This window comes from Myotis daubentonii, chromosome 4 (genome assembly GCF_963259705.1).
Source record: "Myotis daubentonii chromosome 4, mMyoDau2.1, whole genome shotgun sequence".
Lineage (NCBI taxonomy): Eukaryota > Metazoa > Chordata > Mammalia > Chiroptera > Vespertilionidae > Myotis > Myotis daubentonii.
In genome coordinates, this window is record NC_081843.1 from 3,993,495 (window position 1) to 4,064,409 (window position 70,915).

Sequence of the window (70,915 nt, forward strand, 5' to 3'; positions counted from 1 at the left end):
TCTAGCGCTAAAGCCAGTGCCCCAATTTCCGCTCTCCGAGTTGATGTGAAGCCCCCTCATTGAATGGCACCATCAGGTGGCCAGTGAATGGCCGCTTTCCCGGTTTTTCCTGAGCCATCAGTGAACACAGTGAGTGCCTGTGGGATAGGGATATGTACGATCTTAGTGTGATAGACTTACTTAGTGTGTGACAAAAAATGTAATGTCTTAGCACGGAGAGAATGCTCTACCTGACCTAAGCACTCAACGAGGGCATCTGTAAACCTATGGACGAGGAAAGTGCCTTCTCAAATTGAGTCTTGGTTAGTGGGAGGCAAATGACTTCAGGATCATGACCTGTGAGTTCAGCACATCGCTGCTTCCTATCTGGGATTAAAGAGCAAATTAAAGCTAGATAAGGCGATAAAGTTTTGGAGAGAGAATGGGAGTAAAATGACCACTCAGAGAACCTCAATTCAGGTATTAGTTGTCCTATAAGCCCTGTAGGTGAGTGTCTGGTGGGGAAGAAAAATAACTGAAGAGAATGCTGGGGAGAAATTCTATTTAAATATTGTACATTGAGAACATTCTCACCAAGCGGAGTTCTTTTATTTCTTCAGCAGACAGCTGTCTCAGGAAATTCAAAGCTGGATCCCTTTTAATATGTTAAACAGGTTTTGTAAATGTGCCATGGGAATGCCTAACGCCAGTCGTATCCAATTTATATCCCCTAGTAATTTCTGAAAATCATTTAAGGTTTTTAGTTCCCTGTTATCAAAGATAACCTTTTGGGGTCTGATGGTTCTTCCAGTGAAGATAGACCCCAGATATTTCCACGGTTTTGTCATCTGTACCTTTTCAGGGGCCTTTCCTTTTGTCCTGAAGAGTACACACGATGTAACAGGTTCCTATCAGGGGCTGCAAGGAGGATGTCCTCCAGGTCATGGATAATTTTCCAGAAGGGGAACTGCTGCCTGGTGGGCAGAGTGCCTGATGTACATGGTGCTGACACATCGTTGGGCTGGTCAGCATTCCCTGTGGGAGGACTTTCCAGTGATATCTCCAAGCAGATTCCTCATTGTTAATTGAAGGGAGAGTGAATGCAAATTTCTCCCAATCCTGTGCAGCCAAAGAAATGGTATAGAAATAACCCTTCAAATCTATGATAATAATAGGCCATTCTTGTGGGAGCCAGGGAGGGATGTCCAGGCTGGAGAGCACCAGGTTGAATATTAGCATTAGTGGCTCTTAAATCATGTAAAAGCCTCCACTTTTTAAATTTTTGGGGGGGATCACGAAAAATAGGAGAATTCCAGGGGCTATTAGAAGGTTCTATGTGACCTAATTCTAACTGTTCTTTTACCAGTAGATGGGCCTTTTGTAATTTTTCTCCCTTTAAGGGCCACTCTTCTACCCAAATAGGGGGTTTGGCTTAACCAAGTAAATGGCAGGGGAGGTATAACAACAGTGGCCTTTTCTAAAACGGTTTCTGTGACGTTAGCCCCCACTGGGAAAGGAGATCTCGTCCCCACAGATGGACTGGAATTTGTACTGCCAACCCCTCCTTTCCTAAAGCATTTGGGACCCAAAATGGTAGTAACAACAGTTGTGAGATCTTAGTTTGCGCAGGGAAAATAGGTAACCCCTTGCATGTCATGAGCACCTGGATTTCTCCCTGGTAATCGCTATCAATGACTCCAGGTACTACTGTGACCCCTTTTAAGTTAAGGCTAGAGCATCCCCAAATAATTCCTACCATGGCCAGTGGCAGTGGTCCCCAATTCCCATAGGGACCTTGTAGGGTCGTCCCTTTCCTTGAGAATGAGTTCTGTTGGAATAAGCCCAACCCTGCACTCCCAGCCGTAGCTGCTCGGAGGGAGTAGATGGTGGATTATCTGTCTGCCCTGGGAAGGCCAGTCATGTCCTAGTTTGCTGTGGGGCCTGGGACTGGCCCCGCTGGGAGCTTCCCTGCAGTGTGATAATGAATGGCCATATCTGTCAAATTCAGACTTACATTGATTGGCCCAATGTTGCCCGTATGGCAGTGGGGACAGGCAGATGGGGGCTGAGATTTTTCAGCCCAGGAGGCTGGTATTTCAATCTTGTAATCCTTTTTAAAATGCCCCTTTTTTCCACACTCATCTCATTTGGAATCTGTCTTGCCCGTATTCCCGGCTTGAAGGGCTATGGCCAGCATCTGACTCCAGTGGGTTTCTGTTCCTACTAGCTGACAAGCTCTGACAAATTCCCCCACCGTGGTAGCCTTTCCCCTGACGGGCTGTATAGCCTTCTGACAATCAACATTGGCGTCCTCATATGCCAGTTGCAACAAGAGAATATCTGCAGCCTGGCTATGACTGATCTGCCGGTGAATGCATTGAGTAAGGTGATTTATAAAATCAACATAAGATTCCTGGGCACCCTGGTGTACATTAACAAAAGGGCCTTGCTGGACTCCACCTTCTGGAATGCGCTCCCAAGCCTGTCGTGCAGAGGGAGGCTTGGTGAACACTTGAGGGTGCGGGTCTAGTTGCTGTTGTACATTAATATGTGGTCCCCATCCCTGCAGCATCAGGCCGTAATATGACCAGCACCTGCTAAGTTATTTTGGTTAGCCTGCTGCTCCCAGATCTCATCATATTCCGCTCTCCATAATAGGTATTGACTGGTGTCCAGAATTGTTTTGGCCAAAATCTGCCAGTCCCAAGGAGTCATGTGATAATTTTTAGACAAGGCATTAAGGAGTCCCTTTGTAAATGGACTGTTCGCCCAAATTTCTCTAATACTCTTCCTTATTTCCTTAAAAGTATTAAAGCAAAGCGGCTTATGAATTCTACTACCTTGTTGATCTTGCATAACTGGGCAAGCTAAAAGCTCTCCTTCTAACATGGCCTGCCCAGCACAGGACCTCATAACTGAGGATCTAGGTGGCGAGCCTTCCCGCACCGGAGGCGGAGGATTGGGAACTACTTCCTCCAGCGGCGGGGCTTGAGGTATTACCGGCTCTACAGGCTCTGCTTCAGGAGGAGGGGGCGGTGGTAAATGCTCCTGTGCTCTGTAGGCTTTTGATCTTCAATATGAAGTGAGCACAGTGCAGCTCCAACAAGAGCCCACATAGTTGATGATAAGGACACTCGTTTTCCCTGGGCCTGATTTCTTCTTAAATTCCTGCCCGCTTGTTCCCAGAGATTAAGGTCTAGCATTCGAGCATCAGGGAACCAAGGATTATAAATTATAACAGTCTGCAACAGGCTTTTTAATTGTTCTTCTGTAACAGAGGCACCACCTGCTTTTACTAACTGTTTAAGCACTGTGATATATTGCTCTTGTTCTGAGGACAACTGCTGTCCCATTGAAAGCTTAGCTGAGAAACAATCCCCTCGAACTTGGAAATCCCCAGTGAGCTCCAATGACTTACTGCACAGCTACTTTCATTTTCTTCCTCTTCGTTTTCAAGGTTTCTGTTGCATCTCATTGTGTTCTTCAGTCCTCACACAGGGCACTACCTGCTGGGGCTGACTGGCAGAACCTGAGTGACGGATGAATGATAGCTCAGACACACGTTTCTGTGAAAGAGAGGCTAAGGGACTGCCTGGCTTGAGAAACCAAAGAGCCCCATTCACCTGCCTCCTTAGGCTTTTATTGTAGCAACTAGGGTGTGTGTGTGGGGGGGGAGTGTCCCTCAGCCCAGCCTGCCCCCTCTAACATACTGGGAGCCCTCAGGCGTAGACCCCCATCACCCTCCGATCGCCTGATCGGCCCCTTGCCCAGGCCTGACGCCTCCGCCAGAGGTGTCAGGCTTGGACAGGGGACCCCCATACCCCCCTGATCACTGGCTCTGGCCCCCGCTCAGGCCTGAGGCCTCTGGCCCAGGAATCATGCCTGGGCAGGGGACCCCCATCTCCCTCTGATCGCTTGCTCCACCCCCCGCCCAAGCCTGATGCCTCTGACCCAGGCTTCAGGCCTGGGCAAGGGGACCATCATATCCCCCCAATCCCCAGCTCCGCCCCCCGCCCAGGCCTGATGCCTCGGCCAGAGGAGTTGACCCTCATCACCCTCTGATCACCAATCACCGGATCGGCCCCTTGACCAGGCCTGAGGCCTCCGGCAGAGGTGTCAGGCCTGGGCAGGGGACCCCCAGCTCCCCGCGGTTGCAGGCTCCGCCCGGCTGAGGCATCTGGCCCAGGCAGCGGAGACCCGCAGCTGCAGCGGCCCCGCAATCATGGGCTCCGCTTTAGGCCCAGGCAAGGGACCCCTAGCTCCCGGGACTGCCAGCTTCGACCGTGCCCAGCTCCCATCGCTGGCACCACCCCTACGTCCTGCTATCACTGGCCAGGGCGGCAAAGGCGCCTGATTCTCCGATCATGGCTGGGGGGCAGGGCAAAGGCGGCCCCAGGGCCGCCTTTGCCCTGCCCCCCAGCTCTTAGCTCCCCCCTGGGTTTCCGATCACTGTCAGAGGCAGGGGGCTTCTTCCTGCTTTCCCTTTCACCTCCCTGCATTGTGCCTACATATGCAAATTAACCGCCATCTTGTTGGCAGTTAACTGCCAATCTTAGTTGGCAGTTAACTGCCAATCATAGTTGGCAGTTAATTTGCATATAGCCCTGATTAGCCAATGAAAAGGGTATCGTCGTACGCCAATTACCATTTTTCTCTTTTATTAGATAGGATAGCTTGAATTAAAATTAACCTCTAGATCAGGGGTGGGCAAACTTTTTGACTCGAGGGCCACAATGGGTTCTTAAACTGGACCGGAGGGCCGGAACAAAAGCATGGATGGAGTGTTTGTGTGAACTAATATAAATTCAAAGTAAACATCATTACATAAAAGGGTACGGTCTTTTTTTGTTTTTTTTTTTAGTTTTATTCATTTCAAATGGGCCAGATCCGGCCCGCGGGCCATAGTTTGCCCACGCCTGCTCTAGATACTATCAGCAGGGTAAGCATCTTTGAGAAGACACATGCATCTGCAGTGTCCTTTAAGCAAGGACATCTAAAGACTAAACAGAAAGATTCCAGTAAAACACCCGGGGCTCAGACTTGTTTGGAAAAGTCAAGGCAGGGCCCGCTGTCTTTGGCAAGGTCCCCTAGAGGCTCTTGACCTTTCAGAGAATCCTCCTTACAGAATTTCCAACCAAGTCCCATGCTTCCCACAGGTCAGGTCCGCAGAGTGGTCTTGGGTGAGCTTTGGGATCCTGCCAACTATGCCAAGTAATGTTAACGTGAGAAACAGTCAAACCTGTAAAGAATTTTTGTGAGTTTATTTGAGCCAAACTATTGATAGTTGCCGGGAAGCAGGATCTCAACAAATTAAGGTAATGCCCCAAGAATGCTGGTTTTTCACCTTGTTTTATACAGGACAATCAAAAGAAGTGATGTAAGTGGGCTGCACGAACTCCATTGGCAATAAATTAGGGAGGTGGGAGAAAGCAAAGCTGAGAAACCTCTGCAATTGGATAAAAAGTAAAATGATAGACACATACTTCTTTTACTTAGGTGGGTACAGCAGTTAACAGTCAACAATTAATTCAGTAACAGTGAGGGGATTTGTGGTCTCCGCAGAGCAGTGCCTATGCTCTGAGGGCTCTGGAGAAAATGAAAATTACTTTGACATTCCAATGATGTGTTATCTGAGATGCAAAAAGACAATATGCTCAGTTAAGATCAAGATGGACCTTTGTCAGAGAAGATCAGGCCTAGGACATGACTACCCACCATAAACTGCTTTTTAATTTTTAAAGTTTTAATCCCTTGTGGTTACTTTAGGTCTCTGAGTTTGCAAGGCTGTCATGAAGCTTTCCCTGAGCTTGTCAGGTTGGCATGTGGCCCCTTTTCATACACAGGGATGACACTCCAACCATCTGAGCCACACTGATGAGGGCTCCTTTTGAATTTTTATGGAAGCTTCATTACATAGGCATGATTGATCAAAATCAGTGGCCATTGGCCATTGATTCAACCTCAAGTTCCTTTCGTCTCAGTGGGGTGGGACCATAGTTCCAATCCTCTATTCAGGGTTGGTTCCCCTGGCAACCAGCCCTCATCCTTAAGTTACCTAGGGCTTTTCAAAATACATTAACATAACAAAAAATTTAATTGCTCTCATCTCTTAGAAAATTGTGTTTAGAAGCTGTGCTGGAAACTAGGACTAAGACCAAAGGAACATCTACACTAATAAAACAGAAACATGGTAATTGGCGTACGACCGCTACCCTTTTCATTGGCTAATCAGCGAGATATGCAAATTAACTGTCAGCCAAGATGGCGGCCGGCAGCCAGGCAGCTTGAAACTAACATGAGGCTTGGTTGCCTCAGTGACAGAGGAAACCAACGTTCCCGCCTGGGGCTGCAGGCCTCTGAGCGGCAGTTTAAGAAACATTGTAACAAATACCGCCCAACTTCAGCCAGCACATTCGCAACATTGTAAGCAAAGGCCAGAAACCTACTTTCAGCACCGGAGGCCTAAGAGCTGGAGCCAAGCCTCAAGCTAAAGCTGGCCCAGAATTAAAAAAAAAAAAAAAAAAAAAGGAAAAAAGGAGCGTTTGGGAGTTCAGTCACCCCCAGCCTGAAAACAGCCCTCAGCCCCTCACCCAGACTGGCCAGGCACCCCAGTGGGGACCCCCACCCTGATCCAGGACACCCTTCAGGGCAAACCAGCCGGCCCCACCCACGCACCAGGCCTCTACCCTATATAGTAAAAGGGTAATATGCCTCCCAGCACCGGGATCAGCGTGACAGGGGGCAGCGTCCAAACCCCCTGATCGCCCTGCGGCTCTGTGTGTGACAGGGGGCGGGGCCACAACCTCCCTATCAGCCCTGCTCTGTGCCTGACAGAGGGGGGAGCTCCCCCCCCCACAGGCCCTGCTCTGTGTGTGACACGGGGCGGCGCCCCAAACCCCCCCCCCCCCGGCCCTGCTCTGTGTGTGACGGGGTAGAGCCATAACCTCCCCATCAGCCCTGCCCTGAGTGTGAGAGTGGCGGCGCCCAACCCCCTGATCCGCCCTGCTCTGTGTGTGACAGGGGGGAGCTCCTCAACCCCCTGATGGGCCCCGCTCTGTGCGTGACAGGGGGCAGCGCCCCAACCCCCGGATTGGCCCTGCTCTGTGCGTGACAGGGGGTTGCTCCACAACCTCCCCATCGACCCTGCCTTGAGTGTGACAGGGGGCAGCGCCCCAACTCCCCAATCGGCCCTGCTCTGAGCCCGACCAGGGGCTGCACCTAGGGATTGGGCCTGCCCTCTGCCACCCGGGAGCAGGCCTAAGCCAGCAGGTCGTTATCTCCCGAGGGGTCTCAGACTGCGAGAGGGCATAGGCCGGGCTGAGGGACACCCCCTCCCCCCCGAGGGCACAAATTTTTGTGCACCGGGCCTCTAGTCTATAATAATAAAAGGGTAATATGCTAATTAGACTGGATGTCCTTCCAGAAGTCATTCCAGACATCCTTCTGGACGAAGCCAGGGCTGGAGGGAAGCCCAGGTCCCAGGTGCCTGTGGGCGGCCAGAGGGAAGCTAGCCCAGGTCCCAGATGCCAGAGAGAAGCCGGTGCCGGCAGCCGGCAGCCGGCAGCCGGCAGCCGGGGGAAGGAAGGCCTACTCTTGCCTGAATTTCATGCATCAGGCCTCTAGTCTATATAATAAAAGCCTAAGTGACTGTTACGGCAGAATACCAGGATGACCAGTTGCTATGATGCGCACTGACCACCAGAGGGCAGATGCAGCGAGCCAAGCGGTAAGGAGCAGCAAGCAGGTGGGTGGTAAGGACCGAGGGATCCCAGACTGCAAGAGGTATGTCCAACTGCCAGCTTAGGTCCAGTCCTACACCCCCCCCCCCCCCCCAGGGATCCTAGAATGTGAGAGGGTGCAGGCCAGGCTGAGGAACCCGCCTCCAGTGCACGAATTTCATGCACCAGGCCTCTAGTCTTATAAATCACATTATCACTGGAAAAGAGGGGGGGGGGACCCTTCCTCTGTCTCCCTTTGTAAAAGTTTGTTTTAGAGAGAGAAAAAGAGAGAGGGAGATAGAGAAACGTCCATTGGTTGCCTCCCGTACACACCCTGACTGGTGATGGAACTTGCAAACTGAGCATGTGCCCTGCCTGGGAATCAAACTGGATGACCTTTGGTGCATGGAACAATGCTCACCCAACTGGGACACATTTGCCAGGGCTCTGTCTTCATATAGGGATACCTGTGATTACATTTAGGGCCACCTGAATAATCTGGATAATTTCCCTATCCAAGATCCTTAACTTAATCATGTCTGCAAGCGCCTTTGCCATAGACAAAGGATATGGACATGTTGGGGGCCATTATTGAGCCTTCTACAGAGTCTAAACATGCTTAGACCCCACTCCTTAAAGAGCCTAGTTTAGTAGACAGGATCCAGACATGTGTATTTTACCAAATATGTCTCTGATTAAGAACCTATTATCTAGTCCATAGCTTTATCCAACCTACACTTATTTATAATATCTCAAAGTTGTTATTTCAAGTGCTTAAAACAGTGTTGTTATGTGGATGTAAGAAATGTCCAAATTGTAACTGGACAACCAAGCAGTCTGTGCTTCCTGCCATTACTTGAGCCAATTAAGCAGAGACAGGGTTGAATCATATGAGCATTTATTCCAATCCTGCCAGCAGTACGGGAGAGCAGCAGGTCAGCCACAAAAATCTGCTCTGCCCCCACCATAAGCCGGCTGCTTATGCCAGGTAGAAGGACAAAGATGACATGTGGATGTAGGCATTACAAGTATGATAAAGTAGGCACTGGATAATTACTATCCAGGTTACAAGTCATGCGGGCTGGGGGAGTGGGGTATCACAGGAGGGTGGGTGCCTCAGGAACCCCAGGACCAAGTTACAGGTACGAGGGACTGGGGTTTTGAAGAGCAGGTGCCCACTGGACTAGATTGTTTCAGCCATGAGATGGTAAATCTTTCCATAATGACAGGCAGTTCTGAGAAGGAGGACGAACTGCATTCCAATGTGAGCTCCCGTGTCCCAGGGCGCATGACTCCCAGCGAGGTGAGAGTGTGCTTTCTCTAATCAGGAACCATCATGGTTAACAGAGCAGGATTAACATATATATATATATATATATATATGTTAATAAATGTATATAAAAATATATGTATATGTATATGAGAAATATGCTAATTAACCAGGACGCCATAATGGGTCCACTGAACAGGAGGTTGTGTGCACAGCATCGGGGGCGGGGCGGCAGGGGCCTCTGCACGCCTGCACTGGGGTAGGGCCTGATCAGCAGCGGCTGCAGCTGCTTCAAGGGCCAGAGAGGGAGGCAGGGCCGGACCAGAGTGTAAGCGGCACCACGTGATTTCAATTCGCGCGCTGGGCTCCTAGTTTCTTATAATTAAAATTAGTTTCCAATATTCTATTTCTGTCCCTACCAAAACCTGTAGAGAATTTTTATGAATTTAATGGAGTCAAACTTACAACAATTGTAGGGAAGCAAAATCTCAACAGATTGAGAAAATGGCAGTTTTACCATTTATTTTATAACTAGAGGTCTGGTGCACGAAATTAATGAACTCAGCGGGGGGTCCCCTCAACCCGGCCTGTGCCCTCTCACAGTCTGGGAGCCCTCAGGGGATGTCCGACTGCCACGGAGATGGGAGAGGCTCCTGCCCCCCACTACTGTGCTCACCAGCCATGAGCCCGGCTTCTGGCTGAGCGGTGCTGCCCCTGTGGGAGTGCACTGACCACCAGGGGGTAGCTCCTGCATTGAGAATCTGCCCCCTGGTGGTCAGTGCACATCATAGCAACTGGTCATTCCACCGCCGGGCTGAAAGAGGCTCTCTGACATCCCCCAAGGGTCCCAGATTGCAAGAGGGTGCAGGCCAGGCCAAGTGCATGATTGAGGCTGAGGAGGAATGTGGGAGGTTGGCCAGCCAGGGAGGGACTGCGGGAGGGCTCCAGGGCATGTCTGGGTCCTGATTGGCCTGACCCCAGCAGCAAGCTAACCTACCGGTTGGAGCATCTGTTCCCTCATGGTCAGTACACGTCATAGTGAGTGGTCCACCAGTCGACTGTCTGCCCCCAGTGGTCAGTGCATGTCATAGCGAGCGGTTGAGCAGCCTTAGCATATCATTAGCACATTACGCTTTGGTTGGTTGAACGGCCAACTAGATGACCAGACACTTAGCATATTGGACTTTTACTATACAGGATTAAAGGGGAAGATATGAGTGTTAAGACTATCGCGCAATAGATCCTTAACAGCCATTTGTAAGCTTCCTGCCACAGGAGAACAAAATCAGGAAAAACTTGCTGGAAAACAGGAGTCAGGCCATATAAGCAATGGAAACTGTCCTAAAGACACTGGACCGCACACCTGCAGTCCATCTGCCTTCGAAGCCCACCAGCTCCGCCCCCAGACCCACTGCAGACAAGAGCTTCCCGCCAGTAACTGCATGGAAGGATGGAACTCCAGCTCCTAGGGGCTGCCATCATCACCCCAATGTGCCCTTGGCTGTACAGCCCTTCCCTTTGGGTATCCCATGCCCCAGCCCCTTTCCTTAAATAAATTGCATTTTTCTTCACCCACCGTCTGAGATGGCTACTTAGCCTGCCCGTGTACCACCACATTAACGTTTCCATAAGGGGTGTTAGGGTTTGGATGGTGACTGAGCTGTGAAAGAATCCACAACCAGGAGAAGAGATGCAGAGAGGAAATCTACTTTACTTTCCAGTGGAGAAAGGCCTATTGTTAGTCAATACAGGGCGGGAAGAAAGAGTGGCTTTCACTTTTAAAGAGCAAGCAGGTGGTGTTGCTAGGTAACAAGGAAACAAGGAAGGGAGGGGATTGTGTTGAAGTCTAGCAGATATGGGGGTGGGGGTTGTCTTGAAAAGTTAGCTTGTTTACTTTTTAGCAGATGTCCTAAGGAGGAGTCTTATCAGTATTTTTCCCAAGCCTATAAAACAAGCTTAGAACAAAAGTTATGAAGAGTTCAAAAGAGGCTAGCCAAAGGGGAGGGGAAGGAAGGAGATGAGGAGGAGGTGGGGGAGCTGTTAAAACAGCAGGGAGGGGGGGTGGGAGAGAGTGTGCCTTGAGAGTAGCTTATTTTGTCTTGCAGTTTGACGAGAGCAGTGGTTTTCAACCTTGGCTGCACATTAGAGTCACCTGGGAATCTTTTTAAAATCCTGATTTCTGGGCCTCATCCTCCGGAAATTCTGTTTCTTTGTTACTAATGTTGTGGCCCCACCCCATAACAAAGAAACAGAATTTCTGGAGGATGAGGCCCAGAAACCAGGATTTTAAAAAGATTCCCAGGGGATTCTAATGTGCAGCCAAGGTTGAGAACCACTGGACTAGGGGAACTGTTTTAATCAGGGGAGCCAACAATCTTGGGGTTTAATTATCAGGTGCTTCTCATAAATTGTGGAAAGGCCACAGTGAAGAAAAGGAACGGCCTGTTTTCTGTCCTTACAAGGGTGTTGATGAAATTCATGGGTAATAGATTAAGGAGGTGGGAGACAGCAAGAAAGTGTGGACAAAAGGGGCCACATGCTGACCTGACAAGCTCAGGAGAGGCCTGCATGGCAGTCTTGCAGACTCGGAGACCTAAAGTAACCACAAAGGATGGTCTGAAATTAAACCTTAACTAAAAGCAGTTATGGTGGACAGTTACATCCTAAGCCGATATCTTCACTGATAAGGTCAACCTTTACTGTAACTGAGCCTATCTGTCTTTTTGCATCTATGATAACATACCCTTGAAATGTCTGGGTCACTTGTGACTTCCCTGTATCTGGAGCCTCTGGGGCACAACCAGGTGTGCTGAGCCCAGGACAGATGCAGCAGATTCTTTCATTTGTCATGTTAATTGTCCCTGCACCCACTTAAGTATGTGCCCATCATTTTACTTTTTATCCTATCACAGAGGTTTCCCCCACTTCACTTAATCCCACCTCCTTAAATGTGTCACCAATGAATTTCATGTATAAATACGGATGTAACCCTGCCATTCTCCGGAGCACTATCTCAATTCGTTGAGGTTCTGCTTCCTGGCATATGTTGACAGTTTGGCTCAAATAAACTCACAAAAATTCTTTACAGGTTTCAATGGTTTTTTACGTTAACAAAAGGGAGGTTGGATAAAAAGTAAAATGAATAGACACATACTTTCACATTGGTGGGTATAGGACAGTTAGTAATTAACATTTACAGAACATAGAGATGGTATGCAGGAAACAAGAAGACAGTGAGGGGTTCTGTGGTCTCATGTTCTGGTGGGAGATTATACCCTGAGGGGTCTGGCAAAGGGGATTATTAACACTTAGACTTTGGTTCTTGAGTTTACATCTAAGAATGAACTCAGAGTTAAGAACTCGAATGCACGAGAAAGTATAGTAAGAGAAAAAAACTCAGAGAATCCGAAGTGAGCCAGCTGGGCTTCGTGGGCTCAGGGAACTAGTTTCAGAGGCAAAAGAGGGGTCCTTGGAGCTTAGGAGAAAGAAAGTAAAGGTAAGTGCCTGAGAGAGACTTGAGAGAGAGAGAGAGAGAGAGAGAGAGAGAGAGAGAGAGAGAGAGCGCTGGGTCCTTCATTTTAAGGGTTTTTATCTCTTTTCCAAAGGCAGACAGTTTAGGGGAGGTCTCAGGGGAGGATCTCAATAGAATATTCATCAGCTTTCCTGGTGTGTCCTTTCCGGGTCCTGACACACAGCTTGGTCCACGCCAGGGCAGGGGGTTTAGTCATTGCAGCTGGTCCTGCAGTCACCATGGCTCTGCTCCCTCTGGTTTTGCTGCTTTTCGGGCCTGGAGCTGAAACACAGCCGAGGCCTAAATGCCATCTCTAGGTTGAGCACAGCTGCCCCTGTAGTCAGCAGCCTGGGGCTTTGTTCCTGAGGTTATGGTGCAGGTCAGACCCTCAGGGTCCTGAGGGCTTAGTGCTTAAGGGAGGGGTCGTGCACGGGCTTGTGGGGAGTCTGTGAGGCCGTCCTCCTGCCCCTGCTCCTCCTCCGGGTGGAAAGGTCATCCTGGGGTAATGTCTTGGCCTATGGTAATGGTTTCTCTAGTTTTGCCCATTGCTAAGTACCCTGGGGACATGCCATAGCTGGCCTGTCATTCCTGCTGTGCTCAGGTCTATCTACCTGCCTGCTCTGTCAGGATCATCCTGACATTCCAAAGGTATGTTATTGTAGATGCAACAAGATAATAGATAGGCTCAGTTAAGATAAAAATTGACCTTTGTCAGGGAAGATGCCAGTGCAGGACAGGACTATCACCATGACTCGTGTTCAGCTAAGACGTTTTCATTTCAGACCACCCTATTGGTTACTTTAGGTCTCTGAGTTTGTAAGGCTGCCACGCAGGTCTCCCTGAGCGTGTCGGGTTCAGTGTGTGGTCCTGTGCCATCCACATGGTTATGTTGGTATTTAGATGGCTCATCGCTGACTGGGCAGCTCTTACACCAATACCCTGGCCCTCGTTGGACACTCACATGCTTCCAAAGGAGGTTTTATCCGATTTACAGGATGTCCCATCTGCCCAAGGCCACACAACGAGGAAGACGGAGGTCCAGAGCCCCAACTCAGCTTTTGTTCTAGAGTCCTCCCTAGGCATCCCATGAAACTGCCTGAAGCAGCAGAATGGGCAGGGGGAAAGGTGCATTCGAAGGGCTTCTCAAGACACACATGTCCATTCCCACCCCTGCAACCTCCATGGCACTGCCCAGTAGAGAATCCCAAATGCCCTTCATCTACATCCTGGCACCTGGATGACAACTGCAGCCCATTGCTACTGATAAGGGAGATTGCAGGCTCCAGATTGAATGAGGGAGCAGCCTTTTAGGATTTGAGCTTCACTAATCATCTCTGCTGATTAGACTGCCTCCCCCGTGTACCTTCAGAAATTGAGAACGGGACTTGAATCGACTGCTCATTACTTGTTCCAGGAAACCATGGCAACAAGAGTCCGCCCAGTGCTGCTCCCAGCCAGTGTGGCTTTCCTCTCACAGTTCTGCCTTGGCATTTGTGGCAAACACAGAAGAACTGAGTCCCCCTGTGGGGCAGCTTCAAAGTCCACGTCACCTTGATCCTATGACTCCACACAAACAGACCACCTTGTGGGTGACACCCAGGGCAAGGTGCTCACTTGTAAAATGAGCATTTCTAGCAAGTGTATTTCAGGTTGTGGGTAGCAACCCATTAGAGGGTATATTAGTCTTCTATTTCTGCCATAACAAATAACACAGTCAGAGGCTTAAAACGGATTATTTTACAATCTGGAAGTCAGAATCCCTTCTGGAGGCTCTAGGGGAGAACCCACTTCCTTGCCTTCCAGCTGTCAGAGGCTAGAGACTGCCCACATTTCTCGGCTCGTGTACACATCGCTGTGATGCCTCCATTGGGACATCTCCGATGCCGACCTGCTGCCTGTCTCATAAGGACCCTTGTGGCTGAGCCCCCATGGGTCATCTCCCCATGTCAAGACCTCAAGCCACATCTGCAAAGTCCATCTGGGGTGATGTAAAGAATATTGTTTATGGGAATTAAGATGTGTGCATGCTGGGGTGGTCATTATCCAGCCATTTAAGAACCAACATTTTTTAAATTCCACTTTAAAAAGTAAAACACATGCAGTGTTTCTGGTTCCTTGTGTATCACTACCATGATGTAGTCACCCAGAAAAGTTTGACTCCAAGGCCTCTTCTTGCTGTCTCATTAGCAGAATGACTCACTCCCTTATGAAGCAGTGCCTTGCGATGACTTGAGCCTTACTCTGGAAAGACCAGACTTCTCACACAGTATAAGTACAGCTGTTTCCTTCCCGCATTTATATATCTAAGCAAGGACTGAGAATGAGAGTGTGCTGGGAGCTAAGGCTGAAGGCTCAGTGTAAAGACTTCGAGTGTCACATGATGACTAAGTGCAAGATATGTAATATTCTTCCTCAAGGAGGGTTAGGTTTTGAAAAACCCAATATGACAACTCACAGTTGAGTTGAAAAGAGTCTGCAAAACACTTCCATATTTCTAGCCCAACCCCAATCCCCACCATGTACAGAGATTTAAAAGCTTTACAAGTTTTTTTGAAGGGAACGTTCTGATTTAGATCCAGTGTTTCTGGTGAAGGCTACAAGCGAATATATTTCCATGTTTGCGATCTGGAATGTGGCCTGTTAGAGCTATGTACGGTGTGAAGACGACTACCATCCAAAGGTCATGAGTGATACACAGCGGAAGCCTCATGTCAGAGTGGTGATAGCCTGGGGTCAGAGTGGGAAAGTAGCTCTCCTGGCTCAGCGAAGCAGCTGGTGTTCAGCTGGAGAGTCTTGAAGAGACTAGGACTGTTGTAATTGCACCTCAGGAAACTGGAACCTTATAGTATTCCTTACCCTCCTCCAAAGGGCTCTTCTGCTCTTTAATTGGATTTGGAGTACATGGGAGAAGTTGGCTAAATCTCTAAGTTCTCAGAGAAAGTTGTCTGTCTACTTATTTGAAAGAGTAATCAGAGTTAGAAAATATTTCCTAAGTAGAACACCTGGTTTCCTTCCCTTAAAGAGAAGGGAAATTATGCCACGGGTTGGGGGTGGCTTCCTTTGCCCCTCCCCCACATCTTGTATGTTAACGGAGTAGAAGGCATTGGAGTCACCTAAACGCACCCCCAGAGGGAGCCGTTCCTAAACCCCACCGTTGATTACATTCTCTGCCGGTGTTGGGGGTGGGAGTCAGAAAAAACTAAGTGACAAGAAGCAATGGAGTCATCAATGTCCTTATTCACGTCCACACAGACCAAAACTGCTCAGAGGATTATGGAAAGGTACAGCACCCACTCTAAAGAAGAACAGTCCTTGGACTTTATCTAAAGTAGTAAAAGCATAATATGCTAATTAGACTGGATGTCCTTCCGGATAAAGCCGGGGCTACGAGGGAAGCCTGGGTCCCAGGTGCCAGAGGGAAGCCAGTGCCGGCAGCTGGGGGAAGGAAAACCTACTCTGGCATGAATTTTGTGCATCGGGCCTCTAGTCTAATATAATGAGAAGCCAAAGCAAGAGGCTCACTGCCACCACTTTATTAAAAATCCAATCACTGATTTAACGTCCTGGTTCTTTTCTTGCGCAGGTAAAAGACGAGGCCTGGAGCTGCTACCACACCTGCGGAGACAACTACAACCGCCATGGTTTTGAAAGCAACATATCCAGCAGTTCCGTGCCCTTCAGCATCTACTGTGTCTGGAAGAGAAGCAGACATCCGAGTCAAGCTCATGTTTAAATCATAAGCGTAAGTTGAAGCTGAAGCTTTACATATGAGGGCTCCCCAGAGAAGGAGAGAAATGAACTCTCAAAGTACTCCTCTGGGAAGCTGGCAACAGGGTACAGCTTTAACCCTTGCACCAGCGCCTCCTCTCCACACTCAGTGTCGCTCCCACTTGCTTTTACTGACCTACACTCAGGCGGCTGAAAAGGACCTCACAGTCCCAGCCTGGACCACCAGCTCTCCCAGGGCATTAGGGATTGAAGACGGCTTATTTCAAATTCAAGGCCTAAAATTAAGACCATCTGGGATGAGGCTATAAGATATTAATAAGTTGGGTTTGGCAGTATCAAGGTACATGCCTTCTGACCCATTAATCCTATTTCTAGAAACATATCCTGGAGTTCTTATATAGCAGGCAAAGAATTAAGAGGCTTCTGATGTGGCATGAGTGACAAAACTGGAGGTAACCTAGATGGAAATCTAGTTAGCTATTGACAGTGAGGTAGGTCTCTGTACAGATATAAGATACAGTTTTTAAAAGCAGCTATAGAACTGTAGGGAGACTATATGACCCCTGTGTTAAAGGGGACTTGGGAAAGCAGAAGCTATCCCTGGGAAGAGACTGTTGCTCTCCTCTTGTTCAGAGGTGAGCACGCATTATGTTCGCATAATGAAATGTCACGCACAGCCTCGCACTAGCAGCCAGGAAGGGCCCTCGGCTCCAGGTCCATACCTCTGCCCGAGGAGTCATCTGACAACAGGAGGATGGGTCCCGGCAGACTTATTGTTTTCTCTTCTTCAGTGGCCCCTGTGGCTGGAGACAGGTAATAGAGTTTGAGCTCTGAATTAGTGTGCACGAGTGCCAAGCGGTGTGTCCACAGGCCTCCCAGAGCAGCCCTCTGTGGCGCCCCTGCTCTGCTGGGCAGTGTGCGGCCTTGGCAGGATAGGGCATGCACCTTCCTAAGGACAGAGTGGCTCCTGAAGAATTTTACGTCTGAATCCACCGAGACTCAAGAAGAATAACCTTCTAGAGCAGGGGTGGGCAAACTTTTTGACTCGAGGGCCACAATGCGTTCTTAAACTGGACCGGAGGGCCGGAACAAAAGCATGGATGGAGTGTTTGTGTGAACTAATATAAATTCAAAGTAAACATCATTACATAAAAGGGTACGGTCTTTTTTTCTTTCTTTTTTTTTTGGTTTTATTCATTTCAAGCGGGCCGTAGTTTGCCCACGGCTATTCTAGAGTCATGTCTGTAAAAGATCAGACTTGTCCACAGGGCTGCTCAAGAGCGTGCCCATGTCAGACTCAAACGGGAAGGCCGACTGGGTCACGGTTGCCTGAACTCTGAGTAGGTAAAGAATGAGGCCTCATCCTTAAATTTTGAAATAAGGCTTGTTTTGAGTAAATTCACAGTAATGAGGACTTGAAATTTTACCTCGCCTGCTTCTCGGTGACGCAGGGCAAGTCCCGGAACACAGAGCGGAGTGGGGAGAGCGCTGATCGCAGAGGAAGGCGCTGCAGTGGAAGTGGACCTGGGACGGCAGGAGGGCGAGGTGAGTCCAGGCACCCACAGCCCCGCCCGTGGCTGTTAATTACTCACCAGGCTGGCGAGCACTTGGGCAGCTGACACAAAGGCAAAGGTCTTCACGTCGAACCTCCGGTAGTGGGCAGGGTAGGTCACAGAGGAGCCAACGGGATGGAAGGTGGTTCTGTGCTTGTCCAGGTTGTATGCACAGCTAGGAGGCATGTGCCAGGGAGGACGTCAGCCATTCACCCGGGCAACTCAGCTTTTGCCCAGATGAAGTCACACGCGCACCGTCGGGACCACTGGTGTACATGTTACTGCACCTGGTTCTGATTTGGCCTCTCAGCTGTACCCATGCAATTCTAAGGAGCATGTGCTGGTTTTCCTGCTATCAAAATTGTATCGATACAATCTAAGTACCTATCTGTTTGCCAGGTAAACACAAGAGCTACAAGACTGATATGTGTGTCTTCAGACAACACTGGCTGGATTATTCTGACTATTTATGTCCCAGGCAGTTAGTATATGTCAGTGACAAAAAAGGTAGAGAAGTCTTTAGATGCTAGCAGAGAGTGAGAGCTATAAAAAAAGTAGTGTGTGTGCTGGGGGGTGCTCAGTTGGTTGGAACATTGTCCCCTACACCAAAAGGCTGTGGGCTGGATTCCCAGTCAGGTCTCATACCCGGGTTGTGGGTTCAGTCCCCAGTCGGACTGTGTACCAGAGGCAGCCTACTGATGTTTCTCTCTCACGTTAATGTTTCTCTCTGTCCCCCTCCCTCTCTCTCTCTCTAAAATCAATAAAAACATATTCTCAAGTGAGGTTTAAAAACAACACCACAGTGTGCTAGGTGGTAAGTGCTAAGGAAAGAAGAGTCCGCAGGGTCGGGGAGCAGGGGCTTAGCCTGACTTGACTCCCTGGAGAAGGAGCCCTGGACAGGCTTATGGGTGGAGGAGCGCCGCGCAGCACGGCTCCCGTGGCCACAGGGCTGTCCCCAGAGGCGAGGAGCCTAGCGACAGAGGGCACAGCTGGAGAAAAAGGAGGTGCGGACCCACTGGCGGAGCCGTGCCAGGGCAGCTCAGGCCTAGAGGCAGATGGCGCCCAGTCGCACCATCTCGCCGAGTAGACTCTGGGCTCCTTAGGAAGCAGAGCCGCTGCCTGTGAAGTCCCTCGTGGAGTGACAAAGGCCAACAGCCCGCCCGGTGCTCTGGGGTAGGGACCGGAGGGCGGCCTTCTCCGCAGGTGAGGAGGAGCCCGGCCTGGCCTCTGGGGATGACGCCCCTTCTAGACCCGGGGGGATGGGCAGTGTGGCTACTGAGCCCGGGACTGACCCTGAGAAGCCAGGACGGAAGTCAGGGCTTTGCACGTGGGCCCCCGGGCTCGCCGGGCTCCGTGGGAGGGACCTACCCGTCCTTGACCACCGTCCAGCGGGGCAGAGCGGCGGGGTCGGCGGCGGGCGTGGCCCAGCAGTTGCGCAGGACCAGCTTGACGTGGGGGTCGGTCCTGTTGACCACGCTCACTTCCAGGTAGATGGGCTGGCGCAGGTGTCGCGGCACCGGGTAGTCCCCGTCCGCGAACGGGCGCAGGTAGGACTGGTCTGGAAGCCAGCAGCCTCTCAGGCCCAGGGCGCCCGGGCTCTGCAGGCAGATGCTGGGGGGGGGTGGGGGGGGGGGCGCGCGGGGGGGGGGGGTGTAGGCAGGTTCCGGGGTGCAATGGCTCACCTGGGTAGGCCCGTAGGAGGAAGGCCAGCGGGCCAGGCTGCACCAAGCCCCCCGCAGCGGGCAGGCCCTGGACGCTGGTGTTGGCCAGCACGGCTCCCGCGCGGTAGTGGCACCTCACTGTCACTCTGAGGGTGTGGGGGGCGTGGGGAGTGTTATGTTAACAGAGCTGCTCGGAGTTACGCTGGAGCCGAAACAACCATGTGGCAGTTGTCCCACCTGAACTCCGCGTCTCTGGACACGGTGCGTGGAGGAAGCCCGGCCGGGAGAGCGCGGATCTCATTCTCATAGATGACCTCGCCATCCTGGACCTTAGGGTGAGAGAAGGTTGGAGAGTGCGCACCAGCTCGCTCAGCTCAGCCTCCACCCACGCTGCCCGCTCACTGACCCGGAGCTTGGTCCCACATCGGTTCAGGGGGATGCGAAACCGCGCCAGCCCCCGGGGCGCCGCTGCGAGGCGGGGCCGGCAGGAGGAGTCCCCCACTCTGAGGGTGGCCAGGCTGAGAGCTGGGCTCATGTGGTGGCTGTGGACTTGGACATCCATGAACCCGTCCTGGGTGCACAGCTCGCCTGTAATGAGAGCGGCCCTGAGATGCTGGGAGCCTGTAAGCGGTCTGTCTGCCAGGCAATGCCGCCCTCCCTGCGCCTGGAGTGTGGGGGAGGAGTCCCCTGGGTTTCACCAGGCGGCACCCCATGTGTCTTAAGTCTTTGGGGAAAATATTTAGGGAGACAGATAGCAGAAATCCAATTAGTGCCATTCGCCAACCACACCCAAGGGCAGATGAAGTTAAGAGAAAAAAGTCTCATTTTGGTACCTCAACAAAGCTGTTAAATGTGCTGTTGAGATCCTCCTCTAAATGCCCCGCCTCCGAAAGCCCTCAGAAGGACGGTCTGGGGCCTGCCCTCTCCCTCCCAGGAGCACACACGGGCGCCTTCCCCTCCTCCCCTCTCCCTCTTCCCGCACAAGCTGCATCTCCCAAAGGCTAGAGGACCCCAGGAGACTTGCAACCAGGGCAGCTGCACTTCATCTGGGCACCCCCCCCCCCCACAAGGCCCCCTTCTCTCTGACCTCTTAGTGAGCCAGAGCAGCCCAGCCCAGTCTCACATCCCCACCCTGTCCCTCTCCTTCGGCCTTAGGCCCTCCCTTGCTTGACTGGCCCAGCTTTAGTAAACATCCTCTAAGATTCAAAATAAAAATACCTTAATAAGTGGCTTGAGTTACAAGGGGAGACCCTAAGGTCCCGGGCAATGGTGGAGCTGCTTTGTCTGAACAGAGAGAGTTTATTCAAAGGAAGAGGGAGCAGGAGACACGGAAGGAAGTGCCATGTGGGGCGAGACATCTACAGAAAACCTGAGGAGGGCTGACGTGACTTAAGAGTCCAATTATTTGTGACTTAAAGTGCAGTGTCTGGTGTCCTATGTCCCTTCTGTCAGGACTCACACACTCAGAGTGGCTGGGGAGGCACGCATCGTCCCTCTCTGACTTGGCCTGACTAGGTGGGGAGTGGGTAACAGCAGCCCAGGGCCCAGGCGATGCTGCACGGGAGGAAAGCCAGCCGGGACTCTTTTTGAGAAATTGGCAGGAGTTCGGGGAAAGTCTTTAACTTTTCTAATCTCTTTAGTTACAGGTTGGGCCACAGGCTCAGGCTCCTGATGTGAAGCATCCTCCTGGGCCTACCCGCGGGAAATGCTCCCTCTCGCAGCCCCACCCTAGCAGCTGGTCTGGCGCCTCTGGTCTGACAGCCTTTCCTTTCCTGGACATGGAGGCAGTGCAGAGTGTAAACCACGCCCCTTCTTCCCGCAGTCACAGGAAGGGCTAAGGGGGAACAGAGGACGTGGAAACCATTGCTCAAAGGTCTTTACCTGTTAGAACTGGGGACTCACAGAGACACTCGGGGTAAACCACCATGGATGCTATCTCCCGTCGGAAGGAAAAAGTCAGCTTGAGTGAAGGTAAGTAGAACTGATAGGGCAGGCACCGTTCTGAGAACTGAAACAGGAGAAGAATGTCTATCAGCATCAGAGACCACCGTGTGGCCCGGAGACCATCCCATGGGCCCGGAGCAACGTGTGTGGGGGGGGGGGCGGGGGGGGGGGGCGGGAAGGCAGGAATCCCTGCAGCATGCACCCCAGACTTAATTTGGTTTCCCTTTAAGCCAGGACGAGAGACCCTGTCACTTCTGTGTCAGGATGCTTCCCTCCACAGGACGTTCATTGCTTTAAACTCATGCCCTCAAGTGCCCAGCACTGTGTGCTCTTTGTACAAGACACTGACGCCAAGTTACTAGGTCAAATGCCAAAGGAGAACCCAGTGCCCTGCCAGCAGCCTGAGGAGAGGGCTCTGCCCGCGTGCCTGTGTCTCTGACCGTGCATCAGTCAGGACGGCAGTTTGGGACCCTCTGTTTGGCTCAAGCCGTCCTGGGTTAAGAGGGCTTAAGATACTCATCATTAGAAACTAGGAAGCAGTTTGTACTATTCAGTGTGCTGAGAAACACTGAAGAAAGCTTGTATTATGGAGGTTCAAAAGGCTTGAAGTTTGCAAGTGAACTTCAGTTACTGGGGAACTCACTTACGCAAAGCAACCAAATGAGGCCTCCCAGAGTTTGGACTGCCACACTGGCCATTGTAACGTACGGGCAAGTCATCAGCCATGTCAGGGTTACCTGGGAGACCATGTTTCAGGTCAGGTTCCCACACTCAGTAGTTGACAAGGCAACATACCTTCATTTTGAGAAGAGCTTTGCTGAAATGCAGTCTCAGGCCACCTGCTGCCTCTGTACCAATGCCGTTCTGATGCAGCTGGCTCATGGCAATGTCTCTGTTTCCAAAGCTCACGGATTTTAACTTCCCAGGAAACTCTGGGATGGTGAGAGTCATGTGCGTGGCATTGCAGGTCACAGGACCTGGAGGGCATGACCGGCAGGTGTGGATGTCAGCTTTGATGAAGCCCCAGAACTATGTCTTCCACCCTGGAGTTGGCCCCCTGGACCTTACCTGACAGACAAGTCACTTGTGCTGATATAATGGTCTTTTGTCCAAAAATTACATGGATGAGCTTCAGAGGCATCGTGTAGAGATGACTGTTACCTTGCTGGGGGTCAGGGACAACATTGTCAGAGACCTTGCTTTAATTCCATTTCTAAACAACGCTAGAAGAATAGTCAAGGCAAGCATGTGCTCAAGTACTGGGCACTATTTTGGCCTAAGTAGAATTCAGGCATTTTGTACAATGATGGTTCTGCCGGGTTCTCTAGTTTTAAATGTTTGTGCTTTTAATATCTGACAAGCTAGGGTTGTCTACTGAGATGGCCTGTAGCTGATCATTTCTGGGTCTGAGCAAAAGCTGCTCTTATTTTATGACTATTTTATGGTATCATCATCCAGAGAGAATGCTTACAAAACTGAGCAATCTGATGGTACAGGACTGTTCCTGCTAAAATGTGGTGTTTGAGCCCTTTGACACATTAGCTCATGTAACACTGAGTCTTCCCTGTTGGCTCGAAGAGCACAGGTCCCTACTGCAAGACAGTATAGGAGAACGATAACACTAATAGAACCTAACTCTTGGGAAACTGTATTTGATAGCAGATTGAGATCTCTGGGGACGAGGGAGAACGGTGGAAGTAAGGGCCATCTCTGTTCACCACTGTGTCTTTGGCACGCAGCACAGTGCGTGGCCCACAGTAAGACTGCGATGCCTGTTGAGTGAGTTGAGTTCTCTATTACTTTGAAGACATGGTTGAGGTCATGCTTGGATTTAAAAATAGTGGTCTGTGCCTGGGTGGGGCACAAAAAGACTCACACCCACCGTGTAGCGATTCACTCCGGTGGCATTGAATGGCACTTGCACGGTCATCTTGTAGTCGTCAATCAGGATGTTATATCCTCGCACCATGGCCTCCAGAAGGGTCAGAGTTTGGGCTCCTGCACCATGCCCAACCTCAATGCTCCATCCCATCTGCTGTTGGAGATCCTAAAGGCAACAGTGTCACTTAGAGGGCTGTACTCCCCTTACCGCCAAGGCTATTGTCTAACATTTTCATCAGGATTGAAGTTTGTTACCTTTAATATAGAAAAAAGGCTACTTAAGTCTGTATATTAAATGATTTTCATACCGTATTTTCATCAGCCATGCCAGGAACACCGTAAAAGGGAAACTAGAAGGGGAAAAAACACGTGATGTGAGGCTGTGACTTGGAGGAGAGTTTCTGAATCAGGCTGCTGACAGGAGGCAGAAGGCCCCCGGAACAGCTGTGTGTGCTTCTACACCGAGGCCTGGGTGTGGGGCGGGGGGGACAAGTGCAGGACCAGACATAAACCCAACTGTGCCCTTAGACATCATCTCGCCTCTAGAGCTCCTGGTACCAGACGGCAATGGGAAGATCTAAGCTCCCTTCCAGTTGTACGTTCAGACACTCAGTTCTTCAATGCACAGCTGTACTAAGTCTGTAGGAATCCAGTATTATGTCCAGCCATGCAGTTCCATTATTGTTATAATAAAGTACCGATATTTCTTTTATCTTTCTGTTGTTGAAATTAGCTACGTTAGACTATGAAATCCATGAGTGATTGTCAAGGGCGCGGGAAAAAAAGGAGACATATGTAATACTCTTTGTAATACTTTAAGCAAAAAAAAAAAAAAAGAAAGAAATCCATGAGTGTGTGATAGGGCTGTTTTGCTCATTCACTGGATCCTATCACCTGGCACAGCGCCTGGCACCTGATAGGTATTCAGCTTGTCAAGAAAGTATAAATGTGCTTGTAGCTTCCTGTGGCCAGGCGTGGTGTGCTAAACCCGTGTGTGTCCTCTCAGTGCATTTTTAGAGACACTCTATAAGGCAGCGGTTCTCAACCTGTGGGTAGCAACCCCTTTGGGGGTCCAATGACCCTTTCACAGGGGTCGCCTAAATACATCCTGCATATCAGATATTTACATTATGATTCATAACAGTAGCAAAATTACAGTTATGAAGTAGCAAAGAAAGTAATTTTATGGTTGGGGGTCACCACAACATGAGGAACTGTATTAAAGGGTCGTGGCACTAGGAAGACTGAGAACCACTGCAAGGGAAGTGTTATTTTCTCCCATTCGGGGACTTGGAATCAAAAAGTTGGTTTGTTTAAAATACCAACTCAAAGCCACAGAGCCAATAAGTAGTGAATACAGGATCACAATTCTGACCCTGTTCCTAAGCCCGACTCTGTCTAGACATCACACTCTTCTGTGTGGGTTGTGGGAGAAGCTGTCGGCCTCTCTACTCACAGACATGAAATCCTTCGTGCACAGGGTGGATCCTGGGTGCTCCTGGGCTCCTCCGGCCGGCACAGCTGGACAGCTGACCTGATACATGAAAGCCTTGCGTCCCATAGCAGCACTGTTGTCCATGAACCTGATGGTCATCTGGTGCTGACCAAGCTGTGTGCAAATGGTTTCATAAGAACACGAGGTGCTGGGACCTCCGTGGGAAAGGAGATTCCAGATGCCATCTGACCCGTGGAGTGGTCACCAGGACGGCAGGTTCTGGAAGGTCCCTCATTCGGACACCAGAAGACTACAGCCAGCCCGTGAGAAAGCCCAGCAGAATGCATACATTAGCAGAGAACAGTTCCTGGAACTTCAGGGATTGAAGTTCAGTTTTCGTTTTCTTCTTAGCCTTACCCTGTGTCAGTCACAGTCCTGGCTGGTTTGGGGCCTCTACCAAGTCATTCAAATACTCCTTAAGCATCAGTGTAGCAGCCAGGGTGCGGGGAGAGCCATCTTTGAGTATTTCCCTGCCTTAAGGAACTTGGTTGAAAGTAGGAGTCAGACAACATTTATATAAAGTATATAAATGTTAGTATATACTTTACACTTTGTAGGCCATATGTAACTTCTAATATGTATTTTTTAAAACTCTTTAAAAACATAAAAGCCATTCTTAGCTTGAGGTCCATCTCTCTCTCTCTCTCTCTCTCTCTCTCTCTCTCTCTCTCACACACACACACACACACACGCACACACACACACACACACGCACACACACACACCATGGGCTGGACTTGGCACCCACAGGTGTGGTTTGCACACCCCTGGTCTACAGGAATGCAGCTGTAAGCTTCCTAAGGTTGGGAGGTGAACATTTTAATTGCTGGCTCTTCACTGTGGGGTCAGATCAAGTGGCCTGTTAGATATGCAGATTTCTAGGAGGCACCCCAGGTCTACATCATCAACTAAAGGAGGGAAGCCGTTACTTTCCAGTCCCCAGGTGATTCTCCTCGCGCTCAAGCTTGAGGGCTGCTTAGAGAGGCTGCTTTACTGCCCCCAATAACCTTCACTGGGCAGCACTGGTGCCTGACAACAGAGGAAGCCCTATTGCTCAGCTGCGGCTTGCTTTCCAGTGCTTGTTTTGATAGCATAGAGCAGTGGTTCTCAACCTTGGCTGCACATGAGAGTCACCTGGGGATCTTTTTAAAATCCTGATTTCTGGGCCTCATCCTCCGGAAATTCTGTTTCTTTGTTACTAATGTTGTGGCCCCACCCTATAACAAAGAAACAGAATTTCCGGAGGATGAGGCCCAGAAATCAGGATTTAAAAAAGATTCCCAGGTGATTCTAATGTGCAGCCAAGGTTGAGAACCACTGGCATAGAGGGTCTCTTTGTCAGCACCATAATGGCCTCCCATTTCCCATGAGGTCACAGATAAAAACACTAGTAGCTCCTGTTTGAGTATTTGCTGTAGCCAGGCACTGCTCCAACTCCTGATCTGCTTTAGATCATTACCTTTTAGATGCTGTGTGGAGAGAGTACCACAACCCCCATTTTCCAATGGGCAAGCAGAGGCTTAAAAAGGTTAGCTAACTTGCCCAAGGTCACAGCCAGACAGTGGCAGAGCCAGGACTCAAGCCCAAGACCTCAACTCCGGGGTTTCTCAACCTCAGCGTTATTGGCATTCCAGGCCTGATAATTCTGTGTTATGGGGGGGGGTGGGGTCATCCTATTCAATATAGGCTGTTTAGCAGCACCCTTGGCCTGTATCTACTAGATACCAGTGCCAGCTTCCTCCCCTCCAGTTTTGATAACCATTTGATAAACATTGTCAAATGTCCTCCATGTAGACAAAAGCAACAAACAAACAAAAATGTCACCCCTGGTTGAGAAACACTGTTCTAGTCCAAAGCCTATACCCTTCGCAAGTAGGTGAGTATTAGTACCTACTAGGTTACTACTTCCCAAATCACTCCTCAAAGCAATTACTTACCACTCTGCTGGTACAGGTCTCATAGGGGGCTTGTAGGGTGCGCTCTTCTGGGTTGAGGACATAAGTGCAATTCAGCATTTCAAGACCAAAGGGATCTACAGAAGCCAGAGAAATTTAGAGAGGGGTGGCCAAGAAGTACATTCAGTGACAGAAGCAACCAAAGCCTCAGAGCCAAGACTGCCGATCCATTCCTATGGCACTTAAATTACTTCCGTTTTTATTGTCGGCGTGATGTGGCCTGAGCTTTGAGAGATGCTGTGACCCACAGCTAAAGTTTCCCTGGAGATTCTGAGTTAAGAGAAAGACACGTCTTCCACGCTTGGAGACATCATACAAAGCAAGTGCCCCCATGGCATTATGGGAACTGGATGCGTTGCTCCAGAGTTTATGAAAAACGGGGCTGGCCTCTAGCCCAGGTGTTCTGCTAAGTAAGACTAAGCTAGGGCTGAAACCGGTTTGGCTCAGTGGATAGAGCGTCAGCCTGCGGACTGAAAGGTCCCAGGTTCAATTCCGGTCAAGTGCATGTACCTGGGTTGCGGGCACATCCCCAGTAGGAGATGTGCAGGAGGCAGCTGATCGATGTTTCTCTCTCATCGATGTTTCTAACTCTCTATCTCTCTCCCTTCCTCTCTGTAAAAAAAAAAAAAAAAAAAAAAAAAAAAAAATCAATAAAATATATTTAAAAAAAAAAAGACTAAGCTAGGAATACACTCATTACCAACCCATCACAGATGCATGCCATTTCTCAGTGCCAAGATCGCTTGAAAACTCCACTGTCATTCTATCTTCATGGCAAGTGACAGTACCTGAAGACAAAGAGAGAGTTGGGGGCCTCTGAACTATAGGTGTGTGACTCCCACGGAAGTATACGGGGCCTCCCTCTCCCACAGGCATCAAGGGAGGCGCCAGCTGGGAGAGGCAGAGCTTGTCCGCCGCCCGCGGGGAGCACACCTTAGCGGGAAGGACACACTTCAGTATGATACCAGGCACTGCAAGTGCCAGGGCTTGCCGAGCTCCCAGGGGTACACCTGGCTTAGGGTAACGCCTGTGGGGAAACCAGGCTGGGGCCCTGACAGTGACGCTGACGAGGTGGGGAGAAGGGACTGCACGTCTGTGAAGAACTGGAGAACAAAAGTTTTGTCTAAAAGATTCTTCAATTTGAAGCTTTAAAAAAGGCCCTGTGTAAACTCAAGGTCGCTTCCTAAGGTTAAATTCTGCCTATAATCTGCTACTCCGCATCCTCTAGCTCAGGTGAAAATTTCGAAAAATGCTCATTTCAGGTGGAACAGCTCTGATTCGGCCGCCGTGTTGCTGTTTTCCTGAAGCATGAGTCGGTGTTTGAGGACTGCTGCTCTCAGAGGGCCTTAGGTTGCGTTCTGAGTTCTTTGGATGCCATGAAGCGTGAGGCAGCGGGCAGAAGTCTTTGCAAGCGCTTTCATTCTATAGGAAGCCATAGGTAGGCCACAGAAAATTCTAGTAACTTGCTCAGGGTAAGAAAAGGGGGATGGAAACTATCCCACCCATGTTTGTGCTTCCTGGCCATTTGGCCCCCGGCTGCATCCTGCTCAGGGTGGGAAGGGCACTGCCCCCCCAGACGGTATACCTGAGAAGGCAGAAGTCCCCAGCTGCGCAACCTCTGTTGAGTGCACCAGAATCACAAGGGATAACAACAGGGAAAGTGACCTATAGGTGCAGAAGGGGGTGGGAGAGAGAGTTAAGGAATGGACTTTACCAGACAAGGTCATGGTGTCCCCTCCCTCTGCCCCAGGGATCACTCACCTCCCGCCTGGCCTGAGCCAGCCTGAGGGACTCCCACCACCTCCTCTCGGCCAGCACGCCATGGCCCAGTCGCCCACAAACCAGCCAGGCAGGGGGCGGATGCTCATGCTTTTAGAGCAGGAAGCCGGCTGGGACCCGCCTACTCCCCACTGGAAACACCTGAATCTTCTCCAGCCCCCAGCTGAGAGGGGTGGAGGGAAAGCTTTCTCTCTGAAAGGCCTGGAAGCAGAGGCCAGCCCTTCCCTGCCTTTGCCTTAGGCTAGTCCACCAGCTGCTCACAGGTCAGCCAGGAAGCCAGAGTTCCCTGGAATGGGCTCCAGGTGGGTGAATTGGTGTTTTTCTCCATAACACGGGAAAATTAACATGTTTTGGACAAAATATTTACAACTCCAATGTCCAGTGAAAGAGGGAGATGGGCTTTATTGAGGAAAGAACACCTCGTGTTCACATTGCCTCCAAGCAGAGCCCTTTCCTTCACGCCCCGCCTGCTGGCTGTGTGGGGGCCCTGGCCCCTGCACGCACTAGCTCTACAAGTGGGTGGAGCATTGTTCCCCACTGACTACCATTTTAAACTCACTGCAAATCAACACTGGCAATTACAGGTACATATAGAGAAAAAGAAAAAGTTACCCCTAATTCCACCACTGCTAATATTTAGGTGTATAACTTTATGGATTTTCTCTACAAACACCATACACACTTAAAAAAACAACCTCAACCTGAGATCAGAGTTTAAACTTTGTGTCGTAACCTGCTTCCATACTAAACATGATCTCCATTATCACTTTAAGGCTGTATCATATTCCATGTCTAGATACATCAGTGTTTAACTGTTCCCTAATGATGGACATTAAGATGACTTCCAATTTTTCATCATTATAAATAACTAGAGGCCGGGTGCATGAATTCCTTCTGGGTGGGGTCTGGCTGGCCCAACCCAATCGGGCCGATTGGGCTGGGCTGGCTGGGCTGGCTGGGGAGCAGGGCCATGGGCCGTTGGCTGGCCAGCCCCACCCCTTAACAGGGTGGGGGGGTCAATGGAGGGTGGGGCTGATTGGGGGGAGGGGCCAAAGGCAGTTGGCTGGCCGGCCCCACCCCATGGTCGAACTCCCAGTTGAACTGATCGAACTCCTGGTCAAGGGAACAATTTGCATTTTAGCCTTTTGTAATATAGGATTGTATGATAGATATTCTTGTACCTCTCCCTGGTTCCTCAGAAAAAAAGCCCTAGAAGTAGAAATTCTGGGTCAAAGGGAATAGTGGTCTAAATAGGAAGGTCATAATGGGTAGCAATAGAGGGCGTGCAGATGAGGAAACTGAAGCACAGCAGCTTGCCCAGGCTTTGACTATTGACTGTCAGGGCCAGACTGAGAACTCAGATTTTCTGAGAGCAAATCACCATTTCTTTTCAGCACCTCTCATTGCATTTGAGACACCTCGATGCTGCAGCCTGGGCCCGGTAACAGGTTTATAGGCTCAGATTCCGTGGGAGTGGGAGGTGGCGCTTGCAATCACTGGCTCATGTGTTATCTTTGTGGTGTGAGTTGAGGAGTAATCTCTACTCAGGTGTCTGAAGCACATTGCAGGCTGGGTAGTGTTTCCCAACTTCCTGGATCAAAAGATCCCATGGGGATCCCATTGTCATACAGCCTCCTGGGTCCCACTCGGAAGCTATTGGAGCAGGCTCTCCAGGGGCAGGGCTGGGGTAACCTGTTTGACAAATACACAGGTGCGGCTTATGGTCAGAAAGATGGGGAAATACCTGGAGAGAGGGAGGCAAGAACATAAGTGGCTGCCAGTGGTAACCTCTTCATGGGAATTAACTGGTTATGTCGCAGTGGAACTGGGGAGAGGGAGGAAAATCCAGGCTAAGCAGGTGTAGGGATAGAGATAATAAACAGATACGGATTCCAGCAGTGGCTGGTATTAATAGTCACTCCTCCTAAGCACATTTTCCCAAAGATGGTACCTTTTCTGCAAATGTGAAGGTAATCTGTTACCACCATCGTTAAGGCTATGATGAGAACATAGAGGTAGGAAAGTGGAGTGAGACTCGAGGTCTGTTAAGAAGGTGGTTGGAGAGGTAGCAGGTCAACGCTGGCTCTTCCTCCCAGGCCCTACCCTAAGGCTCACTGCAAGACTGTGTTCTCTGGAGTGTGGGGCTTGCCTTGGAAAGGGCACGCGGGCCAGAGCCCAAGGCCAAAGGGGCCTTGGGAGACTAAGGGGGAGCACAACGTCCCCGACAGGAGGCGTGGAGAGAAGAGGACCACCAAGGGAGCTGCTGAAGGTGGTGAGGTCTGAGGTTAATTCCCTTTGCCTCGCCTGGCCCAGCCTCCTGCTTCACTGGTCGTGTATCCGAAACCAAATGTGGGTGTTCTGACCTGTAAGACGCAGTCCTGCAGAAGTGCCCAGGCCACACGCAGCTGGGCCGCCAGCTTTGGGGATGAGGAAGATGCAGCTGTCCCGTGATGAACCACTGTCCCAGACCACTAGCTGGGAAGCTGAAATCCTTACAGAGATGATTATATCCGCACCGCTTTACTAGATAAACAGTGGGGTCGCTTTCAAATGTGTGCTCTCCACATTCTTTTCAAAGAGCCGTTTGAAGTTTGCCAATTTATGACTAAAGGTGCCCCCTCTCCTCTCTGGGGCTGCCCTGGCCCCAGGAGGCCATTCTCACCAGCTCACCACCAGGTATTTCCTGAGGGAGTTTTAGGTTGTTACACATGAAACAATGCGGGGTTGTGGCCTCACTGGGGCAGGGCCCCTCCTCATTTCTGAAATGCAGTTCTTATAAACAGCTTATAATTCTTAAACTCCAAGCCTATTGTTTTATTTTTCACAACAATTATAAATATACTAGAGGCCCAGTGCTTGAATTCATGCACAGTGGGGTCCCTCAGCCTGGCCTGCAGGATCAGGCCAAAACCAGCTCTTCAACATCCCCCAAGGGGTCCCGGATTATGAGAGGGCACAGGCCAGGCCAAGGGACTCCACCGGTGCATGATCGAGGCTGGGGAGGGACACAGGAGGTTGGCCAGCAGGGAGGGACCATGGGAGGGCTCCAGGGCGTGTCTAGCCTGGTTTGCTCAGTCCCCATCAGCCAGACCCCAGCAGCAAGCTAACCCACCAGGAGCGTCTGCCCCTGGTAGCCAGTCAGTGCACGTCATAGCAAGTGGTTGAGTGACCTTAGCATATCATTAGCATATTATGCTTTGATTGGTTGAATGGATGACTGGACAACCAGACACTTAGCATATTAAGCTTTTATTATATAGGATTATGTGATGACAGCCTAATGGCATCATCAGGAGATGGTTAGATAAACTGGAGAATTCTCTTCAGGGGCTAAAGAAATGAGTCTGTGGCCCTAGCCCAGCCGTGGGCAAACTACGGCCCACGGGCCGGATCCGGCCCGCTCGGCTGTTCTATCCGGCCCGCGGAGCCGAAAGAGTGGAGGGTTCTCTTGCTCTCCCCTCCACTCCTTCACCAGCAGCAGTGTTAACATGGCAATGTCGGGAAACACGGCCGCAGCTCCTTCTTCTGAGTCCAGTTTAAGAACCCATTGTGGCCCTCGAGTCAAAAAGTTTGCCCACCCCTGCCCTAGCCGGTTTGGCTCAATGGATAGAGCGTCAGCCTGTGGACCGAAATGTCCTGGGTTCAATTCTGGTCAAGGGCACATGCCCGGGTTGTGGACTTGATTACCCAGTAGGGGGCATACAGGAGGCAGCCAATCAATGATTCTCTCTCATCACTGATGTTTCTAACTCTCTCTCCTTTTCCCTTCCTCTCTAAAATCAATAAAAATATATTTAAAAAAAGAAAAAGAAGAGAGTTTGTGGATTCAGTTGGAACTCTGAATATGGATATTAAAAATGTCCACAATAAAACAGAGTTTTAAAACTGTAATTAGTATGTTTCCATATTTTGCTTTAAAACAGAGAAGAAAAAAACAACCACCTATATGTATGTCTATACATTTATGTGTCTGTATGGGAATAGAAAAGGGTATTTGCATTAAAAGTCTAGAAGGGTAGGCCAGAGAGCTGCGTGTGGTCCTGGGGAGAGCATGCAGGCCGGAAGGCAGTCCACCGAAGGGGCCAACGGGGCAGCTCACCACTGTGTCTGTTCTGATTTGTTTGTGCTCCTGCTTCACTGGTCGTGTATACGAAACCAAATGTGGGTGTTCTGAGTCCAAGTTTGTTGTCTCTCAAAGAACAAAGTTGTGGACAAACATGGTTAGTGGAACACAGTTTATCGAGAGCATCCATGCAAATTAAAGTCTGTTAGTCCATGCATGGAGGTCCACATGGCCATAGCCACGTGGGCACCAGGGAAGGTCAGGAATCCATTGCTGCAGGGGAGGAGAGAGAGAGAGAGAGAGAGAGAGAGAGAGAGAGAGAGAGAGAGAGAGGAAGAAAACATACCTTTAAATTTAGGGAGTGGATACAGTTTTGCTAGCTCCTGATTGGTCTTTTCAAAGAATTTTGTCTTAGCAACATCCTTAGAATTGGTTTATATGCCTTACTGCTTTGTGATTGGTTATCTGCATATTCTCTCTCTTAGTATTTAAAAGTTCATGCCTCTCACCTGTGTCCTTACCCACCCTCCCGCCACCTGCCTAGTTGGGTTCTTGGGTTACTTTCCTTCCCGTGGCCCTGCCCCTATCTGCCTAGCTTCCTTCTGTCTCCTCATATGTATACCACCCCTAGGAATAGGAATAGGGAGATGGAAGATTCCTGCTCTTTTTACTTTATTTACTTCTGTATTGATTGAATTGTCTTAGTGATAATTAAATGATTTTTAAAGTGATAAGAGCAATAGCAGTCTATCTGATTTAACTATACGTGAGCTATAGACGTGTTCAAACTTCATGGTATAAAGCAGTGGTACTCAACCTTCTGGCCCTTTAAATACAGTTCCTCATGTTGTGACCCAACCATAAAATTATTTTCGTTGCTACTTCATAACTGTAATGTTGCTACTGTTATGAATCGTAATGTAAATATCTGATATGCAGGAGGGTCTTAGGCGACCCCTGTGAAAGGGTCATTCGACCTCCAAAGGGGTCGCGATCCACAGGTTGAGAACCGCTGGTATAAAGTATAACACCCAAGTGAATGGCTTTCGTCCACGAGGCTTCCAGAGTCCAGCTCCCTATTGTGAGATGAAGTTAAGCCTCAGAGGTTTAGTAACTGCCCAAAGTCACAGAGCAAGTTAGTGGCAGAGCTCCATGAGCAATCAGGACCGATGCCGACTCCCAAGCCCTTCCGGTTGTTATTTCCCATGTGTGAGCACACGTGTGTGCACACCAGGGGGTACTTACACACTTTGTGCTGCTCTTGCAGTTCACTTAGCTTTAAAAGTACAAGATGCCAGTTACTAGAGTCAGCAGCATACGATAAATAAATATAGAAACTTCTACCACTATGGTAATCAGCTTAAAATAGCTTTCAAATGTCAAATATGAATTTAACTTGGAAAAATAAGAGTATGTCAATGAGAATGTTCTTGAATATCTTATGTTAGTTCCTTTAACAATGTAACTATACTATGTTAATGTTGTTTTCCCCTTTGGGTCTTCAGACAGATCCAAACTGATAAACCTCCTAATGGTGAAGGGCTCAGAAAGAATTAGGATAGAGGAATAAAAGGCTTCATTGACCTGGGGATACAAAGACAGGGCTGCTTAGATAAACAGATGACAGGGCTCAGAAGTTCTCCATGAAGACTCATGTACATAAAATATCAACACATTATCCCACAGCTAACAGCTAGGGCAATGGTCAAGACAGAAATGGAGAAAAGATTCCTTGGCAATGCAGCAGATTCCTTGTAGTTAATAAAATATAAAATATGTTAAATGGTAAAGTTCTGAAGGATGTGGGGGACTGATTGTAAAGGTCCCAATGCCTACCCCCCCCCTCCTTTCCACTGTGCTTTGAGTCAGCCTGCTCCGGGCCCTCCTTCCTCGGGCCTCCTGCCTTGAATCTGGACTGCCCTGTGCTTTGCTTTGGCCAGTAGACAGTGATGGAGGTGCCGGTGTGCCCATTCCCTAAGGTTGCCTCCTACTTAGGTGACAGCGGAGCTCTGTTCAGTCTCCCTTGAGGCCTCTCTGTGTCCCACCCCTTCCTCCTTGGGCCCCGGCAGGTGTTAATCCACATTTCACATGGAGTACTGGGAAGGAACAGGTGGTTCTCCAAAACCATGTGATTTGATGAGTCTGTAGGAAGGAGGGAAGGGTGTTTTTATCAAGGCCCACTGCATACAGGTCCTGTGCAGACTCTGATGTAGACACTTTTGTGATAGGAATAAGAAAAGGAAATGAAGGGTCCTTTAAATGACCCCCTAATTCCCTCCCTCCCCAGGTGATAGCTACTAAATAGAAAGCTGTGTGGGCTGAATGTGTCCCCCACCATACCCCCAACTCATGTTGAAGTCTTAATACTCAGGACCTCAGAATGTGACCATATTTGCAGATCGGGTCTTTGCATAGGAAAATAAATTGAAATGAGGTCTGTCGGTGGGGCCCTCATGCCATGTGGCTGGTGGCCTGTAAGAGGAGGAAGTTTGGACACAGACATGCACAGAGGGACAGCCATGTGGAGACACAGAGAGAAGATGGCCTTTTACACGCGCAGGAGAGAGGCCTGGAGAGAGTCTCCCTCACGGCCTGGGGGGAAGCAGCTCTCCTGCACCCTGACCGGGACTCACAGCCTCCAGAGCGGAGAGAAACAGGTGTCTGTGGTTTCCGCTCCGCTGTGGTGCTTTGTTAGGGCAGCCCTAGAAAACAAATACAAGTTTCCAGCTTGAAATACAACTCTGTGAATACAAAATGTATTCTCTTTTTACTGTATCATGATAAGGGACAAAACAAACAACAAACAAACAAAAAACAAGTTCCAGTTATTGAGAAGAAAAATATAGAGGAAAGAGAACGTTTAGGAAAATATACCCGTATGCATCTGTGAATGCCCTAAAGAGGGGAGGCCCTCTACCTTTCCTCAACCAGTACAGCCATTCCCACACCTCTTCTGCTTCCCCTACAGCCACTGCCCTGTTGCTACTAAGGTACATCTTCCCCCTAACTGCTCTCCCCTGGTGGCCTGATTGTCCCAAACTGCCTCTGCCTTGGCCCCCACCACCATGGCTTTGTCCAGAAGGAAATCAGACATCTGGAAGATGGCTAGTCGACCCGGTCTAATTAGCATATTACCCTTTTATTAGTATAGATAGATTATATAGGGGGGAGCCTTTTTCAGCAGGAGGAGATGCTCTTGGCAGACAAAAATACATAATCCCTATATCTGGACTGATAGCCAGCCATATGCACTATACTGCCAAACTGGTTATTAAAAAATTGAACCACTTTCTTACACCTTACACCAAACAGCTGTTGCCCTTAACCCCTCCTCAGTCCCCGCCTTAGGTTCTGCCTTCGTAGTTCACCCAGATTAGGTTCTGATTGATCGGTTTCTATGTCAGTCAGCGTCAAAAGCTCCGCCTCCTAGGCAGCCATTGGCTCCTCGCAGTTCACCCAGGTTTGGTTCTGATTGGTCGGTTTCTATGCCAGTCAGCATCAAAAGCTCTGCCTCCTAGGCAGCCATTGGCTCATCTGGGAAATCCAGAACAGCCCCGCCTTTACGTCAGCGCCAGCCCTTCAGTCATGCCCCCAGTCCACTACCAGGTGTATCTCTGGCCGATCTGAGAAGCAGCACCTCAGGTCTGTGCTGGTGGAAGTTTTGAATCCTCATGCCTGACCTAACCTTCTTATGGTGAGAGCTCCGTGAAGGCGAGCATTTGTCTTGTTCATTCTTAGTTCACTCATAGACTTTACCTATGTCTATGCATCTATGCTAGCACTGCATGGTGACCGGTCAAACAGTCATTTCCATCATCACAGTCACTGCCTTTATATATATACTAGAGGCCTGTTGCATGAAGAGATTTGTGCAATAGGCCTTCCTTCCCCTGGCTGCCGGCACCAGTTTTCCTCCGGCACCCGGGACCCAGGCCTTCACTCCAGCCATAGCAGAGAAGCCAAGCCTCTTCAGTCTTCAGTCATCTTTAGTCTTTAGTTGTCTTCAGTCTTCAGTCATCTTTATTGCTCGGGCAGAGCCTTCAGTCTTCACTCCGTGCCTGCATATGCAAATTAACCCCCATCTTTGGTGGGTTAATTTGCATACTCATCCTGATTGGCTGGTGGGCGTAGCAGAGTGACGCCAATTTGCATGTTTCTCTTTTATTAGTGTAGATATATATTAATATATTTTTATTTATTTCAAGAGGAAGAAAGTGGGAGAGAGAAACATCAGTGATGAGAGAGAATCATCAAACGGCTGCCTCCTGCATGTCCCACGCCCTGGCATGTGCCCTGACCCAGGGATGAACTGTGACCTCCTAGTTCATAGGTATGTGCTCAACCACTGAGCCACATGGGCCAGGCTGATTACTGTAAATTGATTGAAGTCTTCAATTCACAGAAGCAAAACTTAATTAGGAAGGGAAAGGGCATAAGAAAAAAGGAAATTTGTCCAGTTGACAAAGCAGTTGATCCAAGTGTGCACTTTAAATTCACAGCCCCTGCTCAGACCAGCCAGTGTTCACATTGTAAAGAATTTGTTTTTGAAAATCTTTATAAAGCCTTCCACTGTGACAGTGAAAGCCATCTGGTACTTAGAATTTATAAAATGTGCAGTTAAGAGATGCCAAGAGATTCCTCATGCAAGCAGATGGCACAATAACAGCTCTGTCTGTTTTTCTGGAATAAAAAATAGGGCTTTGAATAGCTTGAAACTTATGTGAATAAATTAAGCTAATCAATACTTCAGGGACATTACAATTTCAATAGTCAACTTGCCCACCTAAATAATTTTATAAATGTTTTCATTTGGAGAAGAAAAACCAAAAGGGCAGACACTGGTTCCTTTGATTGCTTCATGTTTGTATTTAATGCTTCTAAGGAAAACAAGGCCAGTGACCTTCTCTGTGGGAAAAAGTGTTATATGGGTTCAAAGGAGAAGTGGGTTGTGAAATATCTTTTAAGTAGGAAAACCCCACATCAAATAGGTTGTAGAGTTTTATTACTGTGCTAAAGAGAAGACAACATGTCTGAGTGACATTTTATGAATAATGCACTTGAAAATGCAGGTAATGTCTTTACCTCTGCAGACATGTTTCTCATAAACCCAAGTTCAACACCTACAGTGTTGTGTTAGTGCTGCCTGTTCTACCCTCGTCTTGATTCCTGTAAGTTTTCTGTGTAACAACAGGACTTTTGTAATTCCCTTTACTTTCTGTATTGTTTTTATTTTCATTAAAATTCAAATAAGGTACTCATTAGATAAAGTAATTTTGTTAAGAGCAAATGTTCTGCTTGGATCTTTTCTTTTCCCTTAGTACGTAAAATGTGCTTCTACCATACAAGTGAATTTCCTCTGTAATTAGACATGAATAGCTTTGGAGAACAAATATAGTCTGCTTTTGAAGGCCAGATCTCTTGAGGTGCAGGGGACAATCTTGTCACTAAAAAATGTGTTTCTCGGCTACACAAGCTGTTGAATTTCTTTCCCAATTAGAAGTGAATGGTTTTCCAGAATAACAAGGGGGAAACTTGTCTTCCACTTTGCTGGCGTTGGTTTTTCTTGGGGTGGAATGGGACTAGTCTTTCCCCTCTTATCCTCTCTCTGAGCAACAGAACACACAGGACTCTGTTTTATAGGTAGGTCGAAATCCCAGGTGAATTCTCGACCCCAGTGAATTCTCCATCTTCTTGGCCAGGACTGGACTCCACGGTGGATGGGATACCAGGTTAGACCACCCAGCTAGCAGGTAGTGCTATTGAAGCAGGAGAGGCCAAAAATTATAAACACAACAAGGAAGTTGAAAATGCCATTGCTTTGTGGGGAGGAAGAGAACCATTGGTGGGAGAGTCTCTCTAACAATACCCTGGGGTATTGTTAACCCTGATTTCCTCTGGGCCATTGGCAAAAAGAAGTGGTATCTGGACAGAAGGGCCTCTCAAAGTGAAATAGTTAAATGCTTGAGGTGCCAGGTAGCAAACTGAGTTTCTAGATTTTAGGAAAGCAAAGGAGGAAATAAAGCCTACTTCTCGGAACCTGAGTGGCAGCCAGTGAGACACAGTCACTGTCAGGACGGTTCTGCAAAATTATGCTAATATTACTGGGTTGTAGGGCGGGAGTGGAGGGTTGGGGGTGAGGAGGGGTTGGGAGGGGGGCCCAGGGTTGGTTCCAACAGGAAGTTTGATGAGGAACTTGACTGGCTAGATAGCCAAACAATGCTGGAGACAGTCATTGCCAACTAAATTTTTTTTTAACAGTCTGAATGTTGTTTTATTTTTTTTAATTAAATCTTTATTGTTCAGATTATTACAGTTGTTCCTCTTTTTCCCCCCCATAGCTCCCCTCCACCCGGTACCCACCCCACCCTCCGCCATCACACCCCCCCCCGCCCCCCCGCCACTGTCCTCATCCATAGGTGGATGATTTTTGTCCAGTCTCTTCCCGCATCCTTCACACCCTTTTCCCCCCAAAGAATAGTCAGTCCACTCCCTTTCTATGCCCCTGATTCTATTATAATCACCAGTTTATTCTGTTCATCAGATTATTTATTCACTTGATTTTGAGATTCACTTGTTGATAGATGTGTATTTGTTGTTCATAATTTGTATCTTTACCTTTTTCTTCTTCCTCCTCTTCTTAAAGAATACCTTTCAGCATTTCATAGAATGCTGGCTTGGTGGTGATGAACTCCTTTAGCTTTTCCTTATCTGTGAAGCTCTTTATCTGACCTTCAATTCTGAATGATAGCTTTGCTGGATAAAGTACTCTTGGTTGTAGTTTCTTGGCATTCATCACTTTGAATATTTCTTGCCACTCCCTTCTGGCCTGCAAAGTTTCTGTTGAGAAATCAGCTGACAGTCGTATGGGTACTCCCTTGTAGGTAACTGACTTTCTTTCTCTTGCTGCTTTTAAGATTCTCTCTTTGTCTTTTACTCTTGGCATATTAATTATGATGTGTCTTGGTGTGGTCCTCTTTGGATTCCTTTTGTTTGGGGTTCTCTGCGCTTCCTGGACTTGTAAGTCTATTTCTTTCACCAGGTAGGGGAAGTTTTCTGTCATTATTTCTTCAAATAGGTTTTCAATAGCTTGCTCTACCTCTTCTCTGGCACCCCTATAATTCTGATGTTGGTGCACTTGAAGCTGTCCCAGAGGCTCCTTACACTATCTTCATGTTTTTGGATTCTTTTTTCATTTTGTTTCCCCCGTTGGGTGTTTTTTGCTTCTTCGTATTTCAAATCTTTGACTTGATTCTTGCGATCCTCTAGTCTGCTTTTGGAACTCTGCACAATATCCTTTATTTCAGTCAGTGTATGCTTAATTTCTAGTTGGTCCTTTTTCATAACCTCAAGGGTCTCACTAGATTTCTTGAGGGTCTCACTACATTTATCGGCGGTCTCACCAGACTTTTTGAGGGTCTTACTAAATTTATCGGCGGTTTCTAGAAAATTCTTGAAAAACCTTAGAAGTGTGGTTTTGAACTCTATATCCAGTAGTTTGCTTTCCTCCATTTCTGTCATTTGTTACCTGTTTCTTTGTCTCCACATTTTTAATGCTTCCCTGTGTTGATAGAGTGGCTTTCTGTGCTAGGTGTCCTATAGGGCCCAGTTGTTCAGCCTCCCCAATTACCTGAGGTGGGCACTCTTGGTCCACCCCCTTGTGGTCTTTGTGCACAGTCTTGTTGTAGTTAAGCCTTGATTGTTGTAGGTATCACTGGGAGGAATGGACCTCCAGGCCAATTGGCTGTGAGAATCAGTTGTGTCTTCAGTGGGAGAACTTCTGTGCTGGAAACACCCCTCTGGGGCAAAACTTGCTTCAGTGGGGCTTTGGTGCTTACTGAGTCTGCCCCCTGAGTGTGTCCTTTATGGATCCGAGGAGCTGCAATCTGGATGGTCCCACTCTGACCACCGGGAAGACTGGCTCCTGGATCTCTAAGGAGGTGCTAATCTAGCCTCTGCCTGAGGCTACCCAGCAGGAGCTCAGCTGTGAAGCAATGCAAGTTGCCCTGGGGCCTTGGGCCAGCTGCAAGTTTGTTAGGTAATTTTCAGATTGCATAGGACCAGGCCTTTCATATGCAAAAGCCGGCACACAGTTTGGGCGGGGCGGGGGTCCCAGGGGATCAACAGGGCAGAGCAAGCAGCTATGGCTGCCTTCAGAGGCCCCACTTCTCAATGTCCCAGCAATTGCTGCAAGCACCTCTGAGAGAAAGCTGCCCTCGAGTTCTGACTGATGCCAGACAGTCCAGTTTCTCCCATATGAGTCTGGGTCCCCAGAGACTCAGCCGGAGCTGGAGCTCAGAGCTTGAGACTCTCTACCGATTGAAAAAGACAACCGTGTCCTCAGCCGCCAGACCTCTCCCAGTGCACCTCCATACCTCTGTACTTAACTTCTGCACCGCAGCTCCTCTAAGTCTCGGTATGCTTTTCTCTTTCCTTCTAGTTGTAGAATTTCCACTTAGCCACCCTTCCTGTGGTTCTGGATGATGTCCGTTCCATCTTTTAGTTGTATTCTTGAAGTGGTTGTGCTAAGCAGCAATCTCCGGTGTTTACCTATGCCGCCATCTTGGTTTTTCGCCAACTAAATCTTATCCTCAAATCTCCCCACTAGTGTGTGTGAGAGGTAGTCTCTGAGCTTCTGAGAGTACAGCAGCAGACTGTTGGAACAGATTTAAATATTTATTTTCACAAGACCAATACTTCAGAACATACAGTCAAAAGCCATTGCCCCACAATTATCCACATTCCTCACAAGGAGTTAGTGTCTACAATATATGCTAACATATGTTAGTTATTTTCATTAATCTCTGCTTTTATTATCTTCCACCAATTTGCTTCCTTTGGACTTTGGGGAATAAAAAAAATTGACCAAATATTGAGTTGTTGTTCTCTCTATCTGCAAATTAAGCCATGGTCGTGCTCTTTTCCCAATTTGTTAAACCATACTTTCTAGTTTGTAAGGATTTTTATCTCATTTCATATTTACTACTGTAAGCTTAGGTGATGAAGATATGGTTATGAGCAATATCCCCCAGTGTTATCCACAAAGAAATGGACTCAGATAGCTGGACTAATTTTCCCCAGATCATATGGACTCCAGGTCTTCTAGCTCCAAGTTTAACCCTCTTTCTCACCCTCCCTCATCTTGAAGGGAGGATTTGCAAGTTCAAGATTTGTTTCTACTTCCTCTTCTCCTTCCCCTCCCCCCATCCATTTTTCTTTCAAGGAAGAAGTTTTCCCAAGAAAATGCCAAAAGGATATCAGGGTTTTTACCTTAAAAAAAACACACACAAAAAAAAACCCAAAAAACCTTGATGTTCTTACCGTTTCACAGGAAAGTTGAAGTCTAAGTTGTAGTAAGTACTACTGGAGTCAAGACACTTCCTTCTCCTCCTTGTTCTGAATCTCCAATCCTCCTTCCTTTCCTCTATAATTGCTCTGTCATCCTCTTTGTTTCCATCCTCATCCTTATTCTCCTTCTCATCATTATTATCATCACCATCATCCTCATCATGTGGTACCAGATTCCTTGTTTGATTGGCACTTAGCATTCTACTACAAATAATCTATCTTTGAGAAGCTCTCTCTGGTTATAATAATGTTCAATTTCAGAGTGCATTAATGAATGCAATTGTACCTAAATTAAAGTGGCTCATGCAAAATTGAATTGAGGAACAAGATAGTAATTTTTTTTGGCTTAAACTATACCTTTCGCTCAAAGTACCCACAATTATGTTTGGATGTTTCACTCTCTCTGGGCTAAAAAAAAAAAAAAAGAAAAGAAAAGAAAAGAAAAAATTGCAGGTAAATAATGTTGCCCCCTAGCCACTTCTGCAGCTTCTATGTGTATTCTTATAGGAACCAGAAAAGGGAACAAATATGGACCCTCGGGGCCAGTGACTATTTTGAGGAAACTGCAGATGAAAGCTTTGTACTTGCTCAGAGTTGGCAAATAATTCATTTTGGAATAAAGACTTAGACAAAGAGAGATGAGGTCTAAACAGTTACAGATTTTGAAAATAGAACTTTTAAATAAAATAGAACTGAAAATAGAACATCAATTCAGTGGACCATTATCAAAGCATACTAAAGTTATTGTAGTAATATAGAAAAAAATTATGGTGGATTCAAGAGAAAAGACTCAATGCAAAATGGTATATATTTGATGAGGACTATAGCACAAGAGAATGCATGGGATTATTTGATCAATTGTGTAGGATGATGGGTTCTAATTTTATTGTAGTGTCTTTAGAGAACATGGCCTGCATGAAGCCTAGTATCTGATATTTGTTGAGACCTGCACTGGTTTTATTAAATGGGCAATTTTTATAAATATTCTCTATGTGCTTGGAAAGAACATGCATTTTTTACGGAATGCAGAGTTTTATATCTGGCTGTTTGATTGAGCTTGTTGTGTTCAAATCTTCACTAATCTTTGGTGTGCTTGATATATTACATTAAGAGGTGCATTGAAATCTCCCATTATAATTGTAGATTTGTTCTGACTCTTTAAGTTCTATTAATTTTTGCTTTCTTTATTTTGGGGCTCTATAATTAAATACATACATGTTTAGGGCCACCATATTTTCTTGATGAGCTGTTCTTTTCATCATTAGGTATTTTGTCTCTTTAGACCTAGTAAATTTTTTTGGCTTAAACTGTATTTGTCTGATATAAAGATAGCTATACCAATTTTGTTAGTATTTGCTTGACATAACTTTCCTATTTTTTGCTTTCAGTCTTTTCACAATTTCATGTTTTAGATGTGTCTACTGTAAATAAGATACAGCTGAGTCTTCTAACTGGTGAATTTGGTTGATTTACATTTCTAAATTACAGATAGATTAGGACCATGTTTTTGGGTTTATATTCTTGTGCTCTTTATTTAAATTAATTGTTCTGTTTTTTCTCCTTTCGGAAAGGTGGGAGTGTAAGCTGTTGATTTGATCTTCCTTCTTTTCTAAAATAGACATTAAAAACCGCAGGATTCCCCCCAAACTCTGTTCTAACTATATCCTATACATTTTGATATTTTGTGTTTTCATTTTCATTCAGTTCAAAATATTTATGATAAAGGATTTGTACCAAAAATATATAAAGAACTCTTATAACTCAATAATGATAAGCCACACAATCCAAATGAAAAATGAGCAAAGAATTTAAATATAAGATGTAAGAATGGATAATAAGAACTTTGAAACGTGTTCAACATCACTATTCATTGGGAAAGTGCACATTGGGCCACAGTGCTACCATCTGACATGTACTAGGAGGGCCATAAACAAATGAGAGTCAGTAGCAAGGGCTGTGACGATTTGGAGACATTTAAAGGAATACAGTCACTTTGGGAAACAGTTTGGCAATTTCTTAAAAAAGTTAAATACAAATTGCTATACAATAGCAATTTTACTCCTTGGACATGAAAAGACATGTCCACAAAGACTTGAATGTGAGTGTTCAGAGCAGCATTATTTGTAAAACTCAAAGTGGAACAACCCAAATGTCCATCAGCGGTTGAACGAGTATAGAAAATTCGGCATATTAGCATAGTGGAATATTGCTGAGCAGGAAGGAAGGAAGTACTATTACATGCTGTAACATGGATGAACCTCCAAAAATTATGTGAAGCTTAAAAAGAAGCAAGACAGAAAATACTATATATATGTGGAAGAAGAAGATGGTGGCAGAGTAGGTGGAAGTTACACTCACCTCCTCCCAGGCCTGAATTGTAATTCCATCTAAATTATAGAGCAATCCACCTGAATAACCAACTGAAGACCAGCTGAACAGAAGTCTTATAACCAAGGATTTACTAAGGAAGCCACATCGAGACTGGTGAGAAAGTGGGGGGTGGGGGGTGAGAGTAAAAAGGGCTGGTCCATTCCCAGGTGCTGCAGCTGGGAAGCAGATGGATATCTCAGTCACAATAGTCCTCCCTGAGAAACATGTGGGGTTCCACCCGCTGCTGGGTTCCCAGTCCAGAGCAACAGAGCCCAGAAGAGGCTGTAAAACCTCTGTTTGGCAGGGAGAGATGAGAGTCTATGTGAAGCCAGGTGCCCTCTTAAAGGGAAAATGCACAAAATCTCATTCACAGCCACTCACTTACCCTGGGATCCATGGAGGCAGGGTGGCTCAGAATAGACTAGAGTCTTGTGAAGACAGACTGGGTTGTGTGGCTCTGAGAAGAGAGCTGAAGGGACAGCCACCAGGGTCCCTGTGCTGAGACCCTCTTCTGTGGGCATGCTGGCACTGCCCACAGATACCATCTTGCCTGGGTTGAGCACTCTCTTTCAAATTGCACCAGCCTGGGTGGACTGCACAAGCCCCATCCTCCTGAGCCCCCTGTCAGCCTTCCTGGTAGAGCTCATGCCCAATGGAGGAATCTGCTGCTTGGGCCTGTGGCATAGACTTTTCTGAACAAACTCAGGGAGAATCAGAGACAGAGTTGTGTGGCTCTGGGGCAGAGACCACTGCCCTTTCCCCACTGCACAACAAAGGAGCTGTGTGGGGTGTCCTACCTCCCTGTCCCCACTGACAGGAGTAGCTGAACTGAGCACCACTACCACATACCCAGGAGAGCCCCACTTCCTGCAGACCAGAGGAGATCCATGAGCCCCACCAGGAGAGAACCATTAGTGTCACTCTCCAAACCCCAGGTGGCTCCCCTTCTGAGCTTGCACTTAGGGAGTATTGTCAATGAGCTGTGCCACCCTGGTCCCTGGCACAGAAGGCTACAGTGGGCTTGGGAAGACTCTAGGAAAAACTGAATGGTGGGGCTACGGGGCAGAACTAATTTCCCCCCAAATCCTGCACCATTTCTACCTTCTTATGCAGAGCCCTCCCTTCACAAGGTCAACTCTTGGTCTGTTTGGACCTGATGAACACTGCTGGCCTCACCCTGATGACCCCATGAGACCCTGCTCCACCACAAAGGTCCACAGGCACACAACAGGTGGCAGTTGACCTTAGAGTACTCTGAGACTGTTGTTGAGTGGCCTCAAACCCAGCACTGATGCTGAATTTGAATCTGTATCAATATGGCGAACACCACTAGCCCCTACCTCCTGACTCACTAGAACCTCCCTATGCAACTCCTGTACTATCAGAGGCTCTTTCAATGACAACTTAGCAGGTAGCTAATAGGTGCAGGTGGATCTCAGGAAGACTTGGGCCTTTTGCTGACCTGCCCCTGGGCTCAATGCTGGTGGAAACCAATTTGGTGTGTATCTAGGCCTCTCCCAACACACCAAGAGGCAGTTACAAATTGTGAGTTGCTTAATAGCTTAAAATAGGCAGCCCAGGATTGGTAACAAGCAGCACCTGACATTGACTAACACTGGCACTAGATCCCCTTCTAAGGGGCCCCAGAACAAACACAACCAGTGATTCCGACCACATGAGAGTATGACCCCATTAACTCCACAAGTGACACACACAAAGGGAGATATCAGCAGACACCAGAACCTATTTGGGCAAATTCAGCTTTGTGGAGTCAACCCCCCACACAGAAGCTTATACATTGTGCTCAGGGTCAATCCTCATAGACAGCCAGAGAGGTAATTCAGCTCACAGATAGGCCAACAATAATCAAGACTCAGCTACAATAGGAAGGCTCACATGACATACACAAGGGACATTCTTGGAGCACCTACCTCAGCCAATAAGGAAGACTGCCCTTTTGAGCCCCACAGGACACCTACTACATAAGGCTACCATACCAAGGCAGACAGCCAAAATGGGGAGACAAAGAAACATGTCTCAAATTAAAGAACAGGAGAAATCCCCAGAAAAAGAACAAAATAAAGTGGAGACAAACAAGTTACCAGGTTCAGAGTTCAAAACAATAGTTGTAAGGATGCTCAAGAAACGTAGTGAAAACTTATACAGCATAAGAAAGGACATAGATGCCATAAAAAAGAACCAGTCGGAAATGAAGAATACAATATCTGAAATGAAGAATACACAAGAAGGAATTAACTGAAGGTTAGATGAAGCAGAAGTTTGGAACAGTGATTTGTCAGCAGAAAACACCCATCAGAGATGAAAAAAAGAAAAAAATTTAATGAGGATAGTCTAAGGCAGTGGTCGGCAAACTGTGGCTCGCGAGCCACATGCGGCTTTTTGGCCCCTGGAGTGTGGCACTTCCACAGAATACTACATGTGGGCGTGCATGTACAGTGCAATTGAAACTTTGTGGCCCATGCGCAGAAGTTGGTATTTTGTGGAAGTGCCACACTCAAGGGTCCAAAGAGCTGCATATGGCCCCGCGAGCCACAGTTTGCCAACCACTGGTCTAAGGGACCTTTGAGACAACATGAAGCATAACAGCATCTGCATCATAGGGGTACCAGAAGGGGAAGAAAGAGAACAAGGAATTGAGAAACTATTTGAAGAAATAATAAATGAAAACTTCCCTATCCTGGTGAAGGAAACAGGTTCAGGAAGTATAGAGAGTCCTCAACAAGATCAACCCAAAGAAGCCCAACCCAAGACATATCAAAAGCAGCAAGAAAAAGACAGTTACCTACAAGAGAGCTCCCATAAGACTGTCAGCTAATTTTTCAAAAGAAACATTTCAGAAAGGTATGGCATGAAATATTCAGTGATGAAACCAAGAGCCTACAACCAAGACTACTCTACCTAGCAAGGCTATCATTTAAAAATTGAGTGAGATATAAAGAGCTTCTGAGACAAGAAAAAGCTAAAGGAGCTTATTACCCCCAAACCAGTATTGCATAAAATGGTAAAGGATCTTCTAGAAGAAGAAGAAGAAGAAAAGAAATCTATAAAGAATAAAATGGCAATAAATACATGCCTATCAATAATCACTTTAAATGTAAATAGACTAAATACTCCAAATTAAAAGACATAGGGCAGCTGACTGAATAAGAAAATAAGACCAATATATATATGCTATCTATAAGAGACCCACCTCAGAATGAAAGGTACACACAGACTCAAAGGAAAGGGATGGAAAAGGATATATCATGCAGATGCAAATGAAAAAAAATGCTGAGGTAGAAACACTTATATCACAGAAAATAGACTTTAAAATGAAGTCTATAATAAGAAACAAAGAAGGACATTACATAATGATAAAGGGATCTATCCAAGAAGTGGATATAACACTTGTAAACATTTGTTCACCCAACACAGGAGCACCCAAATATATAAAGCAAATATTGATGAACATAAAGGGACAGATCATTAGTAATACAGTCAGAGTAGGAGACTTTAACAGACCATTGACACCAATAGATAAACCTTCCAAACAAAAGGTCAACAAGGAAACAGTAGCCTGAAATGACACACTATACCAGATGGCTTTAATTCATATTTTCACAGCATTTCACCCTAAAGCAGCAGAATACACATTATTTTCAAGAGCACAGAGAACATTTTATAGGATGGACCACATGTTAGGACACAAAACAAATCTCAATAAGTTTAAGAAGGTTGCAATCATTTCAAGTGTCTGCTCTGACCACAATTGTATGAAACCAAAAATCAATTACAAGAACACACAAACACATGAAGGCTAAATGACATGCTACTAAACAAAGAATGAGTTAACAATGAAGTCAAAAAAGTTACCTTGAAACAAATAAAAATAAATACACAACAACTCAAAATCTCTGAGACACAGTGATGGCAGTCCTAAGAAAGAAATTCATAGCATTACAGACCTATCTCAAGAAGCAAGAAAAATCTCAAATAAACAATCTAACCTTACCTCTACAGGAACTAGAAATTTAAAAAAAAAAAAAAACCAAAGTGAGTAGAAAAGAGGAAATAATAAAGACTAGAGAGGAGCCCACTGGCGTGGCTCAGTGGTTGAGCATCGACCTATGAACCAGGAGATCGTGGTTTGTTTTCAGGTCAGGGCATATGCCCAGGTTGCAGGCTCAATGCCCAGTAGGAGGTGTGCAGGAAGCAGCCTATCAGTGATTCTCCATCATCATTGATGTTTCTATCTCTCTCTCCCTCTCTCCCTCTCCCTTCCTCTCTGAAATCAATAAAAATATTTTTTTTAAAAAAGACTAGAGGGGAAATAAATGACATAGAGACTAAAAAAAAAATACAAAAGATTAGTGAAACAAGGGCTGATTATTTAAAAAGATAAACAATATTAACAAACCTTTAACCAAGCTCAAAAAGGAAAAAAAGAGAGAGGACTCAAATAAAATCAGAAATTAAAGAGAAGTGATAATGGCATCACAGATACAAAGGATTGTAAGACAATATTATGAACAATTATGCCAACAAATGAGACAATCTGGATGAAATGGGTAAATTCCAAAAAACACAATTTTCAATAAAAGAATGAGGAAGAATAAGATATCTGAATAGACCAATTACAACTAATGAAATCAAAGCAGTATTCAAAACACTCCCAGCAAACAAAAGTCCTGGACTAGGTGGCTTCACAGATTAATTTTACCAAACATTCAAAGAAGACCTAAAACAGATACTTCTCATACTATTCCAAAAATTTCAAGTTTAGAGAGGACTCCCAAGCTCATTCCAAAAAAAGGTAAAGACACTACAAAGAAAGAAATATATATAGGCCAATATCCCTGATAAACATAGATGCAAAAATACTCAACAAAGTATTAGCAAACTGAATCCAGCAATACATTAAAAAGATCATACACCATGATCAAGTGGGATTTATTCCCGGGATGCAAAGTTGATACAATATCTGAAAATCAATTAATGTGACATGCTACATAAACAAAATGAATGATAAAAATCACATGATCATATCAAGAGATGAAAAAAAGCATTTGACAAAATCCAGCACCCATTTATGATAAAAATTCTCATCATAACTCAACATTTTAAAGGTCATATATGAAAAACCCACAGCTGACCTCATACTCAATGGGGAAAAACTAAAAATGTTTCCCTTAAGATCAGATATAAGACAGGGATGCCCGCTTTCACCATTCTTATTCAACATGGTACTGGAAGTCCTAGCTACAGCAACCAGACAAGAAGAAAAAATAAAAGGCATTCAAATTGGAAAGGAAGAAATAACCTCTCATTATCTGCAGATGACATTATACTATATATAGGGAATCCTAAAGACTCCACCAAAAAACAAGACAAAACAAAAAAAACTACTAGAATGGATAAATGAATTCAGTAAAGTAGCAGGATAGAAAATTAACATTCAAAAATTGGTTGTATTTTTATATAACAATAATGAACTATCAGAAAGGGAAACCAAGAAAACAACCCCATTTACAATTCCATAAAAAATACCTGGGAATAAATTTAATCAAGGATGTAAAAGACATGAACTCAGAAAATTATATGGCACTGAAGAAAGAAATAGAAGAAGATACAAATATACCATGTTCCTGGATAGAAAAAATTAATATCATTAATATGTTCATACTACCCAAGGCAATCTATAGAGTCAACACAATTCCTGTCAAAATACCAATGGTGTATTTCACAGAACTAGAAACAGTCCAAAAATGTATATGGAACCATATAAGAAAACCCTGAATAGCTCAGCAGTATTGAGAAAGAAGAACAAAGTTGGAGGTTTCCTGCTACCTGTTATCAGACTATACTATAGGGACATAGTAATCAAAACATCATGGTACTGGCATAAAAACAGACATATAGACCAATGGAACAGACTAGAGAGCCCAGAAATAACCCCACACCTATGTGGTCAATTAATATTTGACAACGGAGGCAAGAACATAGAATGGGGTAAAGATGATCAATAAATGGTGTTGTAAATACTGGACAGATACATGCAAAAAAAATAAAACTAGATCACCTCTTCACACCATATTTAAGAATAAACTAAAAATGAATTAAAAACCTAAATGTAAGACTCAAAACCATAAAAATCCTAAAAGAAAACATAGGCAGTATCTCGGACATTTCTATAGCAATATTTTTTCTGATATATCTCCTTGGGCAAGGGAAACAAATGATAAAATAAATGAATGGGACTACAGCAAACTAAAATATTTTTGCACAGCAAAGAAAACCAACAAAGGGAAGAGATAACCTAAATGGGAGAGCATGTTCACCAATGATACATCTGATAAGTGGTTAATATGCAAAATTTATAAAGAACACTTACAACTCAACACCAAAAAAAACCCAAAAAGTAAACAAACAAACAATACAATTAAGAAATGGGCGAGGAACCTGAGCAAATACTTCCCCAAAGAGAACATACAGATGGCCACTAGACATATGAAAAGATGCTTGATGGCAGAGAAATGCAAATTAAAACCACAATGAGATTAAAACCATAAAGCAAATTAAAATCACCTCACACCTGTCAGAATAGCTATCATGAATAAATCCACAAATGATAAGTGTTGGTGAGGATGTGGAGAAAAGGGAACCCTCATGCACTGTTGGTGAGAATGCAGACTGGTGCAGCCACTGTGGAAAACGGTATGGAGTTTCCTAAAAAAATTAAAAATGGAACTGTCTTATGATCCAGCGATTCCACTTCTGGAGATTTGTCCAAAGAAACTTAAAACACTTATTTTATTGGAAAGAATTATGTTCATTGCAGTATTTTTTATAATAGCCAAAACATGAAAGCAACCTAAGTGACCATCAATAGATGAGTGGACCATAAAATAGAATGAAATCTTACCATTTACGACAGTATGGATGGACCTAGAGGGTATTATGCTCAGTAAAACAAGTCAGAGGAAAACAAATACCATATGGTTTCAATTATATGTGGATTCTAAAGGACAAAATAAATGAATAAAATTGCAACAGATGCATGGACACAGAGAGTGAACTGGTTGTTGCCAGAAGGGAGGGACATTGGGGGACTGGGTGAAAGAGGTGAAGGGATTAAGAAGTTAAAATTGGTAGTGACAACATAGTCATGGAGATGTAAGTAAAACATACTGGTAGGGAATATAATCAATAATATTGTGATAACTATGGCACCAATTGATGGCAATACTATGTAAAGTATATGATTGTCTAAACACTAAGCTGTAAAACTGACACCAATACAAAATAAAGTTGGAAGAAAAAAAAAGAATGCATTTTTAAAAATCTAAAAATGTACTTCAATACATGTTTTAAAAAACACTGTATATTTTATGATTCCATTTATAGGGAATTCCCATGAAAAGCAAGATTATAGAGACACAAAGCAGATCGCTGGTTTCCTGAGCTGGGAGTGGGAATGAGGATTGACTATAAGTGAGCATAAGGGAGATTTTGGGGTGATGGACATGTTCTAAAATTGGATTATGGTGATAATTACACAACGCTGTAAATTTACTAATGATCATTGAATTGTCTACTTAAAATGGATGAGTTTCACAGTATGTAAATTGAACCTCAATAAAACAACTCTAAAAATAGGCCTCCCCGGGAAAACTAGTTTAGTTCCCTAAACTAGTTCTGAGTTTTTTGGCAATTATTTTCAATATTCTAAGCCTAGGTAACCAATATTATATTCAAGACTTGTTCATGGAAATTCAAAAATTAAATGTGTCCCCAAAGCACTCAAGATGAACACACAGCAGTCCTCAATATTTAACGTCATGGCCATTCTGGAAAGAAAGAGTCCAAGTTCAGTGCTATCAGTGTTTCTGGCTGCCTTCCAGGAGGGAGGCTGGAGTGAGCTTTGCCCTGGGTGACACTCTTCCTTGTCACTGATTAACCAGCTTTGTAGGAAGGCTGCTCCACCAACATCCTGCTCTGCCTGGAGTTGATACCTGGCCAAGCGTCGGTGAGCAGGAAACATGTCCTCTCGCTACCACCAAGCTGCCAGTGACAGCTACCTGGAACTTCTGAAAGAGGCGACCAGGAGGGATCTGAACCTCTCTGATGAGGATGGCATGACGCCCACACTCCTGGCCGCCTACCACGGGAACCTGGAAGCCCTGGAGATCATCTGCAGCAGAGGGTGAGTGCAGCCTGGAGCTTCCCCTGGAAACTGTTTCCGCAGGGTTTGGCAGACCAGCAGCAAGAGCAGGGAATTCAGTGAAAATACTTTACCCTCCTTCTAGACTAAATAATTGTCTTTCTGGAGAAAGGGGGAACATTGCCTGGAGATGCTCTCTTTACTCACTGAGAACTGGCAACGTGGGGCAGGCTCGTCCTCTGTGAGCCGCGTACAGGGGCGAAACCCTGAACTCTAAGGCTTGTTATCACCCTCATGGGGAAGATATTTTAATTCTGTGCCTTAAAAAAATGTTGTCCATAATATAAATGGTTGCCCCTTTGAAAAAGAGATCACTGTTTTACTTGGTTTTAAGATGTCAACCCTGACTGGAACCAATGATGTCATTTTATTTCTTTTTATCTCTGCCATTAAAATCCCATAGCCTTCTGTTAACTCTTAATCCTAGGGCGGGTCCATGATTCTTAGATGAAGTTGCTGACTTTACAAGCTGTAAAAGAGACCTTAAGTCTGTCTTACCTTCATCACCTCTCTGGCAGTAAGACACATCCATGCACACCCCCTCCCTCCTCCCTACAGATTCTAGCTCAGAGCCAGCTAGCTCTTTTCTTCTGCATGTTAACAGAGGGGCCAGGCTGTGTTGGCAACCATAACCCAAGGAGGGTAAAGAAAGAAAAAAGTGTGAACAAAGGAGCCCAATGAGTTTATTTCAATTCAACACTTGTTTATTTATACATGTCAGCTATGTGTCAGCCATTCTGCTAGCTGCTGGGGATGCTGCAGTCAACAAGAGACACATATTGTCCTCATGGTGATCGGGTTTGAGAGAGGAAGACAGAAATTAAGTCATGTATGATATGTGCTACAAAGGGGGTGAGCAAAGGCTTTTCTGGAGCATTTCAGTTGGGATTTGAAGGATGAGAAGGAGTTGGCCAAATGAAGGTGGGAGGAGGAGTGTTTCCACGTGAGCACTGTGCACTCTCGGAACTGAAGAAGTTGAGTATGGCTGGTCATGGCTTGAGTGAGAGAGGCCAAGTTGTAAGAGACAAGAGCAGATCACAGAGCCTTGTAAACTCTGTGCGGGGCACGGGCAGCATTGCCATGGATCTGCACAGGGCCGCACTGGGTAGATTTGTGTTTGCCAGATTTGCTCAGGCAGGTGTGCAGCCATAAGAGAGAAAGCCTGGACTCTCTTACTGGTCTAGATGAGAGATGAGCAAGGGTAGAGCAGTGCTAATGGGAGATATGAATGGATTTGATGGCAGTTTAAATGTACAACTCATTATGATTGACTGGATGTTGGGCAGGTGGATAAAGGAGCAGGAGGATCAAGGCCCCAGGTTCTGGCTTCAACATCTTGGGAGTGTTGGCTCCCTTTATTGAAGTAGGGCACTTTAGGAAAAGTTAGAAGAACCAAAGGCAGTGGGCAGAGTTTCTGAGTTGAGAACTGAATGAGGAAGTCAGTGGAATGGCGCTTTCCCATCCCTTCTGCTGATGACACTTTGCCCCACCCCCATCAATCAGTGTTCTCCGGATCATAACACCCTGCCAGCTCTCCCCTCTCCCAAACTTTCTCTACTCAGAGTGTTCCACCTCTGCTCCAAACGCATGATGGCAGCTCCTTCACAACTGTGGAAGCCCTTGCTCCCTTTGAGGTCCAATTTAAATGGCAACGGCAATGCCTAGGTTCTCTCTCTCTCTCTCTCTCTCTCTCTCTCTCTCTCTCTCTCTCTCTTTCTCCCTTCCCCCCTCCCATCCACCCTCCCTCCCTCTCTCCCTATCAATCTTTGTCTCTCTCCTTTGGTATGCCTAAAACATTAGCTTATGCTTATTATTCTGCTGGTCTTTATTTATGACAAATGTAACTTAAGCTGAACCCAGAAAATAAACCATATATATGCACACAAATTATAAAAGAAAAATGTTGTATAATGTCATGCTATTAACAGTTGTATGTTGTATATCCTATATAATAAAGAGGTAATATGCAAATTAACCATCACACCCTCGCACAAGATGGCTGCCCCCATGTAGTCACAAGATGGCCAGCAGGGGAGGGCAGTTAGGGGTGATCGGGCCGGCAGGTGAGTAGATAGGCCTTGATCAGGCTGGCAGGAGAGTGGTTAGGGGGTGATCAGGCTGGCAGGCAGAAGCAGTTAGGGGCAATCAGGCAGGCAGACAGGCGAGTGGTTGGGAGCCAGCAGTCCTGGATTGTGAGACGGATGTCCCCTGAGGGGTCCCAAATTGAAGAGGATGCAGGGTGGGCTGAGGGACACACCCCGCCCCCTCCCCAGTGCACAAATTTCATGCACCAGGCCTCTAGTATAATATATAGCTACACTAATAAAAGACAAAGATGTTAATTGACCATACCTTTGCTATGCCCTAAGCCACACCCACCAGCCAATCAGAGCGACTATATGCACATTAACCCAACCAAGATGGCGGCCGGCAGCCATGGAGCTGGAGCAAGCAGGAGGCTTGGTTGCCTGGGCGATGGAGGAAGCCAAGCTTCCTGCCTGCCCTGAGCCAGCTGTGGCCTCCGCTTAAGGCAACAAAGTTTCAATTATAGAAGACAAATAAATCCCAGATACCTGCTTCCAGCCAGCCTCCACTAGGAGCTTGGGTGGCTGGGGGTTGTGGCCAACCTGCAAACAGCCATCAGCCCCTCACTCAGGCTGGCCACACCCTCATGGGGTGAGGGTCCCCACTGGGGGGCTTAGCCAGCCTGAAAATGGCTCTCAGCCCCTAATCCAGACTGGCCAGGCACCGCAGCAGGACCCCCACCCTGAAGGGGCTGTGGCCAGCCTGTAAACAGCCATCAGCCCCTCACCCAGGCTGGCCAGGCACCCCAGGGGGGACCCCTACCCTGAAGAGGCTGTGGCCAGCCTGCAAACAGCCATCAGCCCCTCACCCAAGCTGGTCAGGCACCCCAAGGGGGACCCTCACCGTTAAGGGGCTGTGGCCAACCTGCAAACAGCCATCAGCACCTCACCCAGGCTGGCCAGGCACTCCTATATAATAAAAAGGTAATATGCAAATTGACCCTAATAGCAGAATGACTGGGAATGACTGGTCACTATGACAGACACTGACCACCAGGGGCCAGATGCTCAATGCAGGAGCTGTCCCCTGGTGGTCAGTGCGCTCCCACAGGGGGAGCTCTGCTCAGCCACAAGCCAGGCTAATGGCTGCCAGTACAGCGGTGGTGGTGGGAGCCTGTCCCGCCTCCTCAGCAGTGCTAAGGATGTCCGACTGCAGCTTAGGCATGCTCCCCGCTGGCAAGTGGACATCCCCCGAGGGCTCCCAGGCTGCCAGAGGGATGTCTGACTGCCTGCAGCTTAGGCCAAATCCCCCAAGTAGCGGGCCTAAGCCAGCAGGTGGTCATCCCCCAAGGGGTCCCAGACTGCAAGAGGGCACAGGCCAGGCTGAGGGACCCCCCTGAGTGCACAAATTTTTGTGCACCAGGCCTCTAGGTGTGTATATAAATATACATGTATAGGTATTGTATAAATGTGTGTATATTTATACACACACACACACAATGATATCTAAGTAGACATTTTTGGTAGCATCCTTTTTTTTTAAGCCTCAGTATATAATGACAATTTTTCTCTGTGATTATACATTCTTTTATAATTTAATTTTTAGGGACTTGTTATTCAAGGCAATAAATATATTTCTTACTAAGCCTCTTTTCTGGATATATAATTTGTTTCCTATTATTTAAACTCTGCTGTGATGAGTGCATTTGTACATAAATCTTTGCTCTCATTTTCTTGAGGCTAACTTCTCCAAAGTAAGATTTAAATTGACATGTGCACAATTTAAATAGTTTTTTGTGTATATTGACAAATTATTCTTTAGAAAGTAAGTACACATTTTTGTCAATATCATAGGTCCAAAATGATATATCATGGTGGCTTTAATGCTCCTTTCCTTGGTTACTAGTGAAGTTGAAAATTCTTTTTATGTTTAGTGGCCATATTTCTACTTTTGTGAACTGTGTGTTTATAATCTTCTCCCACTTTTTAAACAATTTTTCCATTACTTTTCAGAGAGAGTGAAAGGGAGGGAGGGAGAGAGAAAGAGAGAGAGAGAGAAAGAGAGAGAGAGAGAGAGAGAGAGAGAGAGAGACATTGATGTGAGAGAGACACATCGATTGGTTGCCTCTCGCATGCACCCCAACCAGGGCGGGGAGGGAACCTGCAAGCCCAGCCAGGGCTTGTCCCATGTTTTTATTGAGATCTTCAACATTTCTCATCGATACATAAAAAATTATTTTTTAAGTTATAATACCAGTCTTTTGTCATGATGTTACAAATATTTTCACAATTCATAATTCACATTTTTACAACAAATATTTTAAAAATAAATGAAAATATGTTTTTAGCAGTTTTTAAGTTTTATTTATTTTATTAAGTTATTTATTTTGAATACTTAATTCATATATTCTTTATTTTGATTGATGGCTTGAGGTTTTGATCTCATTATACCTTCCCCAAGTCGTTAATCACTTATCTCAACACAATTTGCTATACAGTTCACCCTTTTCCCATTTATTTGACAAGGTAATTTCTCTCAATGCAATCTCAAAATCCAGTCCATTAAGTTGTATTTATTAAACACTGTGGGCAAATTCTTCTGGCCCTACTTCTTCTGGTCCTTCCTTCTCAACTCTTGTCTTTTGATTGGTCTAGCACATCTCAGATTTTGCTTCCTTCTCCCAGAAGCATTTAAGACTGGTTGTGGTAAGTTGGCCCAGTATAGGCTGAAAAAAATGTTTTTTGAGGGTTTTCCTAAGTGTCCTCGCATTTTGACCATAGCCAATCTTCAGGAACCTGTGTGAGATCCAATTGCCAATTAGATTTAAGGGAGCTAAAAAGGGAAAACAATTAAAAATTGAATTTAGAAGTTAATCAGTCACTGAGGTCTATTCCAGTCTGATGATTTCAGTGTTTATCTGTCACTACCCAACTGAGACCATGTGGTGACCATTAATATCCAAACTCTGCCTTTGTTAAGAAAAAAACTGTTTTGCTTTCTTAGTTAAATTTAATGATGGAAAGTAATAATTTCACGTGTCATTCTACACTGGAAAGATGGTCCCAATTACACAAAATGTTATTTTGTTTTTAAAATGTTCATGAATTTTTTTAGTTTTCTTTCATTTTCTAAAATGGAAATGTTTCCTTCCTCTCTGATTTTAAAGGAAAACTACTTATTGTAACATTTCATATCATATTGGAAAGATACATTTAATAAAATAAAAACCACATCAATCCTCACAGTCATCGACATTTGAATGTATGTCCTCCCAGACTTTTCCCTGTGCGAACAGGCTCACACAGGTATACTCCCCATGAAAAGGGCCATCATATTATACAAACTCTTCTAAAACCTGCTTCTCATTATTTGGCAACACATCATGGACCACATCTTGGACTTAGAGTCGAGATCCTGCCCATTTTTAATGGCTACATGGTTTGTTTTATGATTTCCTCATAATTTAGTTAATCAGTTGCTTGTTCATGATGTTTAGCTTAAATCCAGTCTTTGTTATAAATAACTTAGGACAAACATTCTTGACATTTGTCTTTACACGAGGATCTGGTATTCCCTTAGGATAAATTCTCAGAGGCAGGTTGTTGATTCAAGAGCATGCCCTGTGCTAGAGGCTGTGGCACAATGCTGGGCTGGAACGGAAGGCCTTCATGTGTCCTCCAGCTGTGTCCGTCCCCACCTCCTGCCCAGCCGGACTGCTATTTTTTTAAAAAAATATATATTTTATTGATTTTTTACAGAGAGGAAGGGAGAGGGATAGAGAGCTAGAAACATCAATGAGAGAGGAACATCGATCAGCTGCCTCCTGCACACCCCCCACCGGGTATGTGCCCGCAACCAAGGTACATGCCCTTGACCGGAATCGAACCCGGGACCCTTCAGTCCACAGACCAGCACTCTATCCACTGAGGAAAACCGGTCAGGACTGGACTGCTATTCTTAATCACTGCCTATCTGATAGGTGCATATTGGGTAGGAATTGTTTTCATTTTAATTTCTTTGATTATTAGTGAGTCTTAATATTCCTTCTTATGTGGAAAAACGTCTGAAAGAATGATTTTTTTTTCTGAGAAAGAAGTTCACACAAAATCAAGTCAACTTCCAAGGGGAAGTTGAAATGGAACAAATGTTCATAGTAATTTAATATAAGCAAATTGCCTATTTAGTGACAATAGGAGCAATCCAGCTGTAAAAGTATTGCCCCAATGTACTGATCTACCAAAATCCAATGGCAAAATATGATTATTTAAGAATCTTTTCAGTGAGTTTCTCTTTTAGAAAAAAAAGGGGAGATAGGAAAAAAAAATCAACATGATTAAATGTGTCCACAGGAAACCATGTAATATCAATATTGGACTCATGAAGTGGGGCCCATTTGTGAACACCTGGCTGGATGTGTATATAATGATTTCATGGAGAATTTATATTTATATAGACATCCGGGTTGAACGACAAAGACTGAGTTTGAAGACCCCAGGAAACCTGTCACTGGAAAATGTTTTGATGTCAGTTGCACATCCATTTGGAAGGTGGTTTGTCAGTAGGATTTCTTCAAGTGGACATAACCGAGATGCACTGGGGCGTGAGTCACTACTGATGGCTTCATCTGTAAATCTGGAATTTTGCATTCAAAGTATTCTTAACAGAAGACCCTTTTTTATTATTATTATTGATTCCAAAGAGGAAGGGAGAGAGATAGAAAGAGAAACATTAATGATGAGAGAGAATCATGGATTGGCTGCCTCCTGCATGCCCCGTACTAGGGGGTGATCAAGCCCACAACCCGGGCATGTGCCCTTGGCGAGAATCGAACCTGGGACCCTTTAGTCTGCAGGCCGACACTCTATCCACTGAGCCAAACCAGCTAGGGCAGAAGACCCATCTTTGCTGTCACCACAGGTTTTCTTCATGTTACTTCTATCTTGAAAGGATCATTGAAGATCCCTTGAGATGGGAAATTCCACTGCTCTGTGGCTTGACGTGTGTAGATTTAACCCAAGCTTCTTTTTTTAAAAAAAATGTTTTTGTTAACCCTCACCAGAGGATATTTTTTTCCCATTGATTTTTAGAAAGAGAGGAAGGGGGGAGGCGAGACAGAGAGAGAGAGGAACATTGATGTGAGACGCATCAATTGGTTGTCTCCCACACACGCCCCAGCCGGAATTGAGGCTGTAACCAAGGAGGTACATGCCCTTGATCAGAAATGAACCCGAAACCCACCAGTCCTCAGACAGAAACGCCAACCCTTGAGCCAAACCGGCTAGGGCTAACCCAAGCTTCTTAATACCCTTTAACATCCCACCACCGCTCCCTCCTCTCAATAATTTCTTTTGTAATTTCTCCAATCCCAAGACTAATTGCAGACAAAGTAATCAGTGTGTTTTGTGATATTTACAGTAATGTCTTCATCGCTTTGTCCTTCGAATGTGGTGTTTAGTTACAGCAATAACTGCCCTGCTGTGGAGAGGCTTCCTTTGGTCCAAGACAAGTAAATCAGGCCTGCCCAGAGCCCCTGGGAGGCAGACACCCAACACAGCTGTGTCATCTAACACCTCCTTCCCCGCCTCCATGCAGCTCCGTGCACTCTGCTCACCGGTAAGACAACTCCGGGCTCCCCGCCTGGCAGGCGGTCCCCCGTGAGGAGGTTGCCAGCCGCCAGTTCACGGGCTGGCTGTAGCCCAGAGATAGTTTTATTTGGACTTTACTGTCTTTCCCTTTTAAATCTGAGCCAACATTTAAAAACCAAAGAGTTTCTCATGAAATCCTGGATTTCTGGCTTGAAACTGGAAGTTCTGGCAATACTGTGCCTGCTGTTTCCAAGTGGCACTCAGCCACCGCTGAGCACCGGCCCGTCTTCCTAGAGGGAGCTTGGAAGGACAAAGCTGGCCCTGTTCCCTTCTCACACCACCAGCTCTGCGTCTTCAGGCTGAGTTTGGCACTCCTGCCAGGAGATGTAGATGCCACAAAGGACAAAAAGACACAGGCCTTGCCCCGGCCGGGTGGCTCAACTGGTTGGAGCATCATCCCATACACCAAAAGGTCGTGGGTTGGAATTAGGCGGATGCAGCGAGCAACAGGGGAGTTTCTTAGAGGGAAGGGGGATGGAGCCACACCTGGGAAGGTTAGGACTCAGCCTCCACTGTCCTTGGAGTTGAATTTTATGTGCAAAAATCGAAAGGTGTGGAGGCTGGGGGATGTAATGTTCTAGTCTGATTGGATAGAGTTCATTGTCCTTCAGACCGATTAGTGCTGGCCATGGAGGCTGTGGGCTGCAGGCGCCATTGGTGTCGGTGGCCTGCTGTCTGGCCCTCGGTGCCGCTGCCGCCTGTTGTGCGGGATAAGGTGACCGCAGGCTGTTCCACGAAATGAGGCTGCGCCACTTTCACGTTTGGGACTTTCTAGTCCATCTGAGCCGAGTGTCCTCTGCTGGTCTGTCACCTAGCGGGCGGGTTTGATCCCCTTTCAGCTCTCACATTGATGTCTCTCTCTCTCTCCTTTCTCTCTCTCTCTCTCTCTCTCTCTCTCTCTCTCTCTCTCTCTCTCTTTCTCTCTCTCTCTCTCTCTCTCTCTCTCTCTCTCTCTTTCTCTCTCTCTCTCTCTCTCTCTCTCTCTCTCTCTCTCTCTCTCTCTCTCTCTCTCTCTCCTACTCAGCTGTAAAAAGGAAGAAAATTTTACCTTTTGCAACAGCATAGATGGGCCTGAAAAACATTAATGTAGGTGAAATAAGTTAGTCAGAGAAAGACAAATACCATATGATTTCATATGTGGAATTTAATGAACAAGCTGAACTACCAAGCAAAATAGAGACAAGACTCATAGACAGAGAGCAGGCAGACAGCCCTGGCGGGGGGATTGGGGAGGGGAGGGGTGCTGCGGGGGGGTGGGTGGGGGTAGAAGTATTGAGCAAAAGCAAAAAGAGAGAGAGAGAGAGAGAGAGAGAGAGAGAGAGAGAGAGAGAGAGAGGTGAATACATGGTGATGGAAAATTTTTTAATTTAAAAAAATTTCAAAAGCCAATACAGTCAATCAATAAAACCATATCCTTGGGTGAGGATTGAAAAAAAGAAAGAAAGAAAGAAAGAAAGAAAGAAAGAAAGAAAGAAAGAAAGAAAGAAAGAAAGAAAGAAAGAAAGAAAGCAAAGAGGGCAAACAGGCTTAGCCCTCTGAGGCATGTTATCTGCTTGGGAAGGCAGGGCATAAACGTCTGACCAATCAGTAAGTCTGTGCGTGTTGGAAAACCACACGAGCTGTTGCAGGGCTGCAGGAATCTGCTGAATGGTGTGAGGGAAAGCTATGCCACGTCAAGGATTTGGAGTTTTGAGACAAGGGAAATGATAATAGGTGATGTTTATTGGATATTCACTATGTGCCAAGCACTTCTCTAATGATTTGCATATTAACTTGTTCACATAACGATTCTGTGAGTAGGTAATATTATCCTCAATTTGCAGATGAGGAACCTGAGCCTAGAACAGCTTGAAGCCCTGTCACTGGGAACGGAGGAGAGCGGGTGTAAGCGTGACTGTGTGGTGCCGGAGCCCAGGTGTGCTGCCTGTGTGCCCCTGGGCGGTCCATCACCCGCTCTTGGTCTTGTTTCACTCATCCGATAATTATCCTCATCTTCCTGCTCGAAGATGAAGACTGGGCTGGTGGTTGGCGGTGGGGAGAAGGGGGCAGTGAATGTATAAATGCTCTTAATTGAAAGGCATGAGGAGGCCAGGGTTTCCACAGGGGAGCTAGGAATCAGACTCATCAAATTGTTGGACTCTGGTTAGGCCACATTAACTAGTACAGCTCTTCTCAGCCTGGCAGTGAGCTGGCAATCTGGGGACCCAGATTCTCATTTAGGAAGTCTGGGCTGGGGCTCTTAGGACCTGTAGGATCAGAATTCTCAGCATGGTGTGGGGCCAGGGCCGTGGGCAACAATAGGTACCACTTTACTTTCCATTTGTGCCTGTTTGTAACTCAAGCCCTGGGTGGGGTGGGGTAACCCGGGCAGGACTTCAGTAGGCATGCATCGACTTCATAGGTCTTCACTGAGCACCTACCATGGCCGTCCGTCTCTGTACCAGGAATGGGTCTCTGGCCTGAATATCATCTACTAGTGCCCCCAATTCTACCTTAAAACACTGCAAAACTCTTCACATGTGTGACACTGTAATTGCATGGAAGTAAGTAGGTGGAGGGATCGGTGGCAATGTTCCTGTGAATAATGGCTGCTTCACTTTGCTCTGTGACTCAGGGGAGGGGGGAGTGGTGTGCTGGAAACCGCTCTTAGTAGCTCATGAAAGATGACTGCTAGATTGCTGGGAAGTTTGAGAGTAAAACACAAACATTATTAATAAAATTATATAAACCCATAATTTAAAGAATTATATTTAAAAATACTAAAAATGATTTTATTTCCTAATTATTTTACTATTATATCTTCTCTTAAGATTATGCATGGCTATTCTATCTACATGGTGGGAATAACATATAATGGTCTGCTACAGCACATCCTCCAAATTCCATGTCCAGGAATGTTGCATAAGTAGCTTGAAATTCCCTATGGCGGCTGTGTTTACACCACATAAATTGGCACACATTATAAAGCAGGGCTTTGATTGTTTTCCTGGATGAGCCAGTTGTGAAACATTTACTGGGGAAATTTTAATTAATCTGAGTTATATGTCGCAGCTCTCTTTCCCTCTCATTAGGCATGTGAACCAATTCTGGCCAATGAGACAGGAAAGTTGCTTTTTGAGGGAGTGTTTTGGAAATATTTTCTTGCTTAAAATAAATGAGACCCAGGATAGAAATGGGCTCTTTCTGTTTCTGGCCATGTGATGTCCGGATGGGACATACCTAGACTTTCAGTCATTATCCTCTAACAATGCCAAGGCAGGACGAACAGGCACTGTTCTTTCTTCCTTTCTTTATTAGGACCTTATATTCAGAGGAAACATGAGCTGTATTTTTGATATTTTCTCTTCTAGAGGGGACCCTGATAGATGCGACATCTGGGGAAACACTCCTCTACATTACGCAGCCTCCAATGGTCATGCCCACTGCGTCTCATTCCTGATCAACTTTGGTGCCAACATCTTTGCCTTGGACAATGATTTACAGTCTCCACTGGATGCTGCTGCCAGCAGAGAGCAGAATGAATGTGTTGCTCTCCTGGATAAGGCAGCCACTGCCCAGAACATCATGAACCCCAAGAAGGTCACCAGGCTGAAGGAGCAGGCTCAGAAGAATGCCAGGAGGCAGATCAAAGAGTGTGAGAGGCTCCAGGAGAAGCACCAGAACAAGATGGCCCGCACCTACAGAAAGGAGGAAGCCGGGACTCTCTCTTCTTCCAAGAGCACTCTTTCTAGGTCATCCCTTTCAAATGCATCTGCTTCCAGCACATTTGGGTCACTGTCTAAGGGCATTAAAGGCACCTTCAAGATACAGTTCAAGAAGAATAAAGATACAGCAGAGCAGGGAGGAAAGGAGTGCCGAAACGGGCAGAGGAATGTGATGGAAGTGTTCAGCGAGGAGGAAGAAGACACATTCTCAGGGGAGTCCAGAGAGAAGCTCTCAGCAGAGGACAGCTGTGCGCAACACGAATCCATTCTCAGTCGTCCAGGTCTAGGGAATATTGTTTTTAAAAGGAACAGAATATTGAGTCCTGAAGACATGTCAGATGACAAGAGAGGGTTGGAGTTTAAAGTGTCCAGTGAATTGTTTCAGCGACAAGGAGCAGCACAGCCTGAGGAAGCAGAGGCTGATGAAGAGGGAGATGGAAACAGCTTGGAAGAGGCCCTGCCTTGGGATGAGGATGTGGTGGAGTGGGAGGAAGACGAGGGGGACGCTACGCCCCTGGAAGTGTTCCTGCAGTCCCACCACCTGGAACAATTCCTTCCGTTTTTCATGAGAGAGCAGATTGATCTAGAAGCTCTGTTGCTTTGCTCTGATGAGGACCTTCAGAGCATACAAATGCAGCTGGGTCCCAGGAAGAAAGTTCTCAATGCTATAAACAGAAGGAAGCACGTGCTCCAGCATCCTGGCCAACTGGTCGACACCAGTCTGTGATGGCGTGCTTGACCAGCAGGGGGAGTCCGCAGCGTGGGCAAGGCAGTGCCCACTGGATGCACTCCAGGCAGTACCTGCTCTCTACTGAATGCCACCCCTGGGGATGGTGTCTAGGGTTTTGGAAATGCCCACCTAAAAGTTTGAGGCCCAAACTACTCTGAGAAAGTCTCTATACCTACACAAATAAACCACCAGTGAGAAACTCAAGGAGACCTGGGAATAAAAAATGGCATTTCTCTTCAGTTTTATTTTTAATATTTATGAATATGGAAAGGGTTAAATGGATGGCAGAGAAAAAGACTTTACTTTTAGAACTCTAGATTTAAGATTATAACTCTCATCACACTGCTTTTTACTTTCTGATTCTCATGGCCTGGGGATTCTAACTCCAGTTCTGTCCTAGGCTCTAGATTTTGTTTATTGGTGGAGATCAAAGTTCCTTCATTGGTGTAAGATTTGAAACCCAACTGAAATGTATCTAAGCCTTTAACACAGTGGTTCCCAACATGGGGCACATGCCCCACAGTGGGGGGCAGGCAATTTGATTTTTAAGGGGGGCAATTAGAAAATCAGTTATTAACCGTGAATTTTTTGCAGTTATTATGGTTCTAGGGGCCTCATATACAGTATATAAATATATATTGTGACATATTTATGCATCTCAGTCCTCTATTGTTTTGAAACTGTATTTGCTATTTTTTCGTATCACTTCATATTATTATTTTTTAACCATTTCTTAGTGATTTCTTTCTCAGTACTTCAACTGTCCTTTTGATCTTTTATTTTTCTCTTTCATTTGTGCCATGTTCTTTGGAAGCTTGTTTAGACCAAGTTAATAGCCTTTTAGGCTTCCTCTACGTGAATAAGAATTCACTTTTTGAGTAATAGGAATTCTATGTCACGGGCGGGGGGGGGTGGGCGGGCATCAGGATTTTAGAGATGCTTAGGTGGGATGTGGCCAAAAGAAGGTTGGGAACCACTGCTCTAACAGATGTCTACATGTTTGCAAGTAAAGAAAGTGGATCTACAATACTTCTGCCTGAGTACCGAGACAGGGTGTCAGGTAGGGAGAGTGAAGAGAGAACTAGAATATAGGGTACCTGCTATGGACAGAACTGTGTTTCCCCCAAATTCATATAATGATGCTCTACCCGCCAATGTGACTGGTTTTGGAGATAGGACCTTTATCAAAGAGGTGATTAAAGTTAAATGGGGTCATAGATGGGGCCCTAGTCCCATATGACTGGTGCCCTTATAAGGAGAAGAGAGAGAGACACCAGAGATGCACACGCACAGGGAAGAGGCCCCGTGAGGGACCAGCAAGAGGACGGCCATCTGCAACCCAGAGCGAGAGGCCTCAGGAGGAACCAGGCCTGCAGACACCTTGGTCTTGGACTCCCAGCCTTCAGAGCTGTAGGAAAACAAAGTTCTGTGTCTACGCCTGCGGTATTTTGTTATGAAGCCTGAGCAAGAGCGTGGGAGGAAGGGAAAGAAACACACAGGAGACAAAGTCTGGCTTATTTGGTGATTTTTCTAAGGGTGCTTACCCTCTGAAACTTAAAGGGGAAAATACCTAGGTTCTTTGTAAGGAAAATTTGATTATAAAAGAAACCTTTACATTGTCTTGCTCACTACGTGCCTCTTTCATTTCCTGTTGCCCATCCCCGTTGGTGCATGTCTGAGTCCATGCCGCTTCTGTAATGTAAGTGGGCAACATTGCTCTGACACTTTTTGAGTGGCAGCTCAAATTCAAACCGAAACCTTACTGAATAGTTAAGCTTCACTGCATTTTTATTGCCAGACTTACATCAGATGACATTTACCCTCAATTACGTGTATAAAGTAGAAACAGCGATTTCTTCAGTCTGCTTCCTGGCTCACGTCGGTCTGGGCATTTCGGGAGGCACCACGGAGGATGGAAGCATAGGGAGGGGTGTGATGGACAATTGGCTGGACTCACAATGGATGGATTCAGAGAGGTGTCAGTGTTCGAGTAGGTGACTATGTACGAAGGGAGGATTATGTTTGCAGATGCTGCATTTTGTTGGTCTGGAATAAAGTGAAGTTGTATTTGCTTTCCATAGTGTGCACACATGCAGGGTCACCTGGGAGGCACTTGGGCCCGATCCTGCCTCTGTTAGGACCTGAACTGCAGGTGCCGGACCCCCTCTCCAGGTGTCCCCGGGTCTGCCCGAGACTCGCTGCTGGGCTGTAGCAGAGGCCACTCGGAAGTGCTGCTAACGGAAAGGGTGTTTTCCAGTGGCGCGTTACCCACGCTCATCAGAGGTGACCACAAGGAAGCCTGTAACGTCTAGCAAATGGGAGGCAGTGTGAGCTGGGAACCCACTGGCCACTCGCAGGGTGAAGGCAGAGGGTGGAACGCCTCGCTGCTTGAGACAGGGAAAGGCAGGCGGTGGAAGTGCTGCTGGAACTCAGCCTGTGTGATTTCATTCTAACCGCTTCATCGAGGTGATCCTTTCTAGTTGGGATTATCTGTGCGGCCCTGCTGTAGGGAGGGGTAGCAATTGGCTCAGCAAATATGGGGGGGGGGGGGGGCGGGGGCGGAGCGTGTGTTTCCCCAGAACTGAACGCTCTCACCGTAATTATCTCTCTGCCTTTGTGTGGATTCTGGGATGAGATAGAAGGGTGTGGATCTGAAGGACACATGGATTTAAATACCTCATATAAAAATCCCATCAAAGTGCTGGGTTAGAAAAAGGAAAACATGTCTTTACAGTGAATAACTGAACCTGTGAGGCCAGGAGGGGCCATTAGAAGTTGGGTGTATGTTTTGAACTGTGGCATTTTACTTTAATTACAGTGGCCCAGCTGGTAGAGTCCATAGGCTTATCAGCCATTCCCTGAACTAAAGGGTAAATGCTATGTCTGTGATGATCACAACACTATAGCCCGCTGGGCACTGGCTCAAAATGTATGAACAGAAAAGTCAGAATTAGCGTGGGGCTACATGTCAGGGAGCAATTGAAGCGAAGTAAAGGGTTCCCTCTTCCCTGCCAGAGAGGCCAGGCCTGCCTCACGCCGGTGCAAGCTGTGCAGGGCACTCCTCTCTCAGCCACGGTGCCAGGCTCCAGACTGGGCACGCAACCGTGATGGGCCAGAGAGCCTCGGTTCTGGGACTTTAACTGCTGAGGAAGAGACCCTGTCTCTGCAGGGGCTGCTGGAGGCGCTGCTGGCCACCGCCCTGTCCCCGGGAAACCTGCTGATGGCAGCGCCAACCCTGCAGAACCCAGCAGAGAGCGAGGTAACCAGCCTGGGTCTTGCTGGCACCTGGAGCCCGGGTGCAGCTGTGGCTGACCGTTGCCCGCGTCCTTCTTAACTGCACGCACCAATAAATGCCATTCCTCATCCACGGACGCATTCAGCTTAAGGCGGTTGGAGTTGTGGTCTCTACCACTTGTCACCAAAGGAGTCCTGACCAACATGGAAGCTAAACTGTTCCCCGAACCTTTAACTGTAAGAAGCAGAACACAAAAGGCTACACAATGCCTGGTTCTCCTTATATGAAAGGCCCAGAAGGGGCGAGTCCACACGATGGGGAGTAGGTGAGTGGTTGCCAGGCAGGGCGGAGGGCTCTGGGGTTTCTCCTCGGGTGATGAAAATGCCCCGGAATCACACGGTGGTGAAGGCTGCCCACTCTGTGACCACGGTTTTCATACTAAAAACCACTGACCTGTACACTTTAATTTTGTGGTGCACACATTGTACCTCAATTTAAGAAACAGAACAAAATTAATTACCGTCATTGGCACTCCCCCAGCGAGTGAGTGGGAGCACTTGCGCCCCTCGCTTTCCTTGCCATGAGGGACAGAAGTTACCAAAGCAAAAACTGCAGAAAAGGAAACCGCTTTATTTCCAGGAGATACAAGAGCCGGTGGGATGCCTGGGGAAGGGGTGCTGCTGCAGCCCGCACGGGGGGGCCCAGCCACCCAGCTCCCCTCAGCTACAACGCAAGGAGGATCTCGCCAATTAAGGCAAGACAGGATGAGACAACACTACAGCCCGCCGGGCACGGGGTTCCCTCGTTTGATCTAGAAATTACAGGACAACTGGCGGCAAGGCACCCGGAGTTGCAGCGCCGCCTCGGCGGCCACGCTTCGCGCTATTTACCAGACGACCAGGAGTCATACACTAATTTGGCCGCAACCACGTCCTCCACCGCCATTCCTGGAAGGACAGAAACTGGGTCACTTTTTGTCAGACAGCTTTCCCGGTGCAGCCCTGTCTGTGGTGCTGACTGACGGCCACCAGAGCATCATGACCGTGTCCAGGAAGCGCTGCTAAGAGGGTCTGCAGAGGGCAGGCCCGGGCAGGGAATGTGATGCCCAGCCAGAAACGCCCACCAACCGACTTCCAGTGCCATCCCAGGCTCAGTTCGGGGTCAGGAGCGTTCAGTGCAGGCCCGATGGTAACTGCTGAGGCCTGCGCTGTGGGCTCGGCCTCCTGAGCGGGCAGAAGCGCCGACACAGGGACACAGTGAGCCTGCGGTGTGCCAGCCAGACTTCCTTTACGGACACCAAAGCCGGAAGGAACTTCGTAGAATGCTCATGTTCCGAAATCTCATTCACACACACAACCCCCTCACCCGCCGCCCCATTTGAAAATGTAAAAACCATTCCTAGCTTTCAGGTCGCACAAAAATTGGCGGTTTGGCCAGGTTCCGCCCACAGGCTGCAGTGCGCTGGCTCCTGTTCCATCCAAACGCCAACTCCTTCACCTCGAATGGGTATTATTTTCCTAAGGGCAGGGTGGTTTTATTACCCTCTGTAGCCCAGTACAGAGCCTGACACATCACAGGTGTTTAATATGCACCTGCCATGTGTGTCCATTTCCTTGTCTGGTGGGTGGAGAGCCGGCTGAGCCAGCCCGGCTGGGCCCCAGGGAGGCTGGGCCCCAACCAGCGGGAAAGGCAGCCTCGGGTTGGGTCTCCCTGCCATTTCCTTTCAGCTCTCCATCTTTTAGCCTCTTTCCCTTCCACCCCCACCTCTGCAGCAGTTCCAGTGGCATCTGTGTCTAGATGAGACTGCTGATATGTGCTGTGAGTGAACCACCCTACGCCGCACTTCACACGCACCAAACGCCAGGCGTCAGGCGGTCTGGGAGCCCTGCGTGGATCGGTGAGGCCCCAGGAGCGGCAGAGGCACCCACCCACCCCAGGGCTTCCTGTCTCGAGTCCATGGGCACAAGCACGTCACTACGGCACCTAAATAACGGACCCAAATGGCTGAGTCACAACTAGTCCGCCCCGGAGCCTGGTCACTCCTTCCTCCTGCCCCCAGTGGTTAGATGTGCCCGGAGCAATGGCGTTACCCAGAGACTTGAACACCGTGGTCTTCTCACAGAGGGCTGGCTTCACTCCCGCCACCACCTCTCCCAGCTCAGCGAAGATCTCTGCCTGCAAAGCGAGCACACGGGCCGGCCATGCAGCACACGCCTGCCCAGCGGGCTGTACAGCTGGTGGCAGGGGGCAGCCCGGGAGTGGATAAGAGATGAACCTGATAAACAGACCATCTGTAAACTGGGTGCGGTCAGGACGATGCTTCCCCCTAGGACCCGCTCGGGGCCCTCTGCCTGTGTGACACAGCGAATGCCCGCGGCAGGGTGTCCTGCGGGACACTGGTCAGCAGGAAACGGCATGTGCCTCTCTCAGCACTCACTCTGCAGCCGCTCTGGCTTACATGCCCCGATCACCAAAGAGAGGGCAGAAGGTGGCCCACCAATGCCATACTTTGTTGGCAACATTGGAGGTTTCAAGGCTCAACAGGCCCCATTCCCTAGGCCCCTGGTAAAGCCAGTAGCCTTTCTCTCCAGGCACAGGGGCAAAAACAGGTCACCAGCAAAGTGGCCATGCCATTCTAAAAGGGGATTAGAAATGAGTGAGAGATGTTTAGGCTCTGTCACCCCGCAACGAGGTGGGGGTGAATGAGGCCTGGAGCAGGCCAGACAGGGGGAAGCTCATGAGCCTGGGGCCCGGCGAGGCTACCAGGAAGCAGCACCAGGAGCAGAGGCTCACCCCCGACAGCAGCACGTCTCCAGACTCCTTGAGGGCTGCCTCCCGGGAGTCCACGTACAGCACGGCGCCCGCCAGGAGCTGGTCGTCCAGCTCTCTCCAGTCCGGTCTGCTGGCTCCCACGGCTAAGGAACAGCACAAGAGACCCTGAGCGCAGAGAGGGGCCGGGGGTATCGGGGACGCCCCTCCATGCCAGCAGGACTGAATGAATGCCCATTCACAAGAACAGAGCCTGCCATGTGTGGCGTTGCCATCTCCTAGCCCACTCATTCCCTAAAGATTGTGAGGCAACTAAGTGTTCGTCTATCGGGT

At 47.1% G+C, this 70,915-nt stretch overlaps 3 protein-coding genes across 3 annotated transcripts in view; 1 reads left to right on the forward strand and 2 right to left on the reverse strand.

Moving 5' to 3' along the window:
* Positions 1-15,996: 15,996 nt before the first annotated feature.
* ZP2 (zona pellucida glycoprotein 2) lies at positions 15,997-24,840 on the reverse strand. Its single transcript, XM_059691926.1, has 14 exons — positions 24,703-24,840; positions 23,555-23,596; positions 23,248-23,412; positions 22,434-22,530; positions 22,161-22,342; positions 21,303-21,429; positions 19,828-20,009; positions 19,659-19,750; positions 19,443-19,567; positions 19,129-19,318; positions 17,800-17,935; positions 17,635-17,731; positions 16,930-17,010; positions 15,997-16,171 (listed from the first exon to the last, which is right to left on the reverse strand). The coding sequence occupies exons 1-14, from the start codon at positions 24,838-24,840 to the stop codon at positions 16,026-16,028; spliced, it is 1,800 nt and encodes a 599-aa protein (XP_059547909.1). The 3' UTR covers positions 15,997-16,025.
* A 27,393-nt stretch (positions 24,841-52,233) lies between these two features.
* Positions 52,234-64,817, forward strand: ANKS4B (ankyrin repeat and sterile alpha motif domain containing 4B). Its single transcript, XM_059692031.1, has 2 exons — positions 52,234-52,456; positions 63,495-64,817. Exons 1-2 carry the CDS (start codon positions 52,293-52,295, stop codon positions 64,573-64,575), a joined length of 1,245 nt encoding a protein of 414 aa, XP_059548014.1. The 5' UTR covers positions 52,234-52,292; the 3' UTR covers positions 64,576-64,817.
* A 3,606-nt stretch (positions 64,818-68,423) lies between these two features.
* Positions 68,424-70,915, reverse strand: part of CRYM (crystallin mu) — a 16,465-nt gene continuing 13,973 nt past the window's right edge. The window contains exons 6-8 of the mRNA XM_059692026.1: positions 70,607-70,728; positions 69,904-69,988; positions 68,424-68,760 (exon numbers count right to left, since the gene is read on the reverse strand). Coding sequence (XP_059548009.1) covers positions 68,696-68,760; positions 69,904-69,988; positions 70,607-70,728 — 272 coding nt within the window. The 3' untranslated portion in view covers positions 68,424-68,695. The remainder of the gene's footprint in view (positions 68,761-69,903; positions 69,989-70,606; positions 70,729-70,915) is intronic.

Bases quoted from the DNA above. Each gene is read 5' to 3' on its own strand.
- ZP2 (XM_059691926.1), bottom strand. From the start codon at position 24,840: ATGACCATCAGGTTCATGGACAACAGTGCTGCTATGGGACGCAAGGCT. The intron at 19,568-19,658 runs GTGGGACAACTG...CCACACCCTCAG, and splicing joins TCCAGAGACGCGGAGTTCAG to AGTGACAGTGAGGTGCCACT. The intron at 17,011-17,634 runs GTAAAATTTCAA...ACCTGTCTCCAG, and splicing joins GTCACCGAGAAGCAGGCGAG to CCACAGGGGCCACTGAAGAA.
- ANKS4B (XM_059692031.1), top strand. From the start codon at position 52,293: ATGTCCTCTCGCTACCACCAAGCTGCCAGTGACAGCTACCTGGAACTT. The intron at 52,457-63,494 runs GTGAGTGCAGCC...TTTCTCTTCTAG, and splicing joins GAGATCATCTGCAGCAGAGG to AGGGGACCCTGATAGATGCG.